Here is a 70567-nt window from a genome sequence, read left to right on the forward strand (position 1 = left end):
ATGCCAAAGTCAACAATGACCATAATCGGCATCAAGGTGGATGAACTATCCCGGAGCTGCCACCTAATCCAGGGTTTTAACCAATGAGGACAATGAGCGATGGGCATAATCCGAGTAGAGATAACCATTGGCGAACTCAAATCAAGCATGCTATTCCACGTGATTGATGTAAGAACTTCCTACAGCTTACTCTTAAGAATGCCTTGGATCCACAAGAATGGAGTGGTGTCATCCACCCTTCATCAATGATTGAAGTTCTATCGAGAATGAGTAAAGGTGATACAAGGCGACACCAAGCCCTTCACTGAAGTCGAATCACACTTTGCGGACGCCAAGTTCTACATGGATGAAGACATGGTGCCCGAAGCTCTTCCAAAAGAAATCAAATCCACAGGCAAAGCCGTACCTAAGAAACAAGAGTGGCAAGTCGTGCCCAAGAAACAAGAAGAGGAAACAGTGCCATCTTCAAGCAAAAACAACGATGAGCCTGCTAAGCCCGCAACAACCAAAGGAAGTGTGACGCCCTCAAAAAGATCAAACACACCCCGTCTTTTGATACATCCCCGTGTCGAGAAGAAAGAATGGGTAATCCCCATTCGAAGCTGAAACAAGCAAAGCTGACATACAATTGCACAAGGACGATGTAAAGCTGCTCAAGACAAATGCATTTATACCTCTAATACAACTAAGCGATGCTAAAATTTCAAAACCACCACAAGGTTTCGTAAAACCCCTGCCAAAGGGGGTGAAACCAAGCACTCTTCCAACTAAGAGAATCAAATAAGGTTTCGACCCAAACACCTACAAACTCATGTCAAAGGCTAGGTACAATTTCGCCTCCTCTTCAAACACCGTCAACGACAAAGAACGTGACCTCACCGAAACTCAAAAGAATTTGAAGGAGCATGATTAAGGAGTTGACAACAACAAAGTTTGACTTGGCTTCACACTAAATACACCCGTGCAGATTTCAAGCAAAGCAAAAAATGTTAGCGCTCAACACATCAACGTGAGCGTTGAACAAAATCAAGAAGAGCCTAAACCCGCCCCTCAAACATCAGTCTTTAATAGGCTGAATCGTTCAAAACCCAGAATTTTGGCACTTGATCGTATTGGTGGTGAAGATCAAACTTCCATCTTTAAGCAACTTAACACACCAGCACCCCAAAGCTCTGTTTTTGAAAGGTTGTCAAAACCTAAGAAACAAAGCAACACAGCTTTCCTCCACGACTGTTGACCTTGGAAAGACTTGAAGAAAACAAGCAGCCTTCTAGAAAGAGGAAGACAACGCCAAAATGAGAAATGCTCGACAGTCTAGCAGCAAATGACAACATTTGATGCTCGATTCTTTCAAGGATGAAGCGCTAAGCAACCTTGGAAGTTGACACAAAAGGACAACTGGCCCAAGAGGACGGCACTGAACAGGAGGTCCAAGACATCTTCCACATCACAATCCAAGAAGACAAAAAAATGAAATCCCCGAGGAAAACGGCACTACCACTCCATCACAACTCGAGGATGAGGGGACAAGCCATGGTTAATGATCTCAAGAAGCTCAACTTAGGCATAAGCAAGGAACTTAAACCTATTTTCGTAAGTGTACTACTAAGTGTGGACGAGATCAAGGAGCACTACCAACTGGAAATGCCCGACCTTGACCCTACCATCGTCGTGCATCGTCTTGCAGTCAAGCCTAGAACGTGACTGATAAAGCAAAGTTAAACCCGAGCTCATCCCATAAATTGAGGCCGAGATTGACAAGCTAATCGAAGCAGGCTTCATTCGAGAAGTGCAATACCCTATATGGATCTCCAACATCGTCATTATCCTTAAGAAATTTGAACAAATACGTGTTTGCGTAGATTTTTACGACCTCAACAATGCTTGCCCGAAGGATGACTTTCCCATGCCAATCATCGAAATCATGGTGGACGCAACCACTGGCCATGAGGCACTATCATTCATGGACAGCTCCTATGGGTACAATCAAATCCGAATGGCTCCCGAAAATGAGGAACTAATAGCCTTACGCACTCCAAAAGGTATCTAATGCTACAAGATAATGCCCTTTGGCTTGAAGAACGATGGGGCTACATATCAACACGTAATCCAAAAGAGCTTCAATGATATGCTACACAAAAACATAGTTGTCAAGACTAAAAAGAGATCCGATCACTTGAAGGATTTACTAATGGTGTTCAACAAACTACGGCACTACAACCTCAAAATGAACCCGTTGATGTGTGCATTTGGCGTCACTTCTGGGAAGTTCTTCGACTTTATTGTCAAGCACCGTGGCATTGAAGTAGACCAATCGAAGATCAAGGTCATCCAAAGCATACCCGAACCAAGGAACATACACAAGCTGAAAAGTCTACAAGGGCGGCTAGCCTTCATCAAACGCTTCATCTCTAACATCGTTGGACGCTGTCAACCTTTCAATCAACTCATGAAGAATGACACTCCGTTCATATGGGATGACGCATGTCGCAATACCTTTAAGAGCATAAAAAAGTACCTGGCAAGCCCACCTATCTTAGGAGCTCATGTGCCTAGAAAGCCGCTCATCTCATCCTATACATTGCCGCACAAAAGGGTTTCATTTGAGCATTCTTGGCACAAAAAATGAAGACCAAAAGGAAAAAGCACTCTACTACCTAAGTAGAACTCTCACTGGTGTCGAGTTCAACTACTCACCAATCGAGAAGATGTGTCTTGCCATAATCTTCACTGTCCAAAAGCTAAGACACTACATGCATGCTTACATCATCCACTTGGTTACTAAAGATGACCCAGTCAAGTACGTTATGTCCAAACCCATTTTGATAGGGCGACTAGGTAAATGGGCATTGCTTCTCAACAATATGAGATCATCTACGTCCTAGCTAAAGTCGTCAAGGGATAAGCCCTAGCATATTTTCTTGCTGACCATCCAATCCCAACCGATTGGAAAATCTCAGACGACTAGCTTGACGAAGAGGTGTTCTACATCGACATCTTCCCGACATGGACAATGTTTTTCGACAGACAGATCCGCATGAATGGACGGAGCAGAGGCAGGAGTAGTATTCATGTCGCCACAAAGATAAGTACTACCCTATTCCTTTCGACTAAGCGAGCTATACTCCAACAACGTCGCTAAGTACCAAACACTGATCATTAGGCTCCAAATGGCGATCGACATGGAAATCACAACACTAGAAGTGTATGGCGACTCCAAGCTCATAATCAATCAACACTTGACTGAATATAAAGTGAGGAAAGATGATCTCGTCCCATACTTTCGGATAGTAACTCAATTTCTACAAAAGTTCGAGGTCATGACACTAGAATATGTGCCAAGAAAAGAAAATCACATGGTGGATTAGCCTTAAGTATGATGCTGGGAGAAGACGAAGTTGTGGACATGCCAATTTTTCAAAGATGGGTGATCCCGCTCGTCATTAAAATACTACTGTATGATACAAACGTCATCTCAGTACTTCTAGTCGACACTAAATAGTGGAGACAGCCACTGATTAACTACTTTGAACATGGAAAGCTTCCAGACGATCCTAGACACTGCTCTGAAATACATCGACGAGCACCTCGTTTCCTTTACTACACAGAAACACTATACCGATGCTCTTTCGAAGAAGTACTTCTGACATGTCTAGGTAAGGAATAAGCCAATCAAGCCATGGAAGAAGCATACTCAGGCGTATGCGGGGTGCATCAGTCTGGACCAAAGCTACATTTCCAGCTCAAAAGAATGGGTTACTACTGGCCAAACATAGTGAAAGATCGCCTGGAGTATACCAAAAGGTGCCAAACCTGCCAATTCCACACCAACTTCATACATTAACCACCTGAGCCATTACACCCTACAGTTGCTTCATGGTCGTTTGATGCATGGTGATTGGACGACATAAGATCAATCACACCAAAGTCATTTGCAGGAAAAGCTTACATCCTAGCTGCAACAGATTACTTCTCCAAGTCGACTGAAGCCATACCTCTAAGAGAAGTCAAGAAGGAAACTGTTGTCCATTTCATCAAAGAGCATATCATCCATCGATATGGTGTGCCTCGCTACATCATCATCGACAATAGAAAACAGTTCTCCAACTGACTCATGGAGGAGCTCTGCAAGAAATACAAATTCAAGCAGCACAAGTCTTCCATGTATCATGCTCCAGCCAACGGTCTTGCGTAAGCATTCAACAAAATGATGTGCAACATCCTAATAATCGGCCGAACAAAGAAAAACTGGCACGAAAGAATAAGCGAAGCAATTTGGGCATATAGGACGACACATATAACTCCTACCCAAGCTACGCCTTATTCTCTCGTATATGGCGTGGAAGCTATTCTGCAGCTCGAAAGTCAAATCCCCTCACTAAAGATGGCTATATAGGAAGGCTTGACTAAATAGGAAAATGCAAAGCTACGACTTCAAGAGTTGGAAGCACTCGATGAAATGAGGCTCGAAGCTCAACAACACTTGGAATGTTACCAAGCACGGCTATCAAAGGCATTCAACAAGAAAGTCAGCCCAATGTCTTTCCAAACTGGAGATCTTGTCTTGCCATTACGAATGCCCATCATCACAACTCATAAAACGAACAAGCAAGTTCACATCAAAGTGGGATGGACCTTACGTAATACAAGAGGTCTACACCAACAGCGCTTACTTAATCATGGTGAAAGACGGATTAAAGATCGGCCCCATCAACGACAAGTTCTTAAAGCGCTGCTACCCCTAAACTAAACACTCAATGTTCCTCGCCTGCATAAGCCTAAACTACACACAGCACAATGTTCCTCACCTACATGAGCCTAATCTGCACACGGCACAATGCTCCTTATTCACACAAGCTTAAAAGGCAACACTCAATGCTTCTTGTTTGCACGAGCTTAAAAGGCAACACTCAATGCTCCTCACCTGCATGAGCCTAAACTGCACACGGCACAATGCTTCTTGTTCGCACAAGCTTAAAAGGCGACACTCAACGCTTCTGGCCCACAAGAGCATAAACTGTGTACAGCAAAATCATCATCAAAACCGTCAAAACCATCAAAAACTAATCCATCATTCCTTTGAACTACGTCATGACTTGATCTTTCCTCAACCAAGGGTACATAAGCAACTTGAAACTTCAAAACTTCAAGTATAGTCACATCACCAACAAAAAAAAATGCAAATACTTTGAAGAATAAGGAGCAAATTCAAAATGTGAATACTTCATTTCTTTAAAGGAAGAAGTCGGCTCCAAAGCCTTATTACAAAAAAAAAGGCTTAAAGTACAAAAAACGAACGACACTACTTGAAAGCTATGTCCCTAAAACTACGATGACGATCTTCAAGCAAGCTTTCCAAAGTCTTCAAAGTCTCCACATCGGTGGGAGACAAGATAGGCAACTCCAAAGCTATGCCTTTATCTTGCTCTAGTCGTGAAATCTCCTCTTGATGCTGAGAAAGTGTAGCTTCTTGCTCCGAGAAAACACCCTGAAGTCGTGATGCTTCGACTTCCAACTATTCTCGTTCTCGCACCAACGCTTCTAAACACGCCTGGACAAAAGCCAAAGAAGTCCATGTGGCTTGATAACCTTCCGAAACGGCTTGCTGCAAAGACCGAACCTGGGCAATTGATAAGTCTATTACCGCAAGTTGCTGAGCTTTAACCTCTAGATTCAATTTCTTCAAGGAAATAGCATACAAAGAAGAATACTCAATTGAGGTAGCCATAAGCTTGGCAATCTTGACTCTCAAAAGTGAGGAATCAACGTTAAGGTTGTCAATTGTAGAAACAAGCTTCAACAAGTCTTCCTTGAGCAATGCAAGGTCCTCCAAATGGCACTTTGAAATCTTCTTTTTAATATGGCTCTTGAAGACAATTTTCACTCATGATCAAGACATCTTCAAGCCACTCCCAGTAAAACTCAACAAAGACAACTTCTCCAATAATCGACAAGGTATTATTCCAAGTCATAGCTTTGCTATGGATGCGATCGCCAAGAAGCTCAAAGGAAGCCGGTGGATTGTCACGAACATGGTGCAAAGGATTCAAGATAAGAATCCTCGATGTACATGCCTTTTTCTTCGTATTTAGTTGACCAAAATTTGTCACTGCCCAAGATACTTCAGAAGACCACGACTTGACATGCATTAAGTTATCTTTCCCAAAAACAACAATCACCTTAGGGCCAATCAAACGGCGCACAAAGCTTCAACGTCATTCCCCTATCTTGCGAATCGTTTTCCTTTGCAAGAATGGTGATGGTATTACTCTTAAAGCACTTGAAAAATACCATTGCTACAACAAAACAAACAAGGCAACATAAGCATAAGAGTGGGGCGACAAGAAGAAAAAAAAATTGCTTCACTAAAGCAAACGACATGCGAGACAAACCTTGTGAGCGTTGAATGATGACGATGACAAAGAAACAACAACAAAAAGAAATCAATCACAAAAGTTTGAGCAGCATAGCAAAGAAGGCAACTACAAGATGATCCTTCAAAGCACGCTATAGTAGCAAAGAAAACCAAAATGCTACGTAATCACACTACGCAACCCCACAGTGATTACACAAACAGTTTCTTGCACTGCACAACAACATCACCACTGAAGGAAAACTGTGACCAAAAGGCACTACATAGCGTAACCCCGCTACAGTCTTTTGCACAGCACCACGCGATAAAAAGTGATGCACTGCAATAAGCTTCAAGCAACTATAACTCACGGCAGTAAGCAGAGTCAATGTGCACGACAAGAATGTGTTGTGACAAGAACACACACCCAATTGTCCTATAAATAAGGGTCAATTGCTTCCTAATGCTATAAAGAGAATACATACCAAATAAAAAAAGGAAAATCAAAAGAAGGAAGCACATTCCAGCTACAAGAATGAAGCAAATTCCAAGCAAAAAAAGGGCGAGCTGATTTCGGCACAAAGAAAAGAAAAAAAAATGCTATTTTTGCAACAAAATCAGCAAAGAGAAGAAAATGAAACAAAGAAATAAGGAAAAAGCTTTTAAATTTCTAAAACATCAAAGGAAAGTACCTTTCCTTGCCAAAATACAAAAGGGAATCCCTCCAAGGCAAGGACAAGTCTTCAAGTTTCCCAAACCAAGAGGGAAAACACCCCCTTGGCTGAAAAAATGGAAAGGAAAAGGGGAAAAAAAAATACAAATCCTACTTATCCAAGAACAAGCATTAAATCTTTCCAAAACCTTGAAAGAATCACTAAAGCTTTCCAACATCTTGAAGGAAATCACCCTCATTACCAAAATTGAAGGAGATTCCTACCTAAGGGAGGAAAAGCATTTTTTCCCATACCCACAAGGAAAAAATTCAAGTCCCAAAATACACCAAATGTATTTTGTCAAAAATTATGGAAAATCAATACACACAATAAGTATGTGCTGATTTATCCATTTTCGAATTTTCTTTCAAGATCAAGTCATTTCGGCCCTTGAAAAAATTCATCATTTCAATTTAAGAAATACACCTCAACGGCCCTTGAATGAATGTTTTCGTTCAAGAAATGCTCCTCTACGGCCCTTGAAAAAGCAAACTAATTCAAGATCGAGTCTCGAAGACCCTTGAGTTAGAACATTCGCATTGCAGGACTTCAAAACACGTTTCCTTCACGTGACAAGCACATGCCTAAACGCGGTTTGAAGTGGGGGCATTTGTAGACATGTAAATTTTGTTGCATGCAAATGATGCATCACAAAGCTCCAAGTGATATATGATTCATCACAAATGGAAAGGTCATCAATGACATGTGGCACAAATCAAGCAAATGCAGCTCAAAAGCATTCCTAAAATTCGGCAAAGGGGAAGAAATATCCTTAAAATCAACAAGGGGTCCAAATTGCCCTCAAAACAAAAAAGAAAAAAGCATCGTCACAAAATAGGCAAGAAAGCCCTATAATTCGGCCAAGCAAGGGAAAGTGCCTAAAAGAAGTCATAAATCAAAGCCAAATCTACCCAAAGACATGGCTTTGGAAGTCTATAAATATAAGGTCCCGGGACAAACAAAGGGTCGACAATTTCTACATTCAAAGGCCAAAATTCTCACATTGAGAAGAACCACTGACAAATCTTTGAAGACTAATACGCTGCCAAAGCTCTCTTCAAAGAATGCACAACCAAAGCCGAAGCTTTCTTTCGACCAAAGTCGAAGCACTCCCTTGAAGAATTAACAAGCACTCGTGCTAATTCCTTCAAGACTTTGTTGCAAGCTCAAAACTTGTAACGATGTTCGATTCAAGATCAAGGCATCAAGACCCTTGAATCAATGAAATCCCACATCAACATCACCTTTGCCATAGCTCATACATAAATTTTGAGGTGAAGACTATCCATGCATTGTTTCAAGCTCAAAACTTGAAGCAAATCGTTCAATCGTTCGTCCGAGATAAAGTCACCGCAACCCTTGGATCAACAACCTACGCATCTACATTCAATTTGAAGACTGAATCAGAGGAAAATTGTAAACAAAGATTGTAACCCTACAAATTCATCAATACAAATCTACTTTGTACACGTGTTCTCATTTCATTCGTTACAGAATTTTCATGTTTACAAAGGTTGCCAAAGAGAAACACTGCAAAACGTACAATAACTTCATTTCATTTGAACATGTCAATATGTCCACCTATACAGAAGATGTAACCAGTATCTAGATCGAGATTTTGAGCCAAAAATTGTGCTACTTAAACTTCATTCAGTTAGAGTAGTCAATGTCACATATATAAGTCGTTATACCTTCACTAATGTTCTTTATTTGATGTTGAAACATTTAAAACAATAAATATCTGAAGTTTCTAAGTATATCTGTCTTAGAAACACGAAGATCATGGAAGAGCGAACTACCAAATGTGGAGCTGAAGAAAAACTATTACCCTAACCACAAACCATTAGAATGCAAGAAACTAACATCAAAGTCATACAGTTGTAGAAAGTCTAGTTGATTAACTCACTATTCCATCTTTCAGGTTTTCTAGCTAACTTGGGTACAACCCTCAAGGAGTAAATTTCAACTATGCATAAAAATGTCCATAGGTGAATTGTTAAAAGATGCAGGGTAAGTTTGATAGTACAAAAAACAATGCAGGAATCATTATTTAGCACATACATTCCTAATGAAGCTTCTGAGTTATCAACATATGAAGCATCAAGAATCTTGAGAGCATTCCACGCCTATTTCCATAGAAATTGACAATCTAGAATCATAATAAATTTATTAAAATGTAGCAGTACGGCAAAAGCGTGCGTGTGATTCAAGATATGACAATTGTAAACCACATAACAAGCTTCGTAGCCATGTAAGTTCGCAACATGTCCCCATCAAAACGAGTAATTGACCTTTGATTGAATAAAGCCAGTAGCTTTAACAGCTTCTGTAAATTTTGCAAACCATTGACACTTTGGATATGTGAAAACCACGCCAGCGGAAGATCACTTACACAAAAGGTGTTAACAGCTAGATATTACTGGCTTACCATGAGAAAAGACGTTTTGGATTGCACCCAAACTTGAGAGAAATGCCAAAGGTACGCATCCATGAACTATGAACATGCATATGAACTTAGCACTTTAATTGGGGCATGGCCTTTCATGCAATTGGTCATTGATCTTGTCATTCCATTAAAGAAAGCTCAAGGAACAAAGAGTATATAATAGTGGCAACATACTATTTCTCCCACAGGATAGGCATAACCTCTGTCTAGAATCACAAGGCGGCGGTCAAGTTCTTCGTTTAGAAGAACATCATCTGTCGTTTCAAAATTTCCTACACCATACTCACAATCTAGAATCAGCCAAGTGGAAGCTTTGAACTTTGACCCTGAGTACGATTACTTCTATCTCGGACCAGTGTGCTAAGTCAAGTACGCTCAACGACACCATGTGTCTAAGCAGGTCCGAAGAAGACATCCTAACTAGGAAATCCTCAAAATGTGTTTTATTCCAAAAGAACTTTGATATCCAAAAATATGCCTTAGCCAAGTCAGCTAAATGTAGTCTGATTGGAAACACTCAGGTCCAATGCATAGGGTCTGGCCAAAGGATTCCAAAGGTGTTTCCGACCCATTTGCAGGCAACGAATTCTTTAATGAACTTTCATTTAAGATTCACAAGGACGAACACATAATTCAGAATAGGAAGGAAACCCCTTTCTTGGCGACACAGTGCGAGAATAAAAATCCTCATTCTGAGGGCAAGGTTAACAAACAAATAAACAACATATTAATTAAAGAGAAAATGACATATCCATTGAAATGCCGGAGGCCATTCCCAACAAATTTCTTTCCTTTCTAATCCTTAATTTGACAAATGCACTATGGCAAGTTCAGAGTAAAAGATTTTTATAGGCTTAGTACCCAGTGTCAGAGTAAGGTGATATTTTGATTATTGCAGTGAAAATCTTTACAAGTACCAAGTTTGAGAGGTGATGTTTCTCCGAATCAATGTTACCTAAGGGCTTTGCCCCGGCCCTACAAGCTTGCTCGTGTTTCACTTTGTTACTCATTACTCCGAAGCTAGATTACTTTGAAAAAATTAGTCGAATTAAAGTTTCATTTTGCCATTAAGAAGTAAATGATTAAAAGTTTCAAGTGCTTTATTCTAACAGGATCAATGACTTGAATAAAGTGGAATTTAATACAAAGGTGTAAACACATGTTTATTTCCAAAGTCCCATGAATAGGGAAAAAAGAGTAGAATTCTTAGGGGGAGACAATGCCCTTACCCCTGGCACAAAAAAATTCCTAAGGGTGCTACTTTTTACCAAGCAGTGGTGCTTGTTATCCAGCTCGTTCGGACTTACCTTGAGAGAACACCAAGAGGGATCTAATAAAGAAGGACCTTCTCAAGAATTTCAACACTATACTCAAGTTGAACCCATATGCGAAAATTGTGAGGAGTATATTGTTTTTGGTTATGGAGCAAAGTGTGGAAGCCTTAAGGGTAGAAAGGTCTATTATTGAAATGTTACATTTCATCCCTGTTTCACTTAATATTTTTTGACAAAGGTAAACAAGGATGTGGCAAGTTGACACACCCCGACCCTAGGAGGTCAGAGCATGCTAGCAGTCACCGTGAGGTGACATAACCATAAAGGGTAAGTGATGTGAAAAAGTGAATAAATTAAAATTAAACTAGAACTAATTTAAATTAAACAGTGAAAGAGTGTGCAGTCGTGGGAAAAACCCACTACAATTATTCAGAGCATAATAGATAGTAAGACTACAATGAAGTAGTCAACGTAGCTAAAGTATACTTATTACACAACAGTGGATAAATTCATACTTCTAAATAGAGATAATGTCAAAACTGTCGAAGGTTCCTTGAACGCCACAAAGAGTACAGCTGTCCTGGAGGGGCGAAAAACAAAGTTGAGTGGGTCAGCAATACAACGTTTGTAAGAAAACCTTTATTTTTGAACATACTAATCCCTGACTGTAAAACAAGTATAGTTTCCTTAAAATATACTACGTAAGTATGTAAAGAACAGTATAACAACAATATAACTAGAAATATGCCAACTCATGATATATCAAATGCCGCAGTAATACAATCATGTGATAATCAAGTATAATTAAGTCTTCATCCATCTAAGCTGACAAACGAGTTCGTACAAATAAATTTTGACACAAACATGACTGGGTGTAATCAATACGCTCTAGTACTACGATCACGTGAAAGCTAGTGCAGAAGCACGGTCACATATGAGTCGCAGTTGCTTAATGCAATATGAATGATAGGACTAACACCTAACTTGGATCCAAAGCGAGCAAACGGTGCGGATGTAAACATACACTTAAGGATTGGCCCTGGCCCTGGCCCTGGGGCGAGCACTAACACCAGGGTGCAACAAGATGAGCATGTACAAGTATGTATGAATGTCATAACAATAATATCTCAACCATATAGCAGCATTTATCACATTTAATATCACAATAACGATACGACAATATAAGCGTAAAAATGAAGTAAATACGCATTTATGGAAACTATAATTATGTATAGGTATAAAAAAAATTGCCCACTCACAAATACGTCATCAGATCGTAGCCCCCAAGCCTTGCCTGACCCCTCAAGTCCTTGAGATACATTTCTCCTATATTTGAAATAATTATATTTAAATTAATTAAACACATACACAGAAACTTAAATAAAACCATCATAGTTTGCTCAAACCTAAGGTTTAAATATATGAAATCGATCTACTCGATGTCACGAACCTACACAAATTTTTAGAATAATTTTTGGACGCCGGATGTGCCTGCCACGCTCAGGCAAACCTGACGGAGGTCTAATGGCCGTTAGGAATATTTAGTGGAATATTATGTTAAATCCTTAACAGAAGTTAACAACGTTACCTAACACCGTTAGAATATTCCATAAGGGTTGATGGAATATTTCATCGCCTTCTTCAGTGGTCCTCACCTGTCGCCGCCGTCTGGTTCGCCGGTTTCTGGGAAATTTTCAAACCTTCATATCTTCTTCATTTCTCAACCATTTTTTACAAAATTTATATGGAAATGAAGCTTATGAAGAGTAGAATCGCGTTATACCTTTTTGGAGTCCAAAAAGTGGACGGAGATGGCCTGACAAGCCTCGAAAGGTACGGTTAAAACTCAACTCTTCGAAACCTCGTGTTTTTTACATCAACTCCTCACCAAAACTAGTCTAGGAGTCTTAGGGAGTTGTAAGAGAGCTTCCCCGTACTTCAAAACTTCTCGACTCGGCCTGAAAATGTTGAACTCAAACTCACTGAGTTCGGACCTTCCGAGTTGGTGAGTCAAACCTTAACCAAATCATGATTTGGTTGCATGGCTATGCTCATGGTGGTGAAGGGAACACAATGGGGTATTTTCAAGTCGTGTTTATGAAGTTTAATCGTCGAGTTTGCTTGTTGCAGAGAGAATGAGAGTTCGGGGAGAGAGAGTGTAGAGAGAGTTCTAAGTTTCTTATTGGTGACTAGTGTGAGTGTGAAGCTCACTAATTGGTTATGTAAAGGAAGGAAGAATCTAATTGGGTGGTGAGGAAAGAAACCAGGAAAAGGAATAGAGGAGGGTGATTTGTGAAAAGTGATTGGTTGATTGTGTGAGGTAGATGGAACACGGATCCCCTTTTTGTGGGATTGAATGACTATCAGAGTTTGTACAACCCTTAATGTATAAAGTCAGATTGCTTTAAATGTTTCAAACACTGTAAATCCATACGCGTGTGTACAAAATACCCGTTATTAATGTACTTTAACGAAGCGTAACTTTAACGTTGCAAGTCTGATTCGAGTCTAACTCGCGCTCACGAGTTCATAGTGACGAGTACAATTTAATTACGATAGCGATAATAATAATTTAAGAACAATTAAACATGTCCACGTCACTTGCCAACAAGGGCAAAAAGTCACTTCACATACTCGGAGAGAAATTACATAGAAAATTAGGAACGGGTCGTCACACAAGTTCCTTGGCTACGTATCCTAATCATGTAAGGCTCAAAGTGGAGGTTGGGTATGAAAATTGAGGGACGGAATAAACAAAGGGGATCCATGTTGAAACTCAAAAGAAGGGACTTGGAAAAATAAAGTCAAGTCTAAGGTATTTAAAGAAGAGCTGCTGAGTAATCTCATCGTCAAATTTAGAAAGCCTCACTTAGAGATTTGCGTGTATGAAAGTCGAAGCTACTCGGAGATGCAAAGAGCCATCTCTTGTTATTTCATGCACAAGCAACATGAAGTCCCTCATCATTACTATCTATGTGCCACAATTCTCAAGGTTGCACGTCTGAATTTGGAATGTCAAAAGTGACGTGGGTTACAAAGTCGAGATGCCATGTCTTAGAAAAGTTTGAAACAGCACATATTCTGATTTACTCCGAAAGACATGGTCTTTGGATAACTATCAATTCTCAAGAAAAACAAGTCATTTTTAGATACATAGTTATGGACAATTGTGAGACCATGATTTTTCAGGGTCAGAATAAGGCAGATCAGAATACGAATACTTCGAATGTCTGGTCATGAACTCAACAACTTCACCAGCAGAGTTGCTCAGACGGAGCATCGACGCCACCATCATCTTGTTTCAAAGCATTCGACGAAGTCCGACGACTTTGCTGAGATTGACCATGTTTGTTCCGCAAGACACGGGAACCTAATCCAAGAAGGAATCAACAGGTTTCTATGTTCTTGGAGTCCTTATGTTCTTGGAGTCCTTACAATCTAAGAATTGGTATGCTCCGCAAGTAATCATGCTCCTAAGAGGAAGTCGTATCTACTTCCTTGATATCATCTCGGATCCCTTCGGTTTAATATGGATTTCATATCCTAAAAGGTTTCTATCTTAGCTAGTATGAATACACCCTTCTAAGGTTGATCTTTGGTAACACAATTATTACTCACTTATACACTTGTTTACAGCTCGAGTCTTATAATATTGCTTACTAACTTGACTATCAAAGAGTCTTTGGCCCGCGCATACTACCGGTTATTTGTTCTTTTACAGGTAAATAGATTTATACATCTTCCACCATATATGGCGGTGCGTGAATTTGATTTCAACAGTCACCAATGGGAAGCACCGGAGAAAGAAAAATATAACATATCCAAAATTGGAGCAACTTCCGACGACTCTAAATTTTGCCTATACAACGTCCACTACATCCCAATATTGAAGATGCTTTAAGAGTACTATTTTCTTTAGAACTATTTTCGTGACGATTCAGATGGATACACTTAAGAACACAATGTTATCAGACTCTACTAACCAAGAAAATCTTTTGCCATGGGAAAAATTCAATGAAATCCTAGACAAATATAATAATAATGATCAATATATAAATGATTATGTTGTGATAACAAAGTACAATAAAGATAAGGACTGCTTCAAGTTTTTGTCCTCATATGTGCAACACAAATGGCTCACACTTTCACTAGAACTACTTCAACTTTAGGTTCCTACGGATTATTGCGAATCGATTTATTATTTGATGCAAAATAAGAATTTTGTTTTTTTAGAGCACTTCTTAAGAAGGTAGTAATTGGGTAGCAAAATTAGATTTGTTACGACACGTAAGAAAACGCATTTGAAACGAAGGTAGCAATCCAATTAATAAATTAAAGAATTAACAACTAGCCTTGTATATTTCTAATGCCAGTTGCTACTTTTCAAGTTAGCAAATTGATCTGCAATATATTTTAATAAGAAAATATTGTTTATAAAGAGTTGGAAATTAAAATATGGGCTCTAGAACATTTTAACCTGAAAAAGAATTGAAGAGTTAATTGAAGTGTGAGTGGAAGAGACAAAACTGTAAAACAGTATAAAAGTGTCAATGCGTTAGCAAATGATACATTTAAAAGAAATTTTTGCTATGCCTTCATATAAAAGTTAATTAGTCAAAACAACTCCAACGATGAAGATTATTTAAAAATGCGCGCCCTACAAACCACAAGAACTTTAAGGGCTCGTGTAACATTTGTGATAAAAAGAAGCTTGCTATATATTCAGATCAAAAAGCAAAAACAAAAGAAACTAGCAAGACTCCCGTATCACAAAAAGTGCACGTGTCATTTCGTTAACCCTGATTGTCTGGAATATCTATCCCTCTGCTCGTGTGTCTAGTCTAATGTCTTCCAGCGTTTCACACCTCCATCCCTTCTACTAATATAAAATAGAACACGAAAATTACAATTTCACACCAAAAAAAATAAAAATAAATATTTTGGAAGGTAGTGGACTGGCTTACCTTCAGTTCTCTCTACTTTCTAAGTTTTGGCGCCTTCCGAGTAACTTTATAAAAAAAATAAAAAAATAAAAAAACAAAAAAACCTGAAAAAAGCTATCAAATGGGCGGTGTAGTAGTGGGGGTGGGAATAGTAGTACGCTCCGTCCGTATTGCCGGTCGCGAGAGAGAAGAAACCCAGGCCAGCCACCTGGCCACAAGCTTGAGCTGTCGTTGTTGTTGTTGTTCCTGTTGGCTCTCATTGCCCCCCGTCGCTCTGTTCGAACCACCACAGCTCCATGATCTCCTCTTCCCATCAATCCCTCCGGGCCCTCCTCCTGCCGCGGGCCCCGCACTCACCTGCTGCCCATTACTATTCTCATTCTGCTGCGCCCGCTGACGTGTCAAGCCCTCGCTCATTATCATTTCCGACCGTAGATACAGAAGATCCGACGGCAGTACGTCGCTCCATCTCTGCTGGAGCCCACCGGGACCAGACCCCGACCCGGTAGGGGACACGATGATCCGGTGCTCCAACCTCGTCCTGTCTTGGCCCAACAGGAGTCCATCTTTTCTGGGTCGGTCGAAGCATCCGACGGTGGCCGGCTCGCTTTTCATTCGGATTGCTGTCCAGCTGTCCAGCGACCTCCGAAACGACCACGTTTGGGCTTGATGATGCCCCGGTCTGTGTTCTCCGGCGAACGAGTGCCGCCCCGAAATCCGACGAAAAACCGGGTCGTTCTCGATCTCCAAAACGACATCGCTATTCTTCGGATGCAAGAGCTTTGCGGCGTCCTCGACTAAGAGGACGTCTTCGGGGTCGACCCGGTACCGGCAGAGGGGGCAGGTGGAGTGGGCGTCGAGCCACGTATCGACGCACTCGACGTGGAACGCGTGTTTGCATTTTGGCAGGAGACGGAGGACCTCGGTTTGGTCGAACCGGGTCAGGCAGACCGCGCACTCGAGCCCGTCCTTGTTGCCGCGAAGGGACCTGAAGCGGAACACTGGTAGGGACTCGACGACGGAGCGGTCAATGCCGGAGTTTTTACGTGGGGCGGGTCCGGTGGGTCCGGAATTGGAGTTAGAGCCGACGATAACTAGAGCACCGCGCTTGCAGTGCTTGGCGTAGAGGAGAATAAGGAAGACGACTGAGAAGACGGTGGTAAGAACGGCGACGATTATGGCTATGCTCGGCCGGAGAGAGGAGGATCTGGTGGGGCCCGCGTTGTTGGGTTGAGGAGGATGTGGCGGTGAGGGAGATAGGTTGACAGAGCTGGCAATGTCGCCAAAGCCGGGGGTGGAGAGATGGGAATCTGCTGCTGCTGCGTGTGGGTGCGCGCGAGTGGTTTTGATGAGAAAAGAGAGGAGGAGGGTGGGGAGGAGGAGGAGGAAGAAGGTGGCGGGGGTGGTGGGCTTGAGAAAAAGAAAGAGGAGGCCCATTTTTCTGTATTTTTTTCTTTTCTTTTGTGTATGAGGCGGGAGTGGCACCAGGAGGCGGAGGGAGGGAAGAATCTTGGCGGCGTGAGGGCGAGAGAGTTTGTAGTTTGTAGTTTTGTAGGCGCAAAGGGAGGAGGGGCTTCTTTCTTGAGGTTCTTGCCCAAACATACAAACAAAATTAAACCAGACAATTGCATCTGTCGGTATCTATATCTCCATCATTTCCAAGTAAAACTATATCATCATTAATGCATTTATTTCATTTTCCTCTCATTAGATAATGCTAGAGATATTAAAATTTGAGTAATACTAAGGATATTCAATTTATAGACTAAATTTTATATATTAAATGACATGGAAGTTGATGATTAGATTATTACTTAATCGTTGATAAACGTGCTCACTTTTTATTAACAACACCTCATTTGATTTGCTAATTTAGTATACAAATGTAATCTCCTTAGCATTACTCTTGAAATTTCAAGAGTAATGCTATAGAGATTAAATTTGTATACTAAATTTTGTAAAATAAATAACATGGAAGTTAATGATTAATTTATTACTTAAACTTTGATAAACATGCTCATTCCCTAATAGTGACACATCATTTTTTTTTTAAAAACGATATTATTTACACTAAAAGGAGATGATGAGTTTAGCCTCACAATTGGCTAGCAATAATGTGATTCAAATTCGCCTTTGGCGGGAATCAAACCTAAAAACTCTCACTTATAAGTGAATAGGAATACCACTAGACCGTAATACTACAAATTTAGTTTGCAAACTCTACAAATTTAGTCTTTCTAACATTACTCAAATTTTACATCAAATTTGTAAACTAAATAATATGTCACCAATAATGTCACATCCCGACCCGGGGTGGACCACTTCCCGGCCCCGCTTCACCACCATAGCTCGATATTGTCCGCTTTGGGCTTACCATTCCCTCACAGTTTTGTTTTTTTGAACTCACGAGCAACTTCCCAGTGGGTCACCCATCCTGAGAGTGCTCTGGCCTCCTTCTCGCTTAACTTCGGAGTTCCTACGGAACCTGAAGCCAGTGAGCTCCCAAAAAGCATCTTGCTAGGTAGGAATGAGAATATACATTTAAGGATCACTTCCCTGGGCGATGTGGGATTTTACAATCCACCCCCCTTAGGGGCTCGACGTCTTCGTCGACACACTTCCGGCTAGGGATTGGCTTTGATACCAAATTGTCACATCCCTGCCCGAGGTCCACCACATCCCGGGCCCGGGCCCGCTCCACCACCATATAACGATATTGTCCTCTTTGGGCTTACCATTCCCTCACGGTTTTGTTTTTTTGGAACTCACGAGCAACTTCCCAGTGGGTCACCCATCCTGGGAGTGCTCTGGCCTCCTTCTCGCTTAACTTCGGAGTTCCTACGGAATCCGAAGTCAGTGAGCTCCTAAAAGGCATTGTGCTAGGTAGGGATAGGAATATACATTTAAGGATCACTTCTCTAGGCGATGTGGGATGTTACAAATAAAAAAACACAAGTACGTTAGTCGACCTTAGTTAATAATCCAATCATCTATAACCACATCATTTGGTTTGCAATTTGATTGAAAAAAATTTGATCTCTCGAGCATTACCCTTTCTTTTTATGAAATTTGATATTAGGAGACGAATTAGAACATAAATTCTCTTCATCATTGCAACTACAAATATTTTAAAGGGACTTTTAAAGATAAGGACTTGTCAAAGACGACTTTTTAAAATGCAATCAGAAAGGCTTTCAATATCTAAAAAAATCCTTCATTTTAATGCATCATGACACATTACTTATAATACAACCACAAGTTTTACCACTATTTATGCCATTTTTATTGTCTACCATCTAACATCCACCATCAAAGTTTGAAAAATATAATCGTATATTCATTATAAACCATAAAAGTAACCTCCATCTTCATTGTCTAAAAAATGCCATCTTTACGTCTATAACTACCTACCTCTTGTTTTTTTGTTTTTTGTTTTTATTTTTAATATTTATTCAAATTTGATATCGTGTGGAGGATGAACTAATTTAGGTCTAATAGTTTCGGTACGGTCAATTAGATATGTAATATAGTTTAGGTCCGATAGATTCGGTATAATCAATTTTGTACGATTTGTATTTTTTTTTTTTCAGTTCACTAGTCCGATAAATTAGGTCCAATACATTATGTCCGATAAATTAAATACATTATATAGTTTAGGTCCGATAGATTCAGCATAATCAATTTGGTACGATTTGTATTTTTTTATGTTTTAGTCCATTAGGTCAGACTCAGTACTGTAAATTTGGTATAGTTCGTATTTTTTATGTTTAAGTCCATAAGGTCCAATCAATTTGGTACGGTTTGCATTTTTTACGTTTTTGTTCATTAGGTCCGGTAATTTTTGCATTATTCATTCGTTAGGCCTTATACATTAGTTATGATTTACAAAATGCTTTTCAAATTTTTTGTATTTGATCCCTTAAAAGGAAATATATGCAAACTAAAAATACAATAAATTCATGAAAAAGTAATTAAATCTGACATGAAATATATAATTTGACATGTAATATATAACTTGACATGGACACAAGTCAAATGACTATTTTTAGTTTTTCATCTTACATACGGTATTATTAAAAACATGATTTTTTTTAGCGATTAAAATGAAGTTTTTTATATTTTAAATTATAGTAATTTTTTTTTTCATTTTATGATGTAATAAATGTACAGATAACACTTTACCACAATATAGGAAAATAATTATACCTATGCAATTTGGTACTAGTTCGATCCCACAAATTCTCCTCTTTCCTAACCATCAACTATCTAACCCACTAACGCTATTATTTTCCCTATAACAAATGATGTGACATGTTTTTCTTTTGGGTCTACATGATGTGAGATGTTTGTTTAGGTAAGTTTGCAACAAATATGGATTCATTTATTTCTAACAAATAAGATGTGCTCACCATGAATCATGATAAGTATATAATACACCGAATTTATCCGATTTATGATCTTTTGTTTCGTTTTCCCTTTAATTTTTTAATATGAATCTACGAATTTTGAATTCAGTCACCTTCAAACGAAGCAAGGATAAAAATGTTACTACTACTAGACGAAATAGTCTTAGAAGCATTATTGAATCTTGATTTCAACCAGCTAGGGTTTAGGAAGATTTGCATTATTATAGCCATCGTTGCATTATTGTTCCTTAATTGGTTAGACAAAGACCTTACAGAAGAAGGAATAAATAAATAAATAAGAACGAGGACAAGAACGGAACAACAACAGCACTAAGCCAATAAGAATGGCTAGTTTTGATGTGGAAGATAGGATGTACTGTGGGCGAAGGAAATTCATCCCCGCGTGCGTCCAATGAAGTATATACCTAAACGAATCCAATCAATCACAATGATACGAAAGAGGAGATGGAACGAGTTTACAGTTAGGCAGCGTTCATGTTTAATAACATGTTGTCACATATAAATTTTGTATTCACGTGACAATGCGTTATTAGACTGAAACGCTATAATAATAGCGAATTCATTTTATATTGCTCATGTGATGTGAGCATTACACTGTATAAGAAAAAGAAAACACTATAAAACGACACCATGGTGTAACAGAACACGTGATAGATGCTTGGGACTGAACTCAACAACGAACAGCGCACAAGGTTGGTACCCCGCTGTACCTGCGCCCTTCTTCTGGTTGATGATGGAATGTATTGGACTGGACTGGACTGCCAGGACTGGTCTAATTGTCCGTGTCTCGTGCGTTATTTCATGTTTGTGAACTTTTGGTTACATATGAATCCAATTTCCAAACCAGCAATTTACCTTTTGAAACGGTGGTTTGCTTAAAAGCTATTTTATCTGAGCTCATCCACTACACAAGTAGTACAAGCTGCAGACATCTCCGTTCAAGATCCACCGTGCTTAAGTTAAAATTCAACTTTATCCCTTACAAATAACGATATCAATATTCTTGTAAAATATAAGATAAAAGAGGAGAATCTGACGGAAATTTATAAAAGAGTGCATTAAATGTGATGGAGCCTAATTTTTTACGATTTTAGTGGTAATTAGGGTGGTGCCTGTACAATGTTGTGGATTTTAAAATCATATAGAACATGTAGAAACTTTTAAGATATATACACATAAAAAATCTGTATACATATACAAGGTTTTAAAAGATGCTAGATGCTCAACTTAGTACTACAGTCTAGTGACACTTGTAATTGAAAAGTCTTAGGTTCAATTCTTGCCAAATAGGAGTTTAAACCACATTATTGATAACCTATTGTGAGGCTAAGACTACGCGGTTAGGCAGAGACTCTAGGCCCTAGCGCCTAGACGGTTAGGCAGATACTAGGCGGACTAGGCATATTTAAGTAAATTCATTATATATTGTACAAATAAGTGTTATTTATATTTTTAAAAAAACATAATTGTATCGGGGTATATAAATAAATAAATAAAATGATATATAAATTATAAAGTATTAAAACATATTGAAAATATAGAGAACAATCATAAAATGAGTGTTCATTCAAGCATCTAACAAATGTCTTACATTTTATTGACAAAATAAAATGCAAAATGATTATCAGTTTTTTGTCTAAGTGAGGGTTGCGACCTATGCGGGTTTAGGCACACCTTTTTGTTTTTTTTTTAAATGCCTAGGGACTAATTGAGATAGTGGCCATCCGCCTAACTCCTAGGCAACGGTAGGCAGAGATTTTTAAAACAATGTACATATATGTAGAAATCTATTTAGACCAACTCTGTTAAAACCTTTAGCCCAAAAATTTAAGGCCAGAAATAGTTTTTTTCCTACAATGTTTTTGGCTTAAAATTTTAGCATGAAATTACTATAGAATGATTTTAGCCTAGTTGTTTTCGGTAATTTTTTTTTTAAAATAAAATTTATGTAGATTATTCTATTTGTTTTTATGAACATTTAAACCTAAAAGTATTTAAATTTTGATAAGTAATGAAAAACTAGTAAACTACCTCATTCATACACATATGAGTATACAGGTTCCAATTTTAATAACATGTTTATTGATACAAATTAGTATGAAATAAAAAGTTATAGCTCGTTTGAAAGTATTTTTAAAATGATTAAAATCATTTTTAGTGAAAATATTTTTGAGTTTCGAAAACACTTCAAGTGTTTTTCCAATATTTATTGCATTTTTATTGAGGATTGGTTCCAAAAGCTTTTCATCAAAAACGCTTTTAGCTATTCTAAAAGTACTTCCAAACGAGTGGCTCCAACTCATGTCTTCTATGAATCAAACAATATGTGAGTCTCACCTTAAATTCAGTAATATATTACCTTCAAGATCAAGAATTTAATCAACTAAAAATGGATAATCCGGTTCCCACTCCTTACTGCCCATATTCCTAACTTACGCAATTCGCCCATTCATTTATTCCTCAAATTTAAATAAGTAAACACGTTAATCCGTAGTTGAATACATACAAAACTAGGAATTAGATTAATTAGGATGCTAATTGGTCTCATACCTATTTAATACCCTTACTTATTGATGACATCTGATTTTGTGAATTCTACCATTCAACGTAAGTACAGACTCGTTTGAAAATACTTTTAAAATGATTGAAAACGTTTTTAATGCAAAAATATTTTTTGGAATCATGCCTTAATAAAAAGACAAACCTTAGTAAAAAGACAAAAAAAAAAAATTTTTTTTTTAAAAAAAACACGAAAATGAAAAATATTTTCTATAAAAACGTATTCCCAAAAAAATAAAAAATAAAAAAAATAAAAATTTCCCGACTGATAAATAGCAGCCCAATCTCAAGCAAAACAAGCCCATTCGTATTGAGCCAACTGTTAAAGCCTTTTGTTTCCTTTTCTCTTCTTTTGTCATTTTAATTTGTTTATTTAAATTATTTATGAAAAAATAGAAAAAGAGATAATAAAGAAGAAGGAAAGCCCCCTTATTGATTCAAGTAATTAACCCTCGGGCCTCGACTTCGCGATTCAGAAAGAAGGTGAGAAAGAGGCGAAGAGGGTTCGAAGCTGCCCAGCTGATCGTGAATTCGGCGGAAATTCCCCCAAATTGATTCAAGTAATTGGCTTTCCTTCCTCTAGGTTGTTCTTTGTAACCCTAACCCTAACCCTAGTCTCCGAATCCGCTGGCAGGGCAAATTATGAGTCTTTTTATTCTGTTTGTCGTTAATGTTGATAATGTTATGCTTATTTGAAACGCTGGTGTCGATAATTAAAGGTTTGAATTTTGCAGAAGCGTAGGCGTGGATGGAGGTACAGACATGCGGGAAACCAATTGACTCATTGCTCGAGAAGGTGCTTTGTATGAACATTCTATCTTCCGACTACTTCAAGGAGCTTTACCGGTTAAAGACGTACCATGAAGTCATTGATGAAATTTACAACCAAGTAGACCATGTCGAGCCATGGATGACCGGGAATTGCCGCGGTCCGTCCACTGCCTTCTGTCTGCTGTACAAGTTCTTCACCATGAAGCTCACCGTTAAGCAAATGCACGGTCTTTTAAAGCACGAGGATTCGCCTTACATAAGAGCGGTATGTATGTTAATCTGACATTATATACTCAACTTTATGTGTTGTTTTGAATTTGGAGATGACCGTGTTTCTCATTAATATGTTATGTGCTATATTTTTTCTTAATGGATAATCAGCTTACTTTTATTTGATTTTCAGGTGGGGTTCCTCTACTTGAGATATGCTGCAGACCCAAAGACTTTGTGGAATTGGGTTGAACCCTATATTAAAGATGATGAGGTAATGATAGATTATGTATTTCGGTTTTCAAGTTTCTTACCTTTTTATCATAGCTACGGAACTACTTTGAGACATAATCAAATGTGCCTGGCATGGACTTCTTTTATGTTATCGAATCATGTCGTCTTCAAAAGACTCTGGTGAAAGTAATAAAAACGGGCATGTGGTGTGTCGTTTATCCTGGAATGTTGCCACAAAGTAAAAATATTAGCTAATAGCTAATTTGAAGCGTGAACAAAATTTTATTTCACTCCGTAAATGGTTTCAGAGTTCATTTCAAGATTATACTTTTTGGCTTGGTGGGTATAATTTTGTAGTAGTCAAGGCTTGTCCATGGGGAAAGATGTTTCTCTCTGGGAAAAACAGAGGATTTCCTAACAAAGGGCAAACTCTGGTATTTGACGAAGATGTTTCTGTCATTAGATTGGATATACTGTTTGATATAGAAGGCATATATGATAATATAAAATATTAGGAGATGTTATATTTAACGCTTCATTTCTGTGAACCAACGAAAATATAAGTCATCTACAAATTTGGGTTCTCTTCCTTTTGGAACCTATGTTTACAGTTTACCAACTCTGAGTTTTGAATGATTCTTTGGTTCTTCTGCATGAATAGGGTTCTCAACATCCTTGCAAGTTTGTACAACAAAAAAAACGGATTATGAATTTTAAAGATTCTGGTCAAAGTCCTATGGTTCTTATAAGAGCTGTCCTTTGGTTCTTAAAATTCAAAAGCTGAAAATCACATTATTATTTTTTTTCTTCCAATTTTGATGGATTGGAAACTCTTGAATTGTTAGCTGTTATATACCAATGGTTGTGCTCTTCACAAAACATACTAACCATTTACTTGTGTCTCAATTTTCTTGGCATGAATTTGTGGTAGTGGCGGAGTTGCTATTACATGGAGTAGGTTCCTTTATCGGATGCTTTGTGTGTAAGTGTTAAATACGTTTCACTTGCAAATTTGAGACACAGGCGCTTCTTCAACTTAGTGAAGTAGTTCAATATGCTTTCGTTATGCCTTTGGCTGAAATGAAGTGATGTTAACCTACGTAGAAAATGTTACTAATTTAGATCCATGTAGTAAAGTTGTATGTGCTTGTGAAGTTCTTTTGAACTATCTTGGCCGGTGTTTTCTTAAGGTCTAGCTATTTATTGGCATAGATGGTCACACATATAGAGGGCGTTGGACATAAATTGCTTTCGACACCAACTATTAGAATATAATATTAATCGTGTTCTGACACCTGTATGTCAGTATTTTCATAAGTTACAATATTACCATTGGTTTTTCATCCAATGGGTAATAAAAAAAAGTTTAGAACAGTCATATTAGCCATCATTGGTTGAAAGGGTCTTATAAACATTCTAAGCAATGTTCTAAACAGCGGTCTAGGCGGTAGGCGTCAGTGCTCCGCCGTGATTAACCCGAAATCGTTCATTAAATCGGCAAGGACATTAAGCGGTGTAAGGCGGCCGCCTGGGCGGGCTAGGCGCACTCGACGGACGCTGGGCGGGCTGGTCTGGGCACAACCTGGGAAAAAAAACTTCTGTCGCAAGACTCACAACCTTCTTGTCTCCCCGAGTCTCGCCGTCTGCCTCTCTGTTTGCTTGTAGAAGGTAGGTCTGCAATTGCAGAGATGGGTGCGGCGGCAGGTTGTAGAAGATGAGTTTGTAATTGCAGAGAGGTGCGACTGCTTTAGTTAGGGTTTTAGGCAATTAGTAACATTTTGCTTTAGCTAGCAATTGTTAGGTTTATTTAAACAACTGAGTCGCTGAAAGATTAATTAAAAAAAGAATGCAGGGCCAACCTTTTATTTTATTGAGAGGCCCAACAATATGGGCTTACAAAATGATACAACTTTGGAACTTTACGTATACACTCATATTTAACATATATGGCTAGATATGTTCTTTATTTTTATTTTTTTTTAAATAACATAGTATCAATGTTTATTTATATATATTATGTAGTAAATTTAATTAATTATATGATGTATTACTTAAATTTGCCTAGTCCGCCTAGGCCCTGCCTAGCCACCTAGGCGCTAGGCCGCAGCCCGCCGCCCGACTAGCACCAAACGGTTTTTAGAACCTTGATTCTAAGTGGTAAGTGTCTAAGCCCTACTGATTAGGAGATAACTTTTATTATAGTTTCTTTTCCAAATTTTTTGACTTGGCTTTGTCTCGATTCATACATTGACATGTAAGGATACATCTGGACATAATAAATTACACTGCCAAAGAGGGGTGTCACTGTTAAAGAGTTGGTGTAAATGGCTCTCTTTAACATTGAAAATTAGTTCACCAGAGGATCTGCAGTTAATGGTCAGAGTTGCCCATAGGATCCACAGTTGAGTGCATCATGGATTGGATATCTTGAATACTTTTTATTGTTCTCTTATGTTATTTTTTGTCACAAAGTCATCTGTATAACTCTTTGTATCCTGTGAATACCATCTGTTTCCACCTAATCTCATCTGTGTATAGTTCTGATATATTTCCCACCGATGCAACTTCTATGACAATTGTCACTTGTTTTTATTTTGTATTGTTATGTTAGCATATTGATTTTGCTCTCCCTTAGTTATTCATTTATGTGTTGGCTTTGGTTTCAGGAATTCTCTCCTGGTTCCAATGGACGGATGACAACTATGGGTGTATATGTGCGCGATTTGATGCTTGGGCAGGTTAGTTTCGTTGAAGAATGCACTATATTTGAATTTTTTTTGGTGAAAACAATTGTGTTCTCCATCTCTCTTCTCCCTCCCGTTCTCCCTCACTCTGGGGATCTGTTATGCCAGTTGTAATAGTCACAACAAAGCCACAGCCTAAGTATTTATTCTGTATGCATTTGCAACTGTACCATATCTAGAATGCTGATGTATCTAATTCTATTGCATACATGTCTAGCATTTAACCAGCCAAAAATACCATAATTTATTAATTTAGTCTGCCAACTGGGAGCTCTTTGTTCTCCAAGATATGCCTATTATCTCTCTCCAAAATCATGGGCGAAGGCACTTGCCATCGCACCAAATGCGACCTCTCCCAGACCCTGCGTAAAGCGGGAGCCTTGTGCACTGGGTACGACCTTTTTTTATTAGTTGGATAAGTTTATGCACTTTTTAACTGGAGATGATATCTATAACAAAATACACTAATGATAGTGATCCTTTTTTTTTTCTAATGAAAGATAAAAGTCATGACTGGTGAGATTCGTGTACACCATATAGCAGAAATGTTGAACAAGTACCCTAAATATGAAGCTAGCTTCGCATTTAAACCAAGAATCAAGCTACAGTTTCTTTTGTTATCAAGTGACGGTACAGTTATTTACTTGTGTAGCGTGAGAGGGCTCTATGCACCTGCTTTTCGCTTCAAGAGTTCATCTGCTAAGATGCCACACCTAAAGTGGGTAGGAGAAAGTTCACCAGCTAAAGTTGTTTGGAGTTATTGTCTGTAGTAGAAAGTAGTGGTTGACTAGAAAAAAGAAATGTACTTTCAATGTGTTTTTAATACACTTACGCGCTCATATAGACTAGAAAGCATTGTGTAAAATACTTAGGGCTGGTTTGGTATTGCCGTGCTTTGAAAAAAAGCTGCTGTGAGAATAAGCGGCTATGTTGTGAGAATAAGCGGCTGTGAAATAAATCAGCAGAGTGTTTGGTACACTTTTTTGTAAAAGTGTTTTTGGAAAAAAAAAGCAGTCTGATAGTGGGTCTTTTCATTAAAGGAGCACTGTAGCTCCGTGTGCTTTGAAAAAAAAGCCAGTTTTCCAAAGCTGCAAATTGCAGCTTCAGCTTTTTCCTTTGATTTCAGCTTATTCTCACAGCAGCTTCCAAAATAAGCCATTTTTCTTTAGTTTACCAAACACCTAAAACCCTCACAGCTTTTTTTTATGGGTGTTTTTTTTTTTAAGCACCTCACTCCCAAACCACCTCTTAGTGATGCTTCTAGTTTTTTAAGCACCTCACTCCCAAAGCACCCCTTAGTGATGCTTCTAGGACAGTAATTTAAAATCTTCTGTCTAATGCTCCGCCGATGCAGTCCTTTACAGTCACAGCTACTGGTTTTCCAGATCACAGTGCGATTGAGGTCTGAATACATGTTCTTCTTGGAGTCTTGAAGCATGGTCTCAGAGTGCTACTGTATAAGGTCTAAATTTAACACGTGAAAACAATACCATTTCTTCTGAATTTGAATTTCACCATGCTGAAATTGTCCAAGAGTGTTATGAATTGTTTGTTGGTTGGTGTTCAAAGCCGAAGTTAGATGATGATATATTTGCTTTGCGATTACAATATATGTAAATTTATATACATCGGTAGTTTCTGTAACTGATCATAGTTAATTTTTCACATTTTCTGCATAGTTTTTTATGCAGCTTATTTAGACAACAATTGCTCTTAACATGCAGCACTATAAATACTGTTTTGCTGTCCACTTAACACTTTTCATTGCTATAGTTGCTGAAGTGATTAAACTTTGTTGTGCTATTGCAGTACTATTTTGATACCCTTTTCCCCCGCATCCCTGTTCCTGTTATGCGGCAGATTGTTGCTAATCTTGAGAAGATGAAACTCCCCACCAAACTATCTGGTATTACTGGAGAGGCTACCCGCCATGGATCTGATGACACAGCTCGTCGCCCACCTTCTGTGAAAGCCGCTCTTTCAGTTTCCTTTGGTCAACGTGCTCCACATCGCGCTTCAACAAGGGACTCCTCACCTGTTCGTCGTACCTTACCGCCACCACCTTTTGACAAAGCCAGTAGTGATGATCAAACGACCCGTCGCAGTCAGAGCCGTGAATATTCTGACAGAGAATATTCAGACAGGGACAGGGGAAGGGACCGGGATCGCAATCGGGATAGGGACAGTGATCGGGATGGAGAAAGATACAAGGAACGAGAGCGGGACCGAGACAGAGCAAGGGATAGAGTTAGGGATAAGGAAAGAGAGCGAGAGAGAGAGAGAGAAGGAAGTTGTGATTATGATCGGAGGTCCAAATATGGAGAGAGAGAAAGCCGAAGGGGTCCATATGAGAGTAGCCGTGATGGCGGTAGGCATTCCCGTAGGAGTAGGAGTAGGAGTAGGAGTAGGAGTCGGAGTCGCAGTAGAAGCAGGAGTAGAAGTGGGAGTTTGCAAGCGGGCACCACACGTGATTGGAGCCCACAGAGAGATGTAACCAAGGATAGAACATGTGCATCTAGCAACCTGGCAAAACTTAGGGATCTTTATGGGGATGTAAGTGACCAAAAAGGTGATACCAGCATGGAGAGGATTCCCAGGGGAGATGGTGGTGGTGAAGAGGTGATTAGACTAGGCGGTTCTCGTTGGAAATAGCGCGGGGAGATTCTTGTCTTGGACCTGCTATCGGATCGGATGTGTCATTTGAGTCTTGTGGGCCGGACGGATACTGTTTTGATGACCATGAGCAAGGCAGAAAATGTTATGTTCCCAGGTGTTGTCTTTCGTTGCTCCATGTATACTAGACATTACTCGGAACTCGAGTCTTACAATTGATCCTCATGCGTTGGTTGTTGGGCATAATGTTAACTTTGTAACACTAGTATGTAATGACTCAATTTTCAGTATCGTTTTAAGTCTCTGAAATTTTGTTTGTGTTAAAAGTAAAACATAGCCGACTTTTCTGTCGGCAATTGACAAAGCCTGTAGGTCCCACCGCTGAGTGGACCGTCCTATTACTTTATCGCCTGCTTATCTGCCGAGATCGAGAATGAAAACCCACCATAAAAGAAAGAGTTGCGTTCAGGAGTCAGATGAACCGAACCATAATAAAAGGCTTATCCTCTCCACCTGCTCACTGTTTGACTGGTGCATTCTGCTCTAGGGAAGGCTTTATTGATGCACTCACAATTCTGTGTACCTCCCTAACAACTCCCCTCTTCATCTCAATCCCCACTCCAAGCCCCCAGATCACACATTACTACAGTTCTCACTCCCTCTCAAATCTACAAATGTCTTCACCTCTACCCGCTCAGCCACATCCCTTCTTTGCTGGTACGCTATTTCTTACTCCTGTGCCACAATATTCTTTCATCCCACACTTCTCACTCTCTCTCAAATCTACAAATATCTCGACTGCTTTACATTTCACAGTTTGACAACGCAGTTTCCATCCACTCTTCAAAATCTGATTTGGGTTTGTGAATTTTGCTTGGCAGATGGGGTTCAAGCAGCTACAGAGCACCTACTCACTGTGGACAATGGAGAAGCCCATGGCGACGTGAAATTCCGGATACGAAATCTGGCCAAGAAATCAGACACCACAGGAGCTTCCATACTCAATGGGTTGACCTTGGACATACCTAAGGGCGTCATCATGGGGGTCATTGGCCCCAGCGGCAGCGGCAAGTCCACGCTGCTCCGAGCTCTCAACCGCCTCTGGGAGCCCCCGTCCGGGACTGTCTTCTTGGACGGCCATGATATTCTGGACACGGACGTCCTCAGCCTCCGCCGCAAGGTCGGCATGCTCTTCCAGCTTCCTGTTCTTTTTGAAGGTAACCCATTTGATCATATGCCCCAACTAGCACTTTCTCTCTCTCTCTCACATATCAGATCAGAACATATCAGTTGCCAAATTGCTTTGCCAAATTAGGGAATTGATAACTTGTAACATGTGCTACACAGGTTGCTTAATTTATACGGTATTGACTTGGTTGCTAATTGATTGTGTTTTAGGTTGCTATATCCACCATTCCTCTTTCCCCTAAAGTATCTTGGTGTGTTCAGGGGGGGACTCATATTTTTGGTCATTGTAATAGAGATTTAGGGTGTGATTATAATATGATTAGAGAGTGATTATAATATGAAAACCGTGGTGGGTTGGATTAGTTATAAAGTATTTATGCATCTTTGTCACTGTTGATGTGAGCATTCTAATTATGGGCTTTTTATATTCTCTACTCTGGAGTTTACTAGAAAGTTTCGGAACAAAAATAAAACAAATTCCATGGTTCTCCGAATATGCCGAAGTTTTTACCCATTAGATTTTCATTTAAATATACAACAATGAAGATGTAATAGTTAAAACTACTCTGAGACACCCTAAAATATTCTTTTCCCTTAAGTTTATTGAGCCCGTTGCTGACTTTTCTTTTGGGGTGGGGTGGTTCAAATCCAAAGCTTACTCTCTCACATTTAAAATTTAATACCCAATCACTTACCTTTAGGTATTGGCCTACCATGACCTAATTCTATAATAGCAGTGATTAAACCTACTTGTCCTATTGCTTGGATGGTGTTTTCCTTTTTTATTATTGAGGGTGACGGAATTCAAATACAAGACCTCTTCTAACATTGTGCAAGGAAAATACCACTAGAGTAATCGCTCGCTAGTTGGTTATTCTCTTTGTCTAAACTACGAAAAAGGGATTAACATGCCTGCACATGTTCAGAACAAGACCACTTTAGAAAATATCGAATTTGGATGATTGTAATGTCAATTATCCCCCTCTTTTGCCTCCTTTCTCTCAACAATCAAGATTAAAAGAATTTGATCTTGTGCATTTCAAATGCTGTTTGATATTTGTATTTGAATTTCTGGTATCAAGTCTACCTGAAAAGAATTTGGAGTGCAGTAGTATATGAATATCCGGAAATTCTCCCCCACACATTTTTTTTTCACGAGTAAACAGTTGAGATACCATTCTTTTTTTACTTTGATGCACAGGAGAGCAAAGCTCTACCAATATGTACTTGTGTATCTGTTTTCGATTGCAAATTAAGAATTGAGATCAATTCATTCTTCAGGCACAGTTGCAGACAATATACGTTATGGTCCTCAACTGAAGGGGAGGAAGCTGAGTGACGAGGACGTTCACAAGTTGCTAAACCTTGTAGACCTTGATTCATTCTTTGCCACCAAGACTGGTTCTGAAATGTCTGTGGGTCAATCCCAAAGAGTGGCACTTGCTAGGACCCTAGCCAATTCTCCTGAGGTAAAAACCCGTACATGATACCATCAACTCCTTTTTATGTGAAAATACTTGACTCTCTACATTCAAGAAGTCATTCCTTCTCACAAACAAAATCACTGTTTGATACTTATCCAGACATTCCTCCGTTCATGATCTTAATGAGTTCATATGACATTTAAGGGGTCATTCTTTTGTGCAGACAAATTCCAGTTTGACATAGCATTTTTCTTATTGTGATCGTAATAAGTTACTTTTGCATATGTCGGAATATGATTTAATGGTAAAAAAGGATGAGTCCTTACATGTACCAAGCCAAACAATGTTCCTTTTGTTACGTATGGCATTGTTGGTAATGTGTTGTATTATACTTTTGGGAAGGTTTTGCTGCTGGATGAGCCGACAAGTGCGTTGGATCCAATATCTACAGAGCACATAGAAGGTGCTTTAGTGAAGCTGAAGCAGAAACAGGGGATGACCATTGTAATGGTCTCTCACAGCATCAAACAAATCCAGAGGATTGCTGACATTGTTTGCCTCCTTGTGGATGGGGAGATTGTTGAAGTTCTCAAACCAGACCAACTCTCTCAAGCCAACCATCCCATGGCACTACGGTTCCTTCAGCTCAGCTCTTAAGTTCTCTCTCTCTCTCTCTCTCTCTCTCTCTAGATTGATTTGGGAATTTATATTGTTGTGTGCACAATATTTGCTTAGCATTTGCTTGATGATGCCTTCTGGAAAAGAAGAAACTTTTGCTAGTAACTACTCTGATATTTGTATTGGTTACAGTGATTCATATACATTTGAGAGGGGCCTAAGAACTATATTTACAGAATTTGTATTCCAACTCACATTTCTTTCTCTACTCCCGCATCACCATATATACACCACACATATACTTACACACACGTATATAAACACTAATGTTTGGCTTTCTCTACTGAGCAAGTTTCCAATCTGACCAAAACTGGGGACTTTGCATGTCTTCGCTTCTTATTTGGCTTTGTTGTTGTCGTGGGTGATGACACGACAACCTCTTCGTGTTGCGCTTTGCTGAGCATGTTCCACATAATCTGTACATCTTCATATCCACACATTTGTACATCATCCTGAAGCTTTAGCAGACCACCTATTCCACCACCACGCTCGCCACCAACACCCCCTGCAACACCACCACCTGCTCATAAAGACAATGCAGCAGATATTCCTAATCCATAATTCACCTTACATTTTCTCTAGTAAAACGTCAAGAAAACTGTTATTAGTACTTTAAAAAGGTCGCAGCTGTAATGCACTCCTTGATGCAATTTCTATTCAACAAATAGTGCACGATGACTTTTCTGGAGTGCTAATAAAAGCTACGTAGAAATATAAATTCCTTTTCCATGGCTACAATAATCTGAGCCCACAAAACCCAATTGCCATGAAAGGGTAGCAAGAGTATATAAGGCATTCGAATTCGATGGAGTACCAAAATGGCATGTTAACATAAAAGTGGGAAAGAAAGCCAAGGGGAAAATTAGATGAAGTAGGTAGAGGGAAGAGGAAGAAGAACAAACCCAGAGATCTACGAAGTTTGAGGGTGGCAGAGAGAGCAATCAATGCCTTCCTTAACTTGTGCAGCCAATACATCTTCAAGGTCCCAGCGCAGGGCAGCCCTGCCCTTCCACCAGACTCCACACTCACTCAGTCTCAACTCTCAACAACAACAGATCATCCTATCCTATCCTATCCTATCCTATCCTAGAGAGAGAGAGAGAGAGAGAGAGAGAGCAGATAAGTGGGTAATTGCCAAGTGGATTTCTGAATTTATACACAAACTATGAAGAAGAAGAAGAAGAAGTAGAAGAAGAAGAAATGGATTTGAATTTGGATTTGGAGAGAGGTGATGAGCGAGCTTGCGGCAAGAGAGGCACCGAATCCCCAAAACACGTTTCTTGATGAGCGTGCCAGGCGTCCATCTTCCAAGCCGCTCCATCAGCCACGACCCCCTTTTTAATTCCCTTCATTGTCTTCACTCTTGTTCTTCTCTCTCTCTCTCTCTCTCTCTCTACATTTCCCATTCCAAGACCACTCTCAATACTCATCACAATCGGTTACTCTCTCGACTGACTGACTGATTGAGTGAGTGGAATGCCTTGAAGTTGTTGGATTTGACTCCCTCGTTTTTGTTCATTGTTTGTTGAGAAATGCTAAGAGCCTCTCTTAAAGTAAGATTCTACGGAACTTTGGAGTCTTGGTGGACTTATTATTTTTTTATAATTCATCGTCAATTCTTGTGCTAACATTATAAAATATTATGCTAAAAGTACAAAGTAACAGAGAATTTACAAAGAATTCTACTTTTGAGAGTCCTCTTAACATTGCTCTTGTCTGTTTACTACTGCTGACTGTAGATTAACACCATCGTCATCATATTATATACCTTTTTGATTCAGTTACATTCTTCCCTTCTGTTTACCATTCACTCTTTCTTTCATTCTTACGGTCCACCTCACTCTTCTAGTCAAAGTTTTTCCTAATATAAACTCTTTGAAAAAAAAGAAAACTAATGAAAAGGGATTGAAAACTTTGAGTTTTAATGATAAGGACAAAATAAAGGGTAAAGTGAATAGTAATAGATTTGACTTTTTAGTGTAAAAATGTAGTTTTTCGTTAAAGTGAACAATACCGTGGACTTTTCGTTAAAACTCCCTTGAAAAACTTCATATGAGTCACTTAGCTTTTGCTTGTAAATAAGATATCTTAAATTGAAATCTCATAAGACGGCAAATTCGATACAAAATTATTACATATGTAAAAACATCGTTATGTTAAAAAAAAAATTCTAATTGAACACACAACTACATAATTCATTAAAAATTTGTGGAGAAACGTATTATGGTTTTGTAAAATTATTAATTAGAAATGTGATTGTGTAAACTTAAAGTAGAATTCCTACAGGATTTGGAGATCAAATCCTTATAGGTTTATATTACTTGCAAGACAAGAAACCTATCATAATTAGTATAAATAAAGGTGCAAGGCCAAGGTGTGAGGACATAATTCTCATACACCTGAGTCGTTTTCTCTCTGGTGTCGCTTCCCTCTCACACACTTTTAAAATTAGTTTTACTACATGTTATCAGTAAGACGTGTCACTACGAGAATAAGAGGACCCCAAGGCAGACCTTGCGAAAGCTTTTCGCCATCTTCATCAACATCCAAGTAGCCCTAAACTGCTAATTTATTTGATTTTAATTTAATTTATGCATTTCTCGGTGAAGTGGAGTGTTCTATGGTCGTTTACTCACAAGTGTCATTTAGAGTTCGGCATTCAAACAGTCGTACGACATTCACCATAAGATAGAACTTGGCTACTGAAAAAATCAGTAGCAGCTCCTGCTGCTCACCAATCACAGATGGACACGTGTCCAATCTGTGATTAAAAAATCAATCATTTGGACACGTGTCCATATGTAATTGGTGAGCAGCAAGAGTTGCTGTTGATTTTTTAGCAGCCAAGTTCTGTTCTTCAGCATAAAGACGCTCATTTTCTTTGAGTATCTTTGTTGCTAATATAGATTAGGTGCACTTATATTTTCACAACTATAGTTGAAGCGGGTGAATTTGGTGCAGAAGGTTGAACTTTGTAGCAGGAGGCATAACCTTGTGTTCAAGTTTTAGAACCCAAGGTCGAGAGTGTTCCTTCCTCGGCTGAAGTCGCTCAATGTAGAAGTCATTAACGTGGTTCATCGTCACACCACCACATCCATCATATTCCCCCGACCGAGCTCGATAGTGAATTAGGACAACATAAAACTGTAAACTAAATTCAAACAATACAATATCAACATTAAAAAGCACCACACCAACAAAATTCACAAGAAAATACCCACTAATCAAACCGATCAACCATATGGGGACCACTAAAAGTGTGAACAAACTCTAAAAATAAAGAAGATTCGATCTATTCACCACATTATTATGGCTTCCCATTTTTTCAATATATTTCTGGCATCGCAAGCCACCACAGTGCCCTTGTAAACAAAGCCAAAACATGCCTGACAATCTTCTAACTTAATCGAAACCAATTCATGCTATTGAACCTCACGGAAAAGAAATCCCCAATTTTTTTTCAACCCTAGGTCGTACACTGCCTCAGAAAGCAAAGCAGAATTAGAAGAAGAGATAGAAAGGTGAAGGAATTAGGTCATACAATAAGTGATGAAGGTGATTTTACGAGATTGCCCACGAGAGGGCACGTGACCATTTTTAACATTGATTTAGATGACCACCGACGGAAAAACGACATTGATTCGCATGGTTAATATTGAAGAACTAAACATCAATTTTCATATCATTTGTAATAAAGGGTAGAGGCAATACTAAGGAGACTACTAAACATCAATTTTCATATCATTTGTAATAAAGGGTAGAGGCAATACTAAGGAGACTAAATTTATAGACAAAATTTACAAACTAAATGAAGTATCACCATATAAATGAGCACGTTTATCAATACTTAAATAATATAATCATCAACTTTCATATCATTTAGTTTACAAAGTTTGTCTCTGGCATTTAGAAACGTAAAGAATGAGAGAGGATCCTCGCAGGATCGTCCAATCACATTCCTTCTTCGTACATCGTGTGACCAATTTTCGTCAGGTACTGTTTATATTCAATTTTAAATAAAAAATTTACAAGAATTATTGACCGTCCTATATACGATGAATGAATGTGATTTGAGGATATCTAAGATCCTCACAAGGAAAATCCGACGAAGATACTCATTCGTAAATAATTATTTGGGACAGAAATCCTATGTGCCATGTCACCATCCTACTAATGGGCCTACAAACTGGACGAAAGCAGTTGAAATAGGCATACGCAGTCGCCGGCCCATTCCCAACTCTTCCTCCTTTTGTATCCCAAGATTCCCAGCTCTAGGGTTCGTTAAGTTTCACCGCTCAGTCCCTTCACCCTTCACCCTCCGCCCTTCCCTGCTATTTTTGCGTACATCTCACAACTTGAAACCACCGCACAAACCTCAAAAATGGAGGCAGACACGGCGGTTGAAGCAGGCCTCTCCCTGATAAAGCAACTGGCTTCGTGCGATAAAAGCAGCCGAGACAGAGCCCTCAGGGTCCTGCTCAAAACATGGCTGCCGGCGCAACTCAACGTCCAAGACGACCACATGAGGAAGCTCTGGAAAGGCCTTTTCTACTGCCTGTGGCACTCCGACAAGGTCCCGGTCCAAACCCAGCTCATCGATCGGCTCTCCGCTCTGGTCCTCAGCCTCCACCTCCCGCTCTCCCTCCACTACTTCTCGGTGTTCTTGCTCACCATGCGCCGCGAGTGGCCCGGCATCGACGCCCTGAGGTTAGACAAGTTCTACTTATCGATTCGCAGATTTATGACTAGTTTCTTTACTTTGATGAGAAATAATTTGTGGGATTTGGAGCTTGTGAAACGTCTGATGGGTGTGTTGGAGGAGAGGACTTTTTTTGCGGATGATAAGTGTTTGGGGAATGGGGTTAATTACCACATTGCCTCTGTTTTTCTAGAAGAGCTTAGGCCGTTTCTTCCGCTTAAGGCTGATGTTCTTGAGGTTCTGGTAGTGGGTTTTATTCGGGTTTCAGCTCAAGTGCCCGATAAGGTGTTGTTGGGGAAGATTAAGAGTAATATGTTCGATGTGCTGCTCGGGGCGGGGAAGAGGCTGTTGGAGGTTAAGAAGTCGGGGGAGGATGTAGATTTGGGTGATGAGGTTGTTGTCTTCGGGACAATTGCGCTGAAAATGGGGTTTGCGGGCAAGTTTTATGAATCAGGGTCTTCACCTGAGTGCTGCCAGGGTAATAGGAAAGTGTTGTTTGGCTTGCACGAGGGGTTTATGAAGTTGGAGAAAGAGTTGGAATCTTCTGGGATTGAGATTTCATTTCCTGATGTTGTTTATCAGGACGATGAGGAAGTGCCGAATTTGGTTCCCCTTGATAGTGAGGAGATGGACGTAAGTAAATCAGAGCCTGCTGATGTTGTCATGGCCAATGGGTCTGCTGGAAAGCATCTGAAGAAGTGCAAGAAGAATGAGAAGGGCACTGGTGGTGCTGATACAAAGGCAGAGAAGAAAAAGAAGAAGAAAAAGAAGAGCAAGGAGAATGGGAGTTTTGATTCAGACTCTGAAAAGAGCTCTACAGACAGGGAGAATGAGAACGGAGCTACAAATGGTGAGAATTCAGATGATCATCAGGTCACTGATGCCGATGCTTTTAAACTTGAGGATAATGTGATATCGAACCTGCAGATGCAGTTTGAGAAGATTGCTGCTGAAGCCGGCTTGGATGACGATGTTCCAAGCGCCTGTGATTTGCCTACAGTTTCAGATAAGGGCCCTATCTCTAAGAAGAGAAAGAGAATGAAGAAATCTGTTGAAAAAGAAGCCGAGGGTGGCACCAATGCAAAGAGTGGAGAGAAGAGTGCAAAGAAGGTAAAGTTTTCCATGAAAAACAATTTGGTGTGGAAGCCCCAGAGCCCTTTACCTCCGCAAGATTTAAGACTGCCTCCTTCTGCTACGCCTAGAGGAAGTGCACTCAAGAAAGGAGTACCTCCAGGTCCGATTAGGGAAATGCCTTCGCCTACTAAGAAGGTGAAAATGGTAAGAGTTGTTGCTGTCAAGAAGGCACGGAAGGCTGTCAAACGTATAAAGAAGTTGAAATCTCGTCCTACTTAGAAGATATCTTTTTGTATGATCTCTTTTTGCTGGAATTTCTTTTTCTGTGTTTGTTTTTTCATACACAAACATTTGCCCCATATGTGCTCTTTCTTGTTGCCTATGCTCTATTGGGTTTATTCATAAAGTTAATTCTGACAATGATATTGGCTTATTCGTAAAATTGATTGAAATGATGCATTGGCACAGATGCCCTTTGTTTGCTACTTTGTTACTAACTGTTCGAGAACACACTTCCTCTAATGTTGTATAGTTCTATACTCTAGGAATCATCTATGGATGTTATGCTCGTCAAATGTATTTTTAATTAATTTCTTACTTTTCAAAACTAGATGTTTGTGATATTTTGCTCTATTGCTATTTGATTTTAGTTGCCTCCCTTTCGTTTGTTGTAGATTTATATTTGGTTGCTAGCAAAGACCTTTGGAACTAGGATAGCAGCCCGACCACGGTTAGTTTGCAGCATATTGTGCTTTTATTTTACTTAATTTTTTTACTTCTTTCGGTGTTAGATGTGATACAAATTCCAACTTATTCACCAAGGGAGATGTAGCTTATTAGTGTCATGCATGTTAGAAGCATATTAGTGTCATGCATATATAGAAAGCTTGAGATTGAGTAAGAATGTCTATGTTTCTCTTGAAGCGACTTTGCCTTGGGGTTTTAAGAGGAGTGTAATACGGAGTGACAAAAATCTATGTGCAAAAGTGTGAGGTCGGAGAAGAATCAAGTGCAAATCCAAGAATATTGATTCATTGAACTCTTTGCTTTTTAGACCATGGTCATAGGTCTATCATCTTTCAAATTGCTTATACCTTGTTACCAATGCATTCTGTTCTTGCTTCGTAAGTATCGTCCTGTTTTCACTTTTGGGAGAAACGCCCTCGACGTTATCTGTGTACAAATTTTGGTTCTTGTTTTGATGAGGTTCCTCCTAGCTAAAGTAAGAACATGTTCCTCACAAAAATGCCGAATCATCTGTGCAAATTTGTGCTTGAAGGTAGCAGGCGCCTGCATTGTGTTTGTTCATGTGATGTTAAAGCATAATTTTGAATGCTGTGATGATATTCTCTCTTTTGTTAACAATGACTTATTGCCAGTATCGCATCTTTACGTTCTTAAAAGGTGGGGTAAGAAGCTTCCATAGCGACACCTTGCAAGTATTTTATTGCAATTAATTAGTGTATAAATTAAATGTAGTTAGATTAAACCGCATTGGCCTTGGTTCTTTCTCCAGTTCACAGAAGGTGGTGGTGCTGTAACATTTTCGTTTTTGAAACAAGTCGTCGTTGTGGAGCATTCATGCCCCATGAATCCATTTCTTGAAGCTTCGAATTCTTCATTTGTAAAACTTTTGTTATTATCAATTCAACCCGCATTCTTCCATTTCACAGTATGTGTAGAGAAAAACTTATGCATGATAACGCATTATTAGATTGGGACGTCATGATGATAACCTGTTGCGGTTCCATGAAGATCATTTTTCTCCAGTAGGAGCGGCAACCTTCCAAACTAGGTGATCAAACATCTCAGCTTCAGGCTTACTTGTGACATCCGAAACTGTCTCTTTTGGTTGTTGCCTAACACAGTTAGATTGCTTGTGTGCTTAATTATACTCAAATCATAGCTCAAATGCTTTTTCTCCAAGAGTCTCTTGGAAGTGCTCGTATCTTAAATATTAACTGCGCTATAAACGCAGACATTAGCCAGTCGATTCTCCACCGTTCATGTCACAAACACTTCATCTGTCTATTTATTGGTCATGTGGCAGCGTTACAATTACTCCCTAATACAAAAAATATAAAGCACATAGCATATATCTCAATCTTTTTACGCGGAATGGAGGAAATCGATGATATTCACGCAGCAGAGCACTCAGGAGGAAATCCTTGCGGGAAGCGCTTGGTATCTCTGCAGTAGTTGTAAATCATGTAGTTCTTCTGAACCCATTTGATTCTCTCTTGCCCTGTGGAATCGAGTGACTGAGTTAACCAGCTCGACTCGTTCGGGGACTTTGAAGGACAACGGGAAGTGCCTGAAGACCAAGTGCAAGCTTGGGCGTTGAAGTTTCTGTAGGAGGCTGTGAAGGGGGCTTTGCTCCAATCCGTCTTCACAAGTCCGCCGCGTGTGGCCCAATCGTCTGCATTCCATAGGCTTGAGTATATCCACATGCCTTGGTCCTTTGGGAAAGAGACTCCCTTAGATTCTAAGTTCTTGAACTCTCTAATGGGTGTTCCATCTACAGAGAAGCTATTCAACAAAGAACAAAAACAAAGTTTAGTATACATCATGCAAAAAATGAATAAAACTACATGCATGGGCTATCAGCTATGCTCTCTTTACGACTTTTGTGTTGGACTGTAAATTTAGACCACACGTTCATCCAAGAACTCAATCCAATCAATGGTTTAGATGTACAATTTGATGACAACATTAAATAGTAGAAAATTGTTTTCATGCTACGTATAGGTACCATATTTACTGGCTGCATCACTAATCATGTCTCTAGTTGTAAAAATAAGGATTCATTAACACATAACTAAATATCTTTTGAATCTTATTTAGTGAGACATGTGGTCAGTAATATGGTGCCTATAAGTAAAAAAAATAATAGAGAGAGGGAGGGAGCCTAATTTTACATGATGGTTTGAGGGTTCCACAAGATGGAGTAGGTATGGAAGTCTTTGGTGGGATCAAACCAAAGGTAGAACTGTTGCTCCCTATTCCCCTTCCCTTGTGTGAAAATATTTGTGTGCAGAATATAAGGGTCTCCACTTAGGTTGCCTAGAAACTCGAAGTCTATTTCGTCATGAGTAGAACCCAATGATGACAGCTGCAAAATCAACAAATACATAAAAATATTAGACCCGCAGTTGCCTGCATGATATAAATATGATGTATGAAAAACCAGAATAATTAACATAAATTAAGTTGCTAAGTAAGTTATACAGGATGAAGTATAGTATATAAATACTCACATAGTAAGCTGTAACCGTGCCAGCAGAGTTACCAGGCACAAGCTTTATCTGCATATCAATTTTTCCGAACAAGTACTGATTCTTCGACCGAAACCCCGACCCTGATGTCTTGTCCAGGGACAGCGTAAGACTCTGCCCGTTGTCGAGTATTTTTGCCCGACCATCGCCCCATGTTATGTCAAAATCTTGGTTGAAGTTTCCGGCCGACGTCGTCACCAAAACATTGAACACCAGAAGTACTAGAACAAGGAATATCTTAGTCATGGTTTGGTTTGTCAAATAGGAGAAATGGGGTAAGGCGAAGAGAAAAAGGTATTCGGTGAAAATGCATGGGAATGGCAAGGGGTATATATACTAGTTTGATGGGTGCCGGGAGAGTGTGGGAGAAGTAGGCTAGTACGCGTATAGCTATTAGGCAATGGAAAGGATTCAATCAGTGGTGTGGTGGTGAAGTCGTTGGGGAATATGCATGCGTTTGCTTAAGAGATTTGGGTTGACTTGGCTCGGCTGGGTGTACATAGGAGATCAGTGGGGACCCTTAGACAGCTAATAAAGCTGATGTGTCCATTTTGTCCAAGTTTCTTTACGTTCTTTCTCCAATTGCATGGATGGCCTTGGGAAATTGGGAAAATGATCTTTCTATTTCACGCGGTTGTGAAGTAATGGAAGGCAAAGGCATTGGGAGAAGGTTCAAACTTCAAACCCCATGTACATAATATCACAGCTGTTTAGTCCTATTAGTTTTTGGATATAAAAGATAAAATATTACAAAAATACTTTTACAGCAGATCGTTAATTCACTTATACATGCTATTTATTCATTTACAACAAGTCACAATTTAATATCGAATTCACTACATTATATCTATCGTCATCAAATATATTTGAGTCGAAAGTGAGATTTTCTACAATCTAACGAGACCAAGTGACTTTAGACTAGCTAGTCATGTATGTCACAGCTGTTGATTCTTTGTAGGTTAGATATAATTAAATGGTCTCGTGATACCAAGTCTTCCCTCTTAATTATCATTCATGCTCCCCAAACCAGAAAAAAAAATTATTAAACTTTGGTGTGGACTTCAACTTTAGTAATTGGTGATAGAAAGTGAAGGATTTACTAGTACTATTCTGCTAATCGTTTCACTTGTCATAGATATATATTAACTTTGATTGACTATTTTTGGCAATAGATACAATCCCACGTCTACAAATGTCAAATATGGATCAGATTTAATTTGTATTTGAATCTGAAAATGAGTAATTAGAAGGATATAAATTCCTTCTAAATTTTCAATTTTAGTTTACGATCAAAATAACAAAGCCTATTACATTAACAAATAAAATATGAGCCAAAAATACGATCCACTAATACAAACGCTTATATTCTAGGTTAATAATGACTGATGTTATGTCATTAAAATATAAAGGACAAATCACTATAAGGTAAATAAATAAATAAAAGACAGTACCATATCCATTCATTTACAAATAACGTATCTTGAACATATAAACTCAACGATTGGAATCATTCAATTTCTTAATAATTATTTGAAGACACTTCTACAAAAATCATTCGAATTGAAAATCGTTTAATCATACAAACGTATCAAATACATGAAAGGATCATCATAAATATGTTACTTGGTATCTACACCGTTGATTTGTTCTATCCATTTCAATAACTAAATGATCTCCAATTCAATGATTTTTTGTAGGAATGATATGTAAATTAAAATTAAGAAATTGAATAGTTCCTATTATTAAATTTGAACATTATTTGCATTGGATGAATGAGTTCATCCCTTCACAAGGAGAATGAACATAATTGTATGATACACATTAATATAATACGTACGCAACTACACATACTATACGTGAATTACCAAGTAGGCTTCATATAAAAGCATACCGCCTTTTATGAATAAGTTGCGTTGAAGTAGTTCTTGTAGATTAGTTAAGGTATTGAAGGTAAAAGTCAAGATAATTGGTTATTTGTAAGTAGTTCGTGTCTGTACGTAAAATTGAAGGGCTTTTCTCGAACTTCGTGTATTGTATGCGGGAAGTCTTAAAACATGACGCACCATTATTTGAATTGTTGATGGAATAGTATGCATGGCTCCTCCTCAATCGTCATGCCTCAGCCAGGCAGGAGGCAGCCATGAATTTTTTTTTATTGTGACCGGAACACGAATAGTACATCAAGTGTTTTTATATAAGTGGTGAAAAATTTTACTTTTTAAGTTATTAACTTTTTAACACACACATTACACAATTTATATAGTAACACATGATGTACTACCTTGTATGCCGATCACACTGAAAAATCTTCTCAGCCAAGGAAGGTAGGTTATGTAACATAAATGTCAATTTCCCCAAACAAACGAAGTCTTATGGTCGTCACCAGTCAAACGTTGCTTTCATGCAAAGCTGTTTCCATATAGACTTATGGGATAGCCCTATAAAATAAAATGAAAACTAATGAAAAGGGCTTGAAAACTTTGAGTTTTAATGATAAGGACAAAATAAAGGGTAAAGTGAATAGTACCAGGATTGACTTTTTAGTGTAAAAATGTGGTTTTTTGTTAAAGTGAACAGTACCAGGTACTTTTCGTTAAAGTTATCTAAAATAAAACATAGAATTTTATTCCTTTGTTTATAAAACCTAAAATATTCTTTTTCTCTAAGATTGATAAAAACTACAGTAAGAAAAATAGAAAGACAAAAAAAATAAAGCAATGACGTTTCTACTTGCATACATCGAGGGAAGTGGTTTTTTTATACATTGTTTTTTACTTTTTACATACTTTTCTTTATTTGTGGTATCAAACTGAATAAATCAAATAGAATCAACGATAATAATTAAATATGGGTGTTTAAGATACTAAAATGGACGTTAAATTATTATTTCTCTATATTTGAGGCAAGTTCTAATTTCCAACGTTTTGAGCTTAAAATTCAGCACATAAAAACTTCTTGTTTTGGGGACACTCTTCTGTGGGATTTTTCATAACCTCACCGTACGTTTTCATTAAATAAAACAGGGTAAAGTAGTTAGAAGTTGGAGACCAAATTCTATGTGTTAGTGGTTTTTTCACACATAACCGGAAAAAGGAAGCGCTTCTTTTTAAAAATTCTTAAGAGCTTTCGTTAGATGATATTTGGTTAACGAACTTTGAGTGCACAGTTAACTACTCACTCATTCATATATTGGTTTGGAAAGAGAAGTATCATTAGTGTTTGGTCGCCCTTTCTGTTATCTCCAAGTTATTGTGAATGCATTGTTTTAGTTACATTGAAGAGTATTGAACTCTGAACTTAACTCCTACTCATCACTATTGTAAATGGTTCCTAAACCAAGCCATCATCCGTTGGTTCCCTATAACGACTCTGAACATGAAGGGGTGGGCGTGGACCGGTTTGATTCGGTTTGACACCAAAAATATAATTAAATCAACTAGTATTCAAGAGTTTGGTTTGGTTCAATTTTGATCAATACCATCATTTAAACCAAACGAAACCAAACCATTGTTAATCGGTTTGATTTGGTTTGGTTTAGTCGGTTTGAGCCTATTCAACACATAAATAAAAAAAGGGAAAATTTGAAAGAGGTCAAATTTTGTAGGTCATCTTTTGAAATAGGTCCAATTTTTAGTGACTTTTGAATTTTGAAATAGGTTCAATTTTTAGTCCAATTGGACCCATATCAAAAGACCCCATAAAAAAATGTTCACGATTTCAAGAGTTTGAATCTTCTAAACATCCACACATCTTATGCATTCCAATTTGATTGAAAGATTAAGTTTTTTGGGACATTAAATGTTTACCAAGTCAAATAGAACTAAGTTTCAATTAAATAAAATCTCGTACTAGTAAACGATTTATTAATTACAACCTCACATAAGCACAAGATACATATATATCTCCTAATTGTTTATAGTGATTACAACTAATAATATGTTAAGACTTATAATATGTGTATGGTAATACCTCTAAATAACCTATAATAAGTCCATATGTAAAATAAATATATTAATAATTAAAATATACATGGTCGGTTCGGTTTGATTTTTGGTTAGTTTCAAAAGCATCAACCTGAACCAATCCAAAAGTAAATCGGTTCAATTTGATTTTTAAATTGTTTGACCATTTTCTTGGTCAAAATCAAACCAAACCGACCAATATGGTTCGAATTGATCGGTTTGGTAAGTTTGATGCGCAGCCCTAAGTTAAACTACGCTAGTACGTCGATGATTGAACCCCTTATGTATGGTTCAAATTGCCAAATCCTTCATCACCTATAATTGTCTATTGCTTGCTTTGTTTGTTCAGCAAACCCCAAAACTTTCAAACCTCCACTACTAGTGTTGCGTGGTGATTAGTCTTTCTTAATCCCTAGTTCAATCATTAAGGTCAAGATAATAAGATAGAATAGAAGCCACGTCATGTTTGACTGATTAGGTTGTTTATATTGCGGGTATCATGATCGAAAGATTTATTTAAGAGACCCAATTATCCTTGTAACACATTTTAAATTGAGTGAATAAAACGCATGCTAATCTGTGATCAGATGGAGGCTGAAATGTCTTTATGAGTCTTTCCGGCCTCCGAAAATGATGGATAACCTTGATTTGTTACCAATCTGTGGTCAGATGAAGGTTGAAATGCCTTTATGAGTCTTTCCGACCTCCAAAAATAATGGATAACAGTGATTTGCTACCAATTTTCCTTTCTTTTTTAGAAATAAAAAATAAAAAATAAAAGACATGTTAATCCAGTCCTAATAAAAAAACATAAGTCCTCGCCAAATGTTGCTTTCTTGATCAACATCGGCCAGAGCGTAGAGGTTACAAGTTGCACATAATTGCTATTGTCAATTGGAAACCAAATGATTGAATTGGAAGTGAGCCAATAGATTTCTAAATGGTTAATTGAAACTATTTGCAATAATATGAGACCTCATTCGTCTGACTCCGAACACCAATCCCACTGGCAATATTAGTGGAGGATTCACTAACTGGTGCATTAATATGGAACCGGATCCCCTCCTGAGCTCAGGAGGCTGAGCAAATCACACGGGCCGTTGAAATTTGATCCAACAGCTGTAATTATTATAACTTTTAGAGAGGTCTCATGTTTGTAACCGTTTGATCAAATTTCAACGGCCCAGATCTTTTGCTCAAGAGGCTTAGCCTCCTAAGTTCATGAGGGGATTTGGTTCCCATAAACATATATGTGTAAAGTCCACACGACACACACACACACACATCTTTTTCAACATACTTTAATCCTTCTAAGAAATTTACTCTCTACATGGATATCATCTTCCTATGCCTATTCATGTTTGGATTTCAAATCACCAAAAGCGCTTCTGTGTTAGATAGAAAAAAAAAAAACAGAAGTACTTTTGGGGGAAAAACATTTGAAATACTTTCTGAAAGAACCACCATTTGTGTAAATTTTTCAAGAAGCACTTTTAAGTGCTTTTCCAAGAAACACTTAATGTGCTTCTAAAAAAGTGCTATTAATGGGGTCAAAAAAGCACTTGAAGTGCTTTATGAAAGGAACACCATTTGTGTGATTTTTACAAGAAGCATTTCAAATGCCTTTTCAAAAAGCACCTCAATGTGCTTCTAATGGAAGCGCTTTTACTGAAAGAGTTTCTAAACACAAGTGCTTGTACTAGAAATTGAATATTCATGCCAAACAATTCCAACAATCACACATTTGATAATAGTGTAAAGAGATCCAAAATCTACCTACAATGCAGCTCATAGGAACATTGTTCATCTACTCAAAGCAATCCGCAAACTTGACATTCTTTTTAATGAAGCAAACATGATGAGAACTTCAGTGCCTCCAAAATAGGGGCTTTTCAAGCATCTTGACATATGAGTTACGACATTATCTTCGTAACTACCTGCACAGTTTCACCTTTTTTTTTCTTTTTTCATCGTCCGCTTTTCTTATTGCTCATCCATCATTTTGGTGCCACCAAACAAGTTGGTAGAACTAATTTGCATTCCAAATCACTCGTGTTGAAATCGAGCAAGAAAGAAGAAGAAAATTTGATGCGATGAATTACTCAAATAAACGTTGGGAACTAATATTGGGACTCTGTCCACGAAAAGCTTAAACATTACAAGCAACATGGCCAATCAATATAACTCGAGGACCCAACACGTTTGATGAAGGACAATCAGAAGGGATAGGAATACAGAAGATATCCAGACTGACTTCCCGTCCTTGGCATCACAACAAAGGTGTATCGGAATCACTCCAACAGTGGAAATAGAAAAATTCCGGCATCACACTGAAGGTGCCTTGGAATCACTCCAAGGTTTGTGCCTCACACACAAGCAAGAAATCAATTTTTTCTTGCACTAACAATGATCTTAAAAGAAAAACAAAGTAGCCCTTCTTATAGGTAATTGGCACATGAATCTGGAAAGATCCACATCAATATACTTAGGAATTCTAAAGATTCATTTATGACACCAAATACATTAATATTGTAACGTGGCGAGACTCAAAGATAATGAACTTGCAGACTCTGTGTAGACAAGAAAGACTTAGAATTTTGAACTTGGGCTAGGTTTGATGCATCGCTCGTCCAAGAGGAATATCTGTAAACCTGTTGCTTGAACCTAACAAGATGCTATGGATACAGAACCACTCATGAAACTGCTCAGAAATTGCTCTCTGAATGTTTCCTTTTCTCCATCCGCCCCCACTCTTCTCTATTCTTGTTCTGGATCATGACACAGCAAAAATTTAAACTAAACCCACAATAATGACATAGCAATTTGACCCTACTGAGGAATTGAACTTCTGGAGTGGATAACCTATAAACTTTTGCTCTGTAATCTGCAGTGATCTCATAGCTAAGAAACCGCTCACTAGCACCAATGATAAATGCAAAAACTCTTTACGATTGGGCCACATCTATATGCACACAAACACAAAAGACACATCCATTCTCTCAGAAGCAGCAGCCTCGACGATTACGTAGTTTGTTAAGTTTACAATAATATGCAAGTATTCACTCAACAGTAATATCTCTGCACACAGAAACTTCACACAATAAGAACTTACATTGATTACCCAACCTTCATTTCTTTCACAAGTTTGTTCCCTCTATTTTCATCAATGTATAATATTTGCTACCATTCATAGACCTATTTTGTTTCATACGCATTCTCGTTTCAACAAAAAGAGCTCGTTCTTACTATTCATATGTATTATAATTGCAAAAGAAAAGCTCGTACCACAACAACAACAAAGCCTTAGTAAGGTCGGCATTGAATCCTAGAATGCCAATAGAAATAATGTTTTCTCAATGTTCTTCAAGCTTCAACATGTCTAAGCTTCAATCAAACTAGTTATATTATTATGTATTGAGAAAATAACCATCCAGAGGTTAAGAGTTAAGACTTTCATCAATAATGAGCTAGGGAAGAAAACAGCAAACTGCACAAGTTTACTGTGAACACAGGTTTTACAGAAACACACATCGGTTCAGCAAACATTTACCTGACAATAAGAATGTTCCCATAAGGTTCATTCAACCAAATAGGAATAAGAGATCAAATATCTAACGTATTCCAGCTGGACGGAAGTCCAATTTCCAAGTTCCCTCCACAATGCTACATTAACTCGATAAACATAAAACCCAAACCTAAAAACCACAAAGGAAACACAAAGAAAATAATTTCTAGGCCCCTGAAGACCATATGCATTGGCATTTAGCTTTGCCTTTGTTCACATCATCCAAGCAAACAAATTGCACAATGCAGTTTAAAATAAAAAGAACAGTCGGCACATTCGGCCTGAGCTAAATTATAAAGAAGGGGGGGGGGGGGGGGGGGGAGCACAGCTCTTTTTATTTACTCATAATGTAGGTACTGAGTATTTCCCCTACACATCTCATGCAACAAGATAATGAGTATAAGTTCATTATTAATCCAGATTATAAGTACACTTAAAAAGCAAACTCTTCCTCTATTAAGAACAATCAGTATATATAATAAGCACATCTAAAAAAATAATAAAAATAAACAAAACCCATTACAACAAAAACATTAAAAATTAAGAAGGGATCTGTACATGTGAAGTTGGACGCAGAAGAAATGGAGTAATGGAATGCTGCTGCTACACCGGTGGAATGTTGGAGAAGGAGAAGCCCTTGTACCCTTTATACGCATAGTAAGCAATCCGCGTGTAATAGAAGCCCGGAAGAAACAAGATCCCACCAAGTATCGCAAAAAATAACCCTGAAATTATTGGAAAAAAAAAACCCACCACAAATTAAGAAAAAATTGAATAAAAGGGGTTTTACGGTTAGGGTTTGTGGGTAGATTACCGTGGGCTTTGTCGCCGCCGACATGGTTGTAGGCCATGAGGATGCCGATTACAAGACCGAGAGTGCCGGTGACGAGGAGGGCGAGGGCGAGGGCGATCTCTTTGATGGGAGGCTTGTTGCTGACTGTGTAGGAGTCCTCCATCATCATGTCCTCGTCTGTAATGGAAAACGCGTGATCGACGTACGCCATGGCTGATTGGATTGAGCTGTGAAAACTGGGTTAGGGTTTGTTTGGAATTCGAATTTGGGATTTTAGCTGAATTTTGGGTTTTAGTTTTGTGAAAATTCTAAAGATTGAAGCTTTGGAGTTTTGGTAATGGTCAAAAGAGGACAAGGGTCAGAGTCGGAGGAGGATTGAGGAAGACGAAGATGTGATGGACACGGCGATTTGTGTGGTGCTGCCACGTGACATGTACGGAGTATTACGTCAGGTGTTACGTTTTCTCTTTCTTTATTTTTCAATCGGTAAATCGTCAAAATGGTCCCTGAGATTCCAAATCAATAAAAGTGGTCCCTAACATTGTCCATCATCCATCATTTTGGTCATACTGTTAAGTGTTTTAGAGCTTTTGGCCGGAAGTTTGGGCAATTTTCAAAGTTTCGTAATTCAATCGTTTCTTAACCAAATTCGACCACTAATATATCATAATGAAGATAGGAAAGTGCAGAATAAGATTATACCTATTTCGAAGCCCAATGGTTCCCAGAGATGGCCGAAAAATAGCCTCAAAGTTGACTAGTCCAAGTGAAAACTTGAAAACTCGCCGGAAACTGGGTAAACTTTAAACGTTCATAACTTCTTCAATACTTAACGAAATCAAATGATTTAAAAACAAAAATCACACTTATCGACAAGATGAAGAGAATGGTACATTTTTGATGGCTAACTTGCAGTGGTTTGGCCAGAAAACGGCTCGAAAGTGGCTAACTGGAGACCAAGACAGCCACTTTCGAGCCATTTTCTGACCAAACCATGGCGAGTTAGTAGTAAAAAAAAAAGATACCATTCTCTTTGTCTCATCGAGAAGTATGATTTTCGTTTTTGAATCACTTGATTTAGTTGAGTATTGAAGAAGTTATGAACGTTTAAAGTTTACCCAGTTTTCGGCGAGTTTTCAAGTTTTCACTCGAACCAGTCAATTTTGAGGTTGTTTTCTGGCAATCTCCGACAATCATTAGGCTTCTAAATAGTTATAATCTTATTCTACACTTTCTTATTTTCATTTTGATATATTATGGGTCGAATTTGGTTAATAAAAGATTAAGTTACGAAGCTTTGAAAATTGCTCAAACTTCCGGCCAAGAACTCCGGGACACTTAACGAAAGGACCAAAATGATGGATGGTGGACAATCTCAGGGACCACTTTTATCGATTTGGAATCTCAGGGACCAAAGTGATGAGTTATGCAAATTTCAGGGACCACTTTTATCGATTTGGAATCTCAATACGTTACATAAGTTAATCTCGTGTCACGTACACACACAGCGGATCTTTACTTTGCTTCAATTGGAAGTTCCTATTAACACATGAGTTTTAGTAAACATCTTCACCCAATGCAAGTGGCCCTTTATACAGTAGTGAAAAGATATTGAGTTCTTACATGATGGCGTGGATTTGAACTCGTCGATAGTTAATCTAACAAAATCCATCATTTAACAAATAACAATACAAGTTATGTCACTTAGTACTACGGTCTAGTGATATTCATCTTTACATGTAAGTGAGAGGTCTTAGGTTTGATTCTCGTCAATGGCGAATTTGAACAACATTATTACTGGTCCATTGTGAGGCTAAGCCCCCCCATTTCCCTTAGTGTAGATAATATCGTATGTTGCAAAAAAAAAAAAAAAACAATACAAGTTATAATTGTCCACGACACATTAATGTTTTCACAATATTCATAGAGGAAAAGGCTCTCACAACTGAAGTAGTAGCAATCGGTAGAATTAAATGTAATTAGCAATACACATGATTATATACTCTACTCGTCCACGTCTCCACTTTTGCAAGACTGCCAATTCTTTTCAATTGAGAAAATTCACTACTTGAATGCATATCAAAATATAATTCCCAAGTTGATCTTGAAATGCCAAGGGTTGACAAGTGAAAAATTCATTCGGATAAAACTTAGCACAAACAAATAAGCTTTTGTTTATCAAAATCTAATAGAGCTATTTTATCTAGCAATCAGAGTGCATGTATGAAAGACAACTCTAACCTTTGAATGAGCAGCATTCAAGTTATCCATGGATGTTCGCTGGAGTTCGGAGGGTCAATTGACCCCCTTGCTCCTTAATGGGTCCGCCCCTATGTTCAATGGAATTTCTTTTTATGATTCATAAGTTCAATCATGTTTTTTCTATAATTTTGTTTCAACATTCATGCTTTTAGTGATTTGAATAAATTGTTAGATTGGTATAATTTCGACGGAGTAGCTTTCTTGATATTTTGTCATCATAGGTACGAAGCCCCAATAAAGAATAGGACAATGAGTTCTTTTGCCGATGGTACCAATAAATAGCACCACTGTAGTGAGCCCCATTTTCGAAGCCTACATTGTCAGGCAGAATGACCAGCACTGCTCTCCAAGACTGATCAGTTTTGGAAGAGTAGATGTTGATCCTGATCAGCTGCTGCGACGATGCCCTCGACTCTTCAGTAACAAAAATGAGATTGTAAAAGGCTGATTTCAGTGGATCAAAAGCCAAGTTGATCAGACTCGCAAGTCCTTTTTGTTTCTTTCACACTTGGGTGTTGAGACACCAACTCTCAAATAACTCAATTTGCACGAAAATTCACTACTCAACAGAGTCCACTGGTGGAAGATTGTACTAATTAGCATTTCTACTCTTGTACACCATGGACAATCCATTATGGTAACCATGGACATCTATGGTAAAACAAATACAATGCATATTATTGTTTATGGTAATTACATATACACGCATAACCACAGTTAATATAAAGCATGACGCGCCTTACAGATAAGAGCAAACTGGAGACGTCAAATGATTAATGTAAGACATGACGTTTCCTACAGAATAAGAACAAAATTGTCAAATGCTACAGGAAATGAAACGAGTTTACGAAGACAGTGTGCTGCCATTGGAAGCTATCAGAAGTGGTATTCTCCTTTTTGGAGACATACAATCTAGCAACTAGAAATTGTCCAAATTTACATTGGAGGAACGATTCGTACCCTCCAGTAAGTGCCCCTAACCACAAATTTTCTGCTCCTAGTTCGCTTCAACATAAACAATCATATGTGGATCATGTTCAAGCGTTAGGCCAAAAAGTTGATTCATTGTTGGGTCAAATTGTTGAGGAAAATAAAGAAATCGAGAGTCAACTTTCGGATCAACTAATTTTCTATTAGTTAATGAAAAAGGAAGGTTCCTGCAAACACTCGAGCTAATTCTAAAGGCGATAGTGCAAGTGAGGCCGAAGTTGAGCATGCTAAGTATGTGGTTATTCTTAGGAGTGGTAAAATAATTGACGCAACACTTTCACGGTTTCACCTAAGGAAGTTGAGAAAACTAAGAGTAATGATAAACATGACAAGGTCAAAGAATCTGAAAAAATGATAAGGAATATGCTCTGTTAGACGCTATTAAATAGGTTCCTGCTAATGCCAATTTTTTTACTGACTTATGCACTTATAGAAGAAAGCGTTATGTGAAGAAAAATTGTTTTTTTAGGTTATATGGAATCAAATACAATGCTAAGATTTTAGAAAATATAATGACAACATCAACGTGAATTCGATTCCAACTCCTTTTCCCCGTCCCAACCCTTCTTCAATTTAATCCCTCTCATTCTAATTACAGATTAGTAAACAAACTATAAGACACATGTCAAGTTAAGTGGCGGGTATTTTATTGGATCAATTGAGATCCAACCGCGTCACCCTTTCAGTCTCGACAAGCTCTTTTTTTTTCCTCTAGTTTATGCTCCTGAAATCTCAACAATATTGTCAGATAGATCTATCACTTTAAATCGGCGGCTGAATCACGAGTCCCTAACGAGTTACGGGTGAATTCTTCTGATTTCGATGTATGAGAGTAGCACGACTCAATTTGTTGCCAAGAGTACAATTTAGGCCAAATTAAGGTGGCAGCAATGGTAACCAACTAGTGAGAGTATGAATCTCATATCGTCACAAAAATGACACAATTCGGCTTCTCATCCAAGTATTACAGCTACTTGGTTTCACATACTCATTTGCTTTCACATATCAGTCAACCCCCTCCTGATCCAGGCAGTATAATCACAACCGCTGTGCTGCTGAATGGAGTATGGCCAATTCTAAGGCTGACACTAAACCTGCTGGAGAGATCACTGTCTTGGCGTTGGTGCTTTCGCCCTACGTGAGAGTTTTAAATCTAATGTCACCAGCACAAACTACATAAGTTATTAGATCACACAAACTGCTTAACTCACCACTTACCAGTTCAGTAGTTCTTTACTCTGTTTGGAAGAAAGGAAAAGAAGATGTGAGCCATACCATGTCTTCATCTCTTCCAGTCTATCCTCACTTCTTAAGCCTTCTTCCTTACTCTGCAAATTATATGACCTCCCTAAATTAATATTGGCTGCATATGCTGTAATTATTCCAGATTTTATAAAACAAAAGACATAACTTTCTCATATTAAAAGCCACAATCACATGCATACCTTCATCACGTTCATGCAGAACTTCATTGCATAGAGCATTTTCACGAATTGCCAAGTTTAATCGATATTGTGAACCTTGATTCGGTAACCTGACTGATTGCATCAATAACAGTTGGCTGGGAGTACAACGATTTTCAGGTGCACAATGCTGGTTTCTCTTCTGTCCCCGACTTCGACATGTATTGGTTGATTGATTGTTTCCATATGCTACTACTCTTTGAGTTCTTTGACCTTGACTGGGATGAAGACCCTGTCCAGAGACTTGTTTTCTTATCGAATGGGCAAGTTCTGCTTGAACTCTCGTCTGCACCACCAGATGCATAAAGAGAGGAACCCCATTCTGATTTGACCTTACCTGGTTCTACATTTCTCTCAAATTGATTTTCTTACTGAGGCAAACAATTGAAAGCTATTCATCAACAGAGGGGAACCTCTTCCTATACCTCGATCCAACTATATCCTGTATTTTTTGGCACACCTCTTTCTATCATTTCCCTCCTTACCTTTGTAGCACCTTCCCAACTACCTCCTTCAGAGTACACCTTCGACAACAGTACATAAGGTGCATCATTTTCTGGAACCAACTGAACTAACTTCTTAGCAGTCCATTCTCCCAACTCTGTGTTCCCATGTATCCTACAACCGCTAAGCAAGGATCTCAATACAGCAGGCCAAGGAGTATAAGGCATCACTTCAATCATTTGTCTAGCATCTTCAAGGTATCTGTGTCGTGAAAGCAGATCAACCATGCAACCATAAACATCCTGAGATACTGGTTCCATCTTGTAATCTGAGTTCATTAACTCAAACAAAGAACGACCTTGATCAACCCAACCCACATGACTACAAGCTGCTATAGCAGACACAAATGTGGCTTGGCTGGGCTTTAGATTTGCCAACCGAATTTTCTCAAAGATATCCATCGCTTCCTCGGCCAGACCATGATGAGCACAAGCCATGATCATAGCATTATATATAACCACGTCATCAGATCCAAGTGACTGGATAAAGGTCATCCTTGAATTTCCAATATCCCCGCATTTTGCATACGCATCTATAACTGCACTAACAACAAAGACTTGCATGAGGAATCCCATTTTGATGACAATGGAATGGACAGCTTTAGCTAACTGATAGCTTGCAGTATCGGCACAACTATTTAGAATGCTTCCCAAAATAAATTCATCAGGCTTCCCACCAACTTCTCTCAGAGAGTTGAAAATCTTTATAGCTTCAAAAAAATGTCCCTGATGCACCAGAGCAGATATCATAGTTCCCCAAGATATCAAATCTAGTCTCTCAAACCCTTTAAGAAACTCAAAGGAATCATCCAGTAGTCCAAATCTAACATAGCACTTAATTAATGAGCTACAAACATATCCATGGAAGGAGATGCCGGACTTGACAATTGCACCATGAATTTGTCTAGTCATATATTGGTGTTCATCATTATAGCAAGCTTCCAGTATGATGGAGAACGTGACTTCACTTGCTTCGACTCCCAAGTCCCATAAATTACAAAAGATCTGCATGGCTTCTGTATAACAATAGTTTGAATTATACCCAGAAATCAACTCATTCCAATAAGTTATGTTTTTGTAAAGTATGCCACCAAAAAACAAGTGTGCCATGTCCATAGCCCCACATCTAGAAAACATATTGATTATTGAGCTTCTGACATTAGGTTCATTCCAGAACCCATATTGTAATGCAAGGCAGAAAAACTGACGCCCAAGGTTAAGATCAAGTAGCTCACTGCATTGCCTAAACAAGATTGAGAACGTAATATGGTTCGGCTTCATGTTTTCTAGCATGAACTCATGGACTAAGTTTGCAATTTCTCTTGCATTCTTGCCTTCAAAGAAGACCCCAAATGCGGTGTTCCACGATATGACATCTTTCGTTTGTATCCTATTGAAAACTTGCAAAGCCAAATCTATCCTACCATTTCTAGAGTACATATCCATAAGAGCATTCATGACTGAAGTACTTAATTTCAGCTCACTTTGGATGATCAATCCGTGAAGTTGCTTCCCAAAATCCAAATTTCTGACAACAGAGCAACCCTTTAGAGCATTAACAAAGGTGAACTGGTCCATGCTTATACCTTTGCATACCATCAAACATACAACTTTCAATGCTTCAAATCCATAGCCACATTGCCTGTAACCTCCAATCATAGCATTCCAACCAGCAGTATCAAGATTGCTTATAGACTCAAACACCCCTTTCGCCGATTCAATATCCTCCAACTTAGCATACATATTCAAAACAGAACCACCCACATAGCAGTTCTGTTCAATCCCAGTTTTCAATGCAAAACAATGAACACTCATGCCGAATTCATATGCTTCGATACTAGCACACGCTGCACACCCCTTGAGAACGCTACCAACAGTGAATTCATTCGGCCTCAACCCACTTCTTACCAGTTCCAAATAAACCTCCAAGCCCAATTCAAACTGACCGTCTTGGACGGCAGCCGAAATCATCAAAGTCCAAGTGACGAGGTTTCTCTCAGGCATTTCATCAAACAGTTTGAACGCATCATCCATAACCCCACATTTTGAGTACATTTTGATCAAATTATTGAATAAAAAAAAGTCATTAGTGAATCCCAACTTGATGACACGGGAGTGGATTTGGGTACCAAGAGAAGCTGACTTCAAATTCTCAGAGAGGGAAAGAGCAGCGGCAATGGCAGTTGGGTTTTCAGCCATCACGAAATTGGAGGATGAAGTGCAGGATTTTGAACTGTAGAGTTTGGAGATTGCATGAAAGTGTCCGAGTGAAGGGCAGAGGCTGCCTTTTGAAAGTTTGAAGGTGAATAATCCCTTTGCCCACATTGCAGGTTGAAGTTGTGCCTTTTGGGAAAACGGGGAAAATCTTTTGAATTGTATTGGGTTTGTTTCAAAACTTTTTCAAATTGAGGTGTGGGAGTCTCTCATTTCTTTTTCTCATTCATTTCCCTCCCTCTTTCTCACATTTTGCTTTTTGTCTTTTTCTTCTCTATAAAAATATCAATATAAGATGTCAACCTAGTTTGATTGTAACCGTTCAAATATGAGGGAAGAGAGATTAGGAGAAGGAAAGAATCCTCCTCCATGTAAATTATTGGGGATTTTTTATAAATAAAATAATTGCACAGAAAAGACTACACAAACAAGTGGATGAGGATCTTCTTCGGATCCTTTTTGTGGGGCTCCTAGGAATCCTTACATCATAGCTGTTCATCGTACATATTACGGTCAATTTTCGTTAGGTACTATTTGTATTCAATTTTCAATGAAAAATTCAAAATGATTTCTAACCGCACGATGCACGATAAACAATTACAATGTAAGGATCCTAGAATCCCCACAATTTGGATCTAGATGGGATCCAAATCCCAAACAAGTAGCAGCCATCAGAACTAGGGGTCGGTTTGGTACGGTTACCATACCAAAATTCCTGTGCCAATTACCACACCAAACTTTTGGTATAACAAAATCTATTATAATTACCATACTAAACTTTCGGTATGCTGAATTTCAATATGCTAAACAGTTTAGTTGACATGGCATGATATTGGTAATTATCGCTTTGTTTTGGGCCAGTTTATGGGCCAAAATTTGACTTTTTTTAATTCAAGTTTTTTCTATCTTTTATGGCTTTATCTCATATCTTGTGACCTAAATTGAAAAACCTAAATAGAATCTCCGCACTAAGAAACCACAAGCAGCAAGCACACCAACACCAATCCACATAGAGAGTGAGAGTGTCGAAGGAATGAGAGGCAATGAAGGATATTTTTTCTAAACATAATTGAAATATTATAGAATTACATATATATATATATATATATATAACACATGTTTATATTTTTTGGTACAGTACGGTAATATCATCGGTAATGGTATCGAATACCAATACCGTACTAAAAAAATTTCAGTTCGGTATAATACTGTGCCCTTACCAATTAGCATAAAAAATTTGGCAGAAAATCGGTATGATACAGTCAAGGTATAAAATATCGATGATATCGGAAATATCGATAGTCCAAAAACATGGAAATTTCGATGGAAATATCGGGATATTATCGATGTTGATAAAAATTGAATAAAAACCACGGAAATTGTAAGAAAAACTTGGAAATTTTTATTGAAATTTTGCAGGATGTTTATTTAGTCAATTATCTATTAGTTTATCACAAAAAAAATTGGAAGGAAATGCATTGCATGATGGATTTAACTGATTTAAGTTGATTATATAGCGAGCTGGCAAACATTGTGAGTGTAGAAAATATGTAGTAATTAATTAAAGAAGTTTAAACACACCTGTTTGGACCCGATTTTACATCATCGGCCCAAGTAATCAAGGCCGTTGAGTAAACATAGCTCCTGACTGTTGGATCAAGAAATAAAGGTCATTATTAAAAGATAATGATTTTTAAAGTTATGATTTTTATCATAATTATCTTTTAATAATGATTTATTATGAGATATATATCTTGAAGTATGACAGCACAACAGGCGTGTGAATATGTGGATGGGATTGGATTTAATTGACAGCCATCAAGATGCATGCATGGATGAGTTTAAATTATAGGAAACCTAGGTAGACTAGGGTGCTTTTTACTTGGTGATGGATGTGGCAGACTTGCCGTGGGAATGACTAATAGATATAGATATATATATATATATATATTTAATTGGTGGTTGTTTAGGTGAAGGTTATCCAAGTCACGTCAGGAATTTGGAACAGGACTCTACTCGAGAGTCAGGCCGTGCCAAGCAAGTACATCAGCCTATAAATACAGAGGCAGTGCATCATTCAGAGGGCCCCCTGCAAATCAATACAAAATTGCCCTGCGCAAATTCTCACAACTTGTGATTTTTCTTTTTCTTTTTCGCTGACACATCTTCCGTTGGCATCAACAGCACTGTGGAAGCAACCGGTGATATCTTAAGTCGGCATAGATAGCTCTGTCACCGTAGAATCAGTCGGTCTCACAGTATCTTCCGTTGGCATCAACAGCACTGCGGCGAGAACGATTGATTACCTATCCAAGTCTCGGTCGAGAAGGATTTCTGAATCCTTATTGGTCGAGGTCATCTCATCAGCCTTCTCGGCGAAGTGAGGGGTTACAAGTTATTACATTCGGCACGTTGAAAGCCGAATTTGATATTGAACTTCGTAAAAATAGTAGCCTTGTCTTCAGGTTCGAGAGCCCAAGAGGCCGAGACGTGTTCCTTCCTCGGCCGCAATCGCAAGACGCAGAAGTCAGCCGCGCACCCAACGCAACATCAAAAAATTTACTCCTCGGCCGAGCTCGGCCGACGAGTTGGCACGCCCCGCAATCATCGAAGGACGTAGTTAGCTTATAGATTACTCGGCCTGCGCGCCACGTAGGCTTTATAGTTTCTAGGGTCAACAACACCATAATCATTTATATATAATAAATTAGTACAATATTTTACACTTTATACATTGCATGGTAAGATACATGAGTAACTTAGTACCACATAGAGTTCCTATCAAGGTCTACAATATCGATGATATCGAAAATATCGGTAGTCCAAAAACACGGAAATTTCAATGAAAATATTAGGATAATATCGATATTTTAGACCTTGAGTACGGTTGACAATTCGGTTAACATGATAATTTGACAATACAAGGCAGAGACAACAACGGTCCACCAAGGCAGAGACAACAACGGTCCACCAAAGTAGCAACAAAAGAGGGAAAGAGTACGCACCCGATGTAACGCTATAAGACCCTTTAAAATATTAGTTGTCAATGTCATTTGTATCCCTTAAGTATATTAGATGTCGCTTTATTTACCATGCTGCTGCGCAACACTGAATTATACTTGCAGTAGCACCCAATCACTAAGGCCATCTCTAACCGAATGGTCCAGAGGGCCAGAGGGCCGAAAATAGCCCTAAAACCGTCTCCAACTGAGGGCTAGGCCAGAGGGCTCGAGAATATGGGAGGGCCCCACGGAATTTCAAAGGGCCAAAGGGCCAAAGGGCTGGCTGCTTTCGGCCGGCCAGCCAGCCCCGGGCTAGCTATTTTTTTTTATAGTTTTGTTATAACCGACAGGAATACATGCTATTATTTAATATACTAAATAATTGTGTATTCCTGTCGGTTATAACCGACAGGATTGTTTTAAAAAAAATTCAAATGAAACGGCTACTAGCCGTTGCATTTGATTTGATTTTTTTTTTTTTTACATTATTATTATTGTTTTTTATTTACAAAAATTTTCATATAACTTCTATTTTTTCCTATAACTTCTATTTCACAAAATTTGGTTCATATTTTTTTTTAAATTCCATTTTTTTCCTATAACTTCTATTTCACAAAATTAGTTTCATATTTTTTTTCAATTCCATTTTTTTCCCTATAACTTCTATTTCACAAAATTTGTTTCATATTTTTTTTTAAATTCCATTTTTTTTCCTATAACTTCTATTTGACAAAATTTGTTTCATATTTTTTTTAAATTCTATTTTTTTCCTATAACTTCCTAAGCCATTATACAACGTTAAATTAAATTAAGTAACATGAAACAACATTAAACAATATGAAACAACATTAAATAACATTAACCAACATAAAAATTATACAACATGAAACTTAAACAACATTTTAGTTGTAGTTTTTAAATAATAAATTAAGTTTGGCCCTATGGCCCTTTGGCCCTCGGTTGGAGACGATTTTTTGTGACAGGGCTAAAATGAGCCCTTTGGCCCTCGGTTGGAGACGGTGGCAAATATGGCCATGTACTGTTCATTAAAATATTAATATCTTGGGGAATCTTGGAGGGCCAGAGGGCTAAAACGAGCCCTCTGGCCAGCCCTCGATTAGAGATGGCCTAAGGTTTTCCTAGGGGTGGTTTGGTATGGAATACCAAATTGAAACCCGTGTCCCGATTCTCAAACTGAAATTTTTGGGAATCTCAAATTCAATACTGATCCCAAACCAATTTTTCGGGAATCCAGAAATAATTTCGAGATTTCGGGACAAATCGGGAATCCCAAAATGATTTTGGGCTTTTGGACTAAAATTTGACATATTATGTTTTGGGCTAAAATTCAACCTTTTATATTGAGCTGCCAATCTGTAGCAGACTAAATTTTCTTAATAAATTTCATAGGCCATTGTAAGTTACAAGTATACAACCAAACCAATATGTTGCAATAAAAATAAATTTAATCTGTAACTTACAATTTAATCTGTGCACATATTAAATTTCATGGAGGACATGAGCATCAAAATTCCCATTAGTCATTAACGTGCATTTCACTCCTCCTTCCCCTCCTTATCTGTCCTAGTCATTTACAATGCCAAATGCCAAACTTTTTCGTGTTTCCCATGCACACACAGACACAAATATATACATTTACACCAGGAAGGATAAATCATACACAATTTATATGCAACAGTTGAGATTAAATCTCAACATAATCCAACGGCTATTAAAATTCTAAATATATATTTAAAAATTAAATAATATATATATATTTTTCAGTTCAGTTTGGGATTACCGAAATCCCAAAAACTTGAGACCGATTCTCGTACCGAAAATTCGGGATCTGTTTGGTATTGGGTACCAAAATTTTTGGGAATTTAGGTTTGGGATTTTTTCAGTTCGGTTTCGGGAATTTTTCGGTTTGATTTGGGATTTTTGGGATTTTTTTCCAGCCCTAGGTTTTCCCATCTTATCCATTCACTCATATTCTTCCTCAACTGTCGTTCATGTCGGAAATTAGAGGCTCTCTAATTTGGAGGCTTTTGGAGAATCATTCAAGCAACCAAATTTAAGAATTCCCGGAGGTAACAACATGTAGATGGATTAACATACAACTTCATTAAATTGTTGATGAAAATTCAATTAAAAATGATCATTAACAAAATGATACATACTTATTGAGAATATATGTTTGTTTCTTAAAAACAAAATGACACGTTATAGTTGCATGACAATCAAATGTGAAATAAGTATTAACTATATATAAGAAGATTAGCAATTCTTTCTCGTCCATCATCCATCTCTTGCCTATAAGTAAAATTTTCATCAACAATCTCTTCATCTCTATTATCTTCCTCATGTCTAGGTAGAAATAGCTTATCATCATCATCATCATAAGGTTGAAACTATTGATCTATCAGATAACGATTCCTAATAAATTGTGTAAGATCATTGAAACAATCAACAATTTGTACCTGTTTTTCAAAAGGGAAGTTATGTATGTGACGAATCATTGTCCATCTATTTTTCCGAACACCAAATTTTTTTACTATCGTCCATCTTAGAGATGAATGCCTTTGGTTAAATATCTCTTTTTCCCACTTGGCAAACTTTCATTTTGAAATTCAGAAAGATGATATCGTTCACCCAAAATGACAATATTTGGCCTATTTTATGTCTACTTCTCTTTAAGCAATACAACCGCCAAATAAACTTCAATTGCCAAAATTTGCATAAGCAAGGGAACTTTAACAAAAAGCCCCGTTATTGTTCACTTTAACGAAAAACCACATTTTTACACTAAAAAATCAATCCTGGTACTATTCACTTTACCCTTTATTTTGTCCTTATCGTTAAAACTCAAAGTTTTTTAAGCCATTTTCAATAGTTTTCCTTAAGTAAAGTAATATTGTTTGTATAAACAATCGATCGCACGCCATATTGTCATCATAATAACTAGCAGAGAGCACACACTTTGTGTATGTGAACAATTTCTCTTAATAAGTGCATTTTTTTTAATATTATATACTTACTATTTTGTCCTTCTTATGTAAATATTGTGTATCAAAAGTGAGGGTAAAATAGGAAAAGTAAGTATAAAAAAGAGGGTAAAATAGGAAAAATTGGGATATGGTTGCCATTTTATCAAAAGGTACAAAATTACTATTTTGCCCTCACTTTGTCAATAGTGTGTAACATCCCACATCGCCCAGGGGAGTGGATCATCTAAGCCTTATATGTATATTCTCATCACTACCTAGCACGAGGCCTTTGGGAGCTCACTGGCTTCGGGTTCCATCGGAACTCCGAAGTTAAGCGAGTTCGCGCGAGAGCAATCCCATGATGGATGACCCACTGGGAAGTTCTCATGTGAGTTCCCAAAAACAAAATCGTGAGGGCGTGGTCGAGGCCTAAAGCGAACAATATCATGTTACGGTAGAGTCGAGCCCGGGATGTGGTGGGGGCCCAGGTCGGGATGTGACAATTTGGTATCATAGCCAATCCCTGGCCGGAAGTGTGCCGACGAGGACGTCGAGCCCATAAGAGGGGTGGATTGTAACATCCCACATCGCCTAAAGGAGTGGATCCTCTAAGCCCTATATGTATATTCCAATATCTACCTAGTACGAAGCCTTTTAGGAGCTCACTGGCTTCAAGTTCCATCGGAACTTCGAAGTTAAGCGAGTTCGCGTGAGAGTAATCCTATGATGGGTGACTTACAGGGAAGTTCTCATGTGAATTCCTAGAAATAAAACCGTGACGGCGTGGTCGGGGCCAAAAGCAGACAATATCGTGCTACGGTGGAGTCGAGCCCAGGATGTGGTGGGGGCCCGGGTTAGGATGTGACAATTTGGTATCAGAGCTAATCACTAGCTGGAAGTGTGTCGATGAGGACTTCGGGCCCCTAAAGGGGATGGATTGTAACATCCCACATCGCCCAAGGGAGTGCATTCTTTAAGCCTTATTTGTATATTCTCATCTCTACCTAGCACGAGGCATTTTGGGAGCTCATTGGCTTCGGGTTCCATCGGAACTCCGAAGTTAAGCGAGTTCGCATGAGAGCAATCCCATGATGGGTGACATGTTGGGAAGTTCTCGTTTGAGTTCCCAGAAACAATCGTGAGGGCGTGGTCGGGGCCCAAAACGGACAATATCATGCTACGGTGGAGTCGAACCCGGGATGTGGTGGGGGATCGGGTCGGGATGTGGCAATTTGGTATCAGAGCTAATCCCTAGCCGAAAGTGTGCGGATAAAGACGTCAGGCCCCTAAGGGGCGGATTGTAACATCTCACATTGCCTAGGAGAGTGGATCCTCTAAGCCATATATATATATTCCCATCTATACTTAGCACGAGGCCTTTTGGGAGCTCACTGGCTTCGGGTTTCATCGAAACTCCGAAGTTAAGCGAGTTTGCATGAGAGCAATCCCATGATGGGTGACATGTTGGGAAGTTCTCGTTTGAGTTCCCAGAAACAATCGTGAGGGCGTGGTCGGGGCCCAAAACGGACAATATCGTGCTACGGTGGAGTCGAACCCGGGATGTGGTGGGGGATCGGGTTGGGATGTGACAATTTGGTATCAGAGATAATCCCTAGCCGAAAGTGTGCGGATAAAGACGTCAGGCCCCTAAGGGGGCGGATTGTAACATCTCACATTGCCTAGGAGAGTGGATCCTCTAAGCCATATATATATATATTCCCATCTATACTTAGCACGAGGCCTTTTGGGAGCTCACTGGCTTCGGGTTTCATCGAAACTCCTAAGTTAAACGAGTTTACGCGAGAGCAATCCCATGATGGGTGACCCACTAGGAAGTTCTCACGTGAGTTCCCAGAAACAAAACCGTGAGGGTGTGGTAGGGGCCCAAAGCAGACAATATTATGCTACGTTGGAGTCGAGCCCGGGATGTGGTGGTGGTCCGAGTTGGGATGTGACAATTTGGTATCAGAGCCAATCCTTGGCCGGAAGTGTGCCGACGAGGATGTCGGGCCTCTAAGGGGAGTCGATTGTAACATCCCACATCGTCTAGGGGAATGGATCCTCTAAGACTTATATGTATATTCCCATCTCTACCTAGCACGAGGCCTTTTGGGAGCTCACTGGATTCGGGTTCCATCGGAACTCTAAAGTTAAGTGAGTTCACACGAGAGCAATCCCATGATGGGTGACCTACTAGAAAGTTCTCGTTTGAGTTCCCAGAAACAAAACTGTGAGGGCGTGGTCAGGGCCCAAAACGGACAATATTGTGCTACGATGAAGTCGAGCCTGGGATGTGGTGGGGGCCCGGGTCGGGATGTGACAATTTGGTATCAGAGCTAATCCCTAGCCGGAAGTGTGCGGACAAGGACGTCGGGCCCCTAAGAGGGGTGGATTGTAACATCCCACATTGCCTAGGGGAGTGGATCCTCTAAGCCTTATATGTATATTCTCATCTATACTTAGCACGAGACCTTTTGGGAGCTCACTGGCTTCGGGTTTCATCGAAACTCCGAAGTTAAGCGAGTTTGCACGAGAGCAATCCCATGATGGGTGATCCACTGGGAAGTTCTCATGTGAGTTCCCAGAAACAAAACCGTGAGGGTGTGGTAGGGGCCCAAAGCAGACAATATTGTGCTACGGTGGAGTCAAGCCTGAGATGTGGTGGGGGCCCGGGTTGGGCTATGACAATTTGGTATCAGAGCCAATTCTTAGACGGAAGTGTGCCGACGAGGACGTCGAGCCTTTAAGGGGAGTGGATTGTAACATCCCACATCGTCCAAGGGAGTGGATCCTCTAAGACTTATATGTATATTCCCATCTCTACCTAGTACGAGGCCTTTTGGGAGCTCACTGGCTTCGGGTTCCATCGGAACTCCAGAGTTAAGTGAGTTCGCGCGAGAGCAATCCCATGATTGGTGACCTATTGGGAAATTCTCGTGTGAGTTCCCAAAAATAAAATTGTGAGGGTATGGTCGGGGCCCAAAGCAGACAATATCATGCTACGATGGAGTCGAGCCCGGGATGTGGTGGGGGCCCGGGTGGGGATGTGACAATTTTGTATCAGAGCCAATCCCTGGCTAGAAGTGCGCCGACGAGGACGTCGAGCCCCTAAGGAGGGTGGATTGTAACATCCCACATCGCCCAGGGGAGTGGATCCTCTAAGACTTATATGTATATTCTCATCTCTACCTAGCACGAGGCCTTTTGGGAGCTCACTGGCTTCGGGTTCCATTAAAATTTCGAAGTTAAGCGAGTTCGCGCGAGAGCAATCCCATAATAGGTGGCCCATTGGGAAGTTTTCGTGTGAGTTCCCAGAAACAAAAATGTTAAAGCGTGGTCGGGGCCTAAAATAGACAATATCATGCTACAGTGGAGTCGAGCCCAGGATGTGGTGGGGAGCCGGGTCGGTATGTGACAATTTGGTATTAGAGCCAATCCCTGGCTGGAAGTGTGCCGACGAGGACGTCAGGCCCCTAAGGGGGGTGGATTGTAACATCCCACATCGCCCAGAGGAGTGGATCTTTTAATCCTTATATGTATATTCTCATCTCTACCTAGCACGAGGCCTTTTGGGAGCTCACTGGCTTCGGGTTCCATCTGAACTCTGAAGTTAAGCGAGTTCGCGTGAGAGCAATTCCATGATGGGTTACCCATTGGGAAGTTCTCGTGTATGTTCCCAGAAACAAAACCGTGAGGGAGTGGTTGGGGCCCAAAGTGGACAATCTCGTGCTATGGTGGAGTCGAGCTCCGGATGTGGTAGGGGCTCGGGTCAGGATGTGATAAGTGTGTATCAAAAGTGAGGGCAAAATAAGAAAAAAAAATTATGAGGGCGTGGTCGGGGCCCAAAGCGGACAATATCGTGCTACGGTGGAGTCGAGCTCCGGATGTGGTGAGGGCCCGGGTCGGGATGTGACAAGTGTGTATCAAAAGTGAGGGCAAAATGAAAAAATAAAAAAAAAGTGGCAAAAAGTTGACAATGAGGGTTCTTTTAATAATAGTATAAATTATGCAATAATATCTCAAATTTCTTCAATCATATCTTATATAATAAATAATAAATCAAAATCTAACTCGGGCATAGACCTCTAATCTAATCAATTTCATAATACGTAAATATTTAACTATGGTCAACTCGATAGGACCCAAATTACGGAAAATCTCAAATATATATATGTTGTAGGCCTATTTGATTGAACAATCTAGGGTTTAGAGAAAGAGAGGGGCCGTCCACAATTAGAGAGAAGAGAGATTGATTTAATTGTGAGATGTGTTTGATTCACCACATTGTGCCTTTATTTATAGTAGTAGGATAGGTAAAAACCTTTCCCTTTAGGATTACAACATATAATAGGTAATCTACTCCTGGTAGGAATATAAGATATTTTCCCATATCTCCTATGATTTACACAATCACATTCCTATTTTAAATATGTCTGCAACACTCCCATTGAGATTAGATTTTCAGCAAATAAGGTAAAATAGTTGATGAAGTCATCGGCATAACGGGTGATCGCGAGTCTCAAATTTAAGTGAAGTATGCATTTGTAGTAAAATTCACAAAACCTCGCTATGGTAAAACCCAAGGCATGGGGAAATCCCATAGACTAAGGAGAAAAGTGAGAAGTATGCATAATGTCTAAAATGAATGTCAAATTGGACGAAGGTAGTGAACTCATCGGAGTATGATCATCCTAGGATGGGTGCCTCATTAAAACCTCGTTAGGTAGCAAAAACCCAGTGGGAAAAAATGCTCCTAATCGTAGGGAAAAAGAGTACATTAAGATCATGTGAGTATGCTTCTAGATACTCCCCCTGAGTTAGACATAACTTCTAAATAAGACAACTACAAGTGATTCACTCAGATAATTTATGCATACCGATTCCTTGGACGAGTTTCTGAGTAGACTTGGTCAACGAGTTGGTGAAAAGATCGACCAGGTTGTCCTAGGAATGAATTTGGTTGACTTCAATGTTTTGATGTTGTTGCTGCTGGTGTGAGTAAAAGAACTTCAGCGCAATGTGCTTGGTGTTGTCTCCTTTGATGTATCCCTTCTTCAACTACTCGATACATGCTGCATTGTCTTCAAAGATTGTCATAGGAAGGTTAACGACTGATGTAAGATCATTAGTGCTTTGAATGTGTCCCATAACTTTTCTCAGCCAAAAGCACTCACGTGATGCTTCATGTAGGGTGAGAATCTCAACATGGTTAGACAAAGTTGTAACTAGCGTTTGTTTGATAGACCTCCAAGATATAGCGGTGTCTCTAACGGTAAAGACATAACCCATTTGAGAATGTGCTCTATGTGGGTCAGACAGATATCCAGCATTTGCGTAACCAACAAGGCAAGAATCAATCAGAGTACCATAGGGGGTGGCAACACTTAGAGATTCACGGGTATAGAACAAGCCCAAATCCGCAGTACCCTTAAGGTAGCGGAAAATATCTTTAACACCATTCCAGTGTTTGCGTGTGGGCGCATTGCTGTATTTAGCCAATAGATTCACAACGAATGAGATGTTAGGTCTAGTGCACTGAGCCAAGTACAATAGAGCCCCAATTGCACTTAGGTAAGGAACTTTGAGTTCCAAAATCTCTTCCTCATCCTCATTTGGATGGAAAGGATCTCGTTTAGCATTTAGAGTCTGAACGACCATGGGTGTACTCGAAGGCTTGCTTTATCCTCATTAAAACGACGCAACACCTTTTGGGTGTAGTTCGATTGATGTACTAGGATTCCATCCGAACAATGCTCGATCTCTAGGCCGAGGCAATATAAAGTTTACCCAAGATCTTTCATCTCAAATTCCAATTTCAAGTGTGCAACAATTTCCTCAAGCTCTGTGGGAGTCCCAATAAGATTCATGTCATCAACATAAACTGCAACGATTGCAAATCTGGAATGTGACTTCTTTATGAACACGCATGGGCATAGTTCGTTGTTTACATAACCCTGATTTGTCAAATATTCACTCAGACAGTTATACCACATCAGCCTGGTTTGTTTCAATCTGTAGAGTGACATCCTTAACCTAATTGAAAGAGTGTTCCATGGTCGAAAACTATTTGAGCCAGTCAATGGAAGTCCTTCTGGAACTTTCATGTATATTTCGTATCTAAATCCCCATAGAGATACGCGGTTACCACATCCATAAGCTGCATATTCAGTTTTTCAAAAACTACCAAACTGATTAGGTAGCTGAACATTATAACGTCCATTACGAGGGAATACGTCTCCTCATAATCAATCCCAGAGCGTTGAGAGAAACCTTGTGCTACGAGGCGTGCTTTATATCGCACTATTTCATTCTTCTCATTACGCTTTCTCAAGAAAACCCACGTGTAGCCAACAGGCTTCACGTGTGGTGGTGTAGGACCAATAGGTACAAATACCTTACATTTTACGAGCGAATCGAGTTCGACCTGGATTGCTTGTTTTCAATTTGACTAATCAGTTCTACGTCGGCATTCATCGACGGAACGTGGTTCAATGTCATCGTTCAACATGATGTCAGTAGCTATTGAGTACGAGAATGCATCGTCGATGATCATCTCATTCCTATTCCAAACCTCATCCAATACTGTGTAGTGGACAAAAAATTCACGATTCCTGGGAGGCCAGCATGTTTCATCTGAAGCATCACTGTAATCTAGAATAACCTCATGCGTTAGAACAAATGAGTGAGCGATGGTCGCATTCAATGGTCACTAGTTGGTGCCAGTTTCCTCTTCTGGGGTTGTGAATCATTTGAACCAAGGGGTCTGCCACGCTTCAGGGTCGAAGCAGGTGATTCGCTAGCAACCAATGTACCTTGTCGCTTAGAGGGTGCAGCCTCTCCACCTTCGGGGATGGTATGGCCTTCCCAGGCAGGTTGTTAACGTACGCGGGGTACATCTATCCTTGCAGGTGTGTTTGCAGCGGGTATATGTGATCTTGTCACCTTTGCTAGATCATTAAAAGCATCCGGCATGCATTGAGCAATGCTCTGAAGATCTATAATTCGTCGCACCTCAGTTTCAGACTAGGCAATGCGGGATCTAAATGAGACATAGTGGGAGCATACCAAGACAATTCGCAGCGTTCTACGGGAACGTTAGCACGCTTCTCTCCCCTTAACGACGGGAAGATTGTCTCATCAAAGTGACAATTCGCAAAACGTATGGTAAAGAGATCTCCTGTCAAGGGTTCTAAGTATTAAAT

At 39.0% G+C, this 70567-nt stretch overlaps 8 protein-coding genes and 2 long non-coding RNA genes across 15 annotated transcripts; 4 read left to right on the forward strand and 6 right to left on the reverse strand.

Moving 5' to 3' along the window:
- Positions 1–15385: 15385 nt before the first annotated feature.
- Positions 15386–17345, reverse strand: LOC103445575 (RING-H2 finger protein ATL43). The gene has a single exon (XM_008384585.4). The coding sequence runs from the start codon at positions 17328–17330 to the stop codon at positions 15846–15848; it is 1485 nt and encodes a 494-aa protein (XP_008382807.3). The 5' UTR covers positions 17331–17345; the 3' UTR covers positions 15386–15845.
- Positions 17346–23085: 5740 nt separating this feature from the next.
- On the forward strand, positions 23086–29595 carry LOC103445481 (pre-mRNA splicing factor SR-like 1). 4 transcript variants are annotated; one of them, XR_003768110.2, is made up of 6 exons: positions 23095–23274; positions 23449–23750; positions 23889–23969; positions 24861–24911; positions 26596–26667; positions 28483–28565. XR_003768110.2 is itself a non-coding variant. In XM_029091826.2 (5 exons), the coding sequence occupies exons 2-5, from the start codon at positions 23463–23465 to the stop codon at positions 29323–29325; spliced, it is 1284 nt and encodes a 427-aa protein (XP_028947659.2). In that variant the 5' UTR covers positions 23086–23274; positions 23449–23462; the 3' UTR covers positions 29326–29595. The 4 variants fall into 4 exon arrangements, 2 of the variants coding, with proteins under 2 accessions (XP_028947659.2, XP_028947658.2); XM_029091826.2 differs by lacking the exon at positions 24861–24911 and having other exon boundaries at positions 23086–23274; positions 28483–29595; XR_011574861.1 differs by lacking the exon at positions 24861–24911 and having other exon boundaries at positions 26596–28135; positions 28483–29595.
- On the forward strand, positions 28962–32754 carry LOC103445480 (ABC transporter I family member 17-like). Its single transcript, XM_008384505.4, has 4 exons — positions 28962–30003; positions 30168–30503; positions 31756–31943; positions 32301–32754. The coding sequence occupies exons 1-4, from the start codon at positions 29763–29765 to the stop codon at positions 32553–32555; spliced, it is 1020 nt and encodes a 339-aa protein (XP_008382727.3). The 5' UTR covers positions 28962–29762; the 3' UTR covers positions 32556–32754.
- LOC114820678 (uncharacterized) lies at positions 32670–33616 on the reverse strand. Its single transcript, XR_003768111.2, has 2 exons — positions 33479–33616; positions 32670–33081 (listed from the first exon to the last, which is right to left on the reverse strand). It is a non-coding gene; the product is annotated as an uncharacterized lncRNA (long non-coding RNA).
- A 3173-nt stretch (positions 33617–36789) lies between these two features.
- LOC103445479 (uncharacterized) lies at positions 36790–38834 on the forward strand. The gene has a single exon (XM_008384504.4). It carries the CDS (start codon positions 36958–36960, stop codon positions 38626–38628), a length of 1671 nt encoding a protein of 556 aa, XP_008382726.3. The 5' UTR covers positions 36790–36957; the 3' UTR covers positions 38629–38834.
- Positions 38835–39022: 188 nt separating this feature from the next.
- Positions 39023–40014, forward strand: LOC139190558 (uncharacterized). The gene is made up of 2 exons (XR_011574863.1): positions 39023–39079; positions 39866–40014. It is a non-coding gene; the product is annotated as an uncharacterized lncRNA (long non-coding RNA).
- Positions 40015–40281: 267 nt separating this feature from the next.
- Positions 40282–41882, reverse strand: XET02 (probable xyloglucan endotransglucosylase/hydrolase protein 23). Its single transcript, NM_001294113.1, is given in 3 exon segments — positions 40282–40878; positions 41268–41461; positions 41607–41882. Coding segments are annotated over 3 exon segments (849 nt in total). The 5' UTR covers positions 41871–41882; the 3' UTR covers positions 40282–40487.
- A 7663-nt stretch (positions 41883–49545) lies between these two features.
- Positions 49546–50350, reverse strand: LOC103445485 (uncharacterized). The gene is made up of 2 exons (XM_008384512.4): positions 49966–50350; positions 49546–49876 (listed from the first exon to the last, which is right to left on the reverse strand). The coding sequence occupies exons 1-2, from the start codon at positions 50153–50155 to the stop codon at positions 49755–49757; spliced, it is 312 nt and encodes a 103-aa protein (XP_008382734.1). The 5' UTR covers positions 50156–50350; the 3' UTR covers positions 49546–49754.
- Positions 50351–53993: 3643 nt separating this feature from the next.
- On the reverse strand, positions 53994–57625 carry LOC103445483 (pentatricopeptide repeat-containing protein At3g09040, mitochondrial-like). Of its 3 annotated transcripts, none has more exons than XM_070811095.1 (3): positions 54642–57625; positions 54415–54524; positions 53994–54330 (listed from the first exon to the last, which is right to left on the reverse strand). In XM_070811095.1, exon 1 carries the CDS (start codon positions 57485–57487, stop codon positions 55079–55081), a length of 2409 nt encoding a protein of 802 aa, XP_070667196.1. In that variant the 5' UTR covers positions 57488–57625; the 3' UTR covers positions 53994–54330; positions 54415–54524; positions 54642–55078. The 3 variants fall into 3 exon arrangements, with proteins under 3 accessions (XP_070667196.1, XP_008382731.3, XP_070667197.1); XM_008384509.4 differs by having other exon boundaries at positions 54415–54544; positions 54642–57616; XM_070811096.1 differs by lacking the exon at positions 53994–54330 and having other exon boundaries at positions 54486–54559; positions 54642–57616.
- A 10798-nt stretch (positions 57626–68423) lies between these two features.
- On the reverse strand, positions 68424–69023 carry LOC139190884 (secreted RxLR effector protein 161-like). Its single transcript, XM_070811375.1, has one exon. It carries the CDS (start codon positions 69021–69023, stop codon positions 68424–68426), a length of 600 nt encoding a protein of 199 aa, XP_070667476.1.
- Between the last annotated feature and the right edge of the window lie 1544 nt (positions 69024–70567).

This window comes from Malus domestica, chromosome 13 (assembly GCF_042453785.1).
Source record: "Malus domestica chromosome 13, GDT2T_hap1".
Taxonomy (NCBI): domain Eukaryota; kingdom Viridiplantae; phylum Streptophyta; class Magnoliopsida; order Rosales; family Rosaceae; genus Malus; species Malus domestica.

What these genes read in the sequence shown, in the direction of transcription:
- LOC103445480 (XM_008384505.4), top strand. Translation starts at nt 29,763, where the DNA reads ATGAACCGAACCATAATAAAAGGCTTATCCTCTCCACCTGCTCACTGT. An exon ending in GCTTCCTGTTCTTTTTGAAG is followed by an intron (nt 30,504 to 31,755) that starts GTAACCCATTTG and finishes TTCATTCTTCAG; the next exon opens with GCACAGTTGCAGACAATATA. An exon ending in CCCTAGCCAATTCTCCTGAG is followed by an intron (nt 31,944 to 32,300) that starts GTAAAAACCCGT and finishes ACTTTTGGGAAG; the next exon opens with GTTTTGCTGCTGGATGAGCC.
- LOC103445483 (XM_070811095.1), bottom strand. Translation starts at nt 57,487, where the DNA reads ATGTGGGCAAAGGGATTATTCACCTTCAAACTTTCAAAAGGCAGCCTC.
- LOC103445481 (XM_029091826.2), top strand. Translation starts at nt 23,463, where the DNA reads ATGGAGGTACAGACATGCGGGAAACCAATTGACTCATTGCTCGAGAAG. An exon ending in ATTCGCCTTACATAAGAGCG is followed by an intron (nt 23,751 to 23,888) that starts GTATGTATGTTA and finishes TTTGATTTTCAG; the next exon opens with GTGGGGTTCCTCTACTTGAG. An exon ending in GCGATTTGATGCTTGGGCAG is followed by an intron (nt 26,668 to 28,482) that starts GTTAGTTTCGTT and finishes GTGCTATTGCAG; the next exon opens with TACTATTTTGATACCCTTTT.
- LOC139190884 (XM_070811375.1), bottom strand. Translation starts at nt 69,023, where the DNA reads ATGGTCGTTCAGACTCTAAATGCTAAACGAGATCCTTTCCATCCAAAT.
- LOC103445575 (XM_008384585.4), bottom strand. Translation starts at nt 17,330, where the DNA reads ATGTTTGGGCAAGAACCTCAAGAAAGAAGCCCCTCCTCCCTTTGCGCC.
- LOC103445485 (XM_008384512.4), bottom strand. Translation starts at nt 50,155, where the DNA reads ATGGCGTACGTCGATCACGCGTTTTCCATTACAGACGAGGACATGATG. An exon ending in CGGCGGCGACAAAGCCCACG is followed by an intron (nt 49,877 to 49,965) that starts GTAATCTACCCA and finishes CAATAATTTCAG; the next exon opens with GGTTATTTTTTGCGATACTT.
- LOC103445479 (XM_008384504.4), top strand. Translation starts at nt 36,958, where the DNA reads ATGGAGGCAGACACGGCGGTTGAAGCAGGCCTCTCCCTGATAAAGCAA.